The sequence below is a fragment of the Hemitrygon akajei genome, unplaced genomic scaffold (assembly GCF_048418815.1).
Source record: "Hemitrygon akajei unplaced genomic scaffold, sHemAka1.3 Scf000143, whole genome shotgun sequence".
NCBI classification, from domain to species: Eukaryota; Metazoa; Chordata; class Chondrichthyes; order Myliobatiformes; family Dasyatidae; genus Hemitrygon; species Hemitrygon akajei.
The window spans coordinates 246,680-301,679 of NW_027332029.1; the positions used below are offsets into that span (position 1 = coordinate 246,680).

The window sequence follows — 55,000 nt, forward strand, 5'->3', positions numbered from 1 at the left end:
AAGTATTACATTTATGCAACCCAAATACAGAGATAGGTATTAACAATTTCCTGTGGGGTGTTGGTTAAGGCGCGACATGAAACAGTTAAATGAACTATGTTGCATGTGTGAGCCAAGGAATTAACACAACTTCGGTACTCTAGCTTCCCGCAGTCTCCACAGGGTGGCGCTCCGGCCCACGTGATAAATTTAACAGTACCGTTAAGTTTTCTCACCCTGTCTCTCTCGTCCGTTCTCATCACCTCAGATTACAAGTTAATTGAAGCGAGTGAACCATGTGCCGATACATTTATAAACAACATGACGCGTTACAACCAGGGTTACTTGTGAGATGATGCCAGCTGTACAGTAACGAATCACGGCCAATCGTCCCACCGAGTCCGCACTGACACCAGAAACACCATCACCCTGATATTTCATTAATAATCATCGTCCAATCTGTTCCTTCGGATCGCAACAAGACCAAGACATTAACGGCCAATTAAACGACCCATTGTGAAGGAAAATTATATTGGTAACCACAGCCTTCAGGAACGGAGCGGCAAGTTGATCAGCTCTGAGGTCGCTGTGGAGTGATCTCTCTCCCGCCGGAAGGACGTCAGTAGAATAGAGGGAGGTGTCGTCTCTTTAACAGAGGCTTGGTGAACTCTGACATGTGATAATTATTTTATAATTCGGTCCAGAAATAATGCAGATTGCAGATTCATGTTGAGAGAGAGAGAGAGAGAGAGAGAGAGAGAGAGAGAGAGAGGAGAGAGAGAGAGAGAGAGAGAGAGAGAGAGAGAGAGAGAGGAGAGAGAGGGAGAGAGAGAGAGGGGAGAGAGAGAGAGAGAGAGAGAGAGAGAGAGAGAGAGAGAGAGAGAGAGAGAGAGAGAGAGAGAGAGAGAGAGAGGAGAGAGAGAGAGAGAGAGAGGAGAGAGAGGAGAGAGAGAGAGAGAGAGAGGAGAGAGAGAGAGAGAGAGAGAGAGAGAGAGAGAGAGAGAGAGAGAGAGAGAGAGAGAGAGAGAGAGAGAGATCAGCATCCCGATACAATTTGCGGCCATTTAGGCTACGATCAATATCTATTTTTTCGCGTGTGCCTAAACAATTCGACGAAGCAAGTGAATATTGAGTTTATTCGACAGCACAACGAACCAAGGTGAGGTGTAATTAGCGGTTTCTGAAGCATGGTTTCAGGAAGGGTAGGGTTCGTTGCTTCGCCATTTGGTTAATTGAACTAAGAAGACAGGAATGTGGGGTACGCGTGATGCCTTCATTCAGCAAATGAACCATCTGCTCAGACACTTTCAACAACGGGAAGTGAGGCTACACGTGTTGAACTAAAGAACCAAACAGGGAGGACTGTCTGTAGCCCTGCGGGCTCATGCCTTTTAGTGAATAAGGGAGGATCTCCAGCAACGCTTGTAAACTCACACTCGCCTTCTCAGATCAAAATCAAAGGTGCATCGATTAGAAGTTAAACACAAATAATAAGCGGGGTGTCTCAGAAGCACAAAATCAAATGTAACATTTCAGTGGAATGCTCAGCTTGAGAGTCGTCAAGTCACCAGGGCATTGCAAGCATTAAAAATCACAAGTGCTCTAGGTGAGGCTGGAACTCACAGCCTCGGCATTTCTCCGCCGTGTACTGTCATATAAGTACCCGCGCGCTAACCGATTGCGCCACTAGAGCCCACTGCTGCAAATGCGAGTTTTTACATATGGAAATAAAATTTAGAAGAAATTTACAGATATCATAGAGCAGGCATGGGCAAACTACGGCCCGGGGGCCATATGCAGCCCGTTAAGCTTTTTAATTCGGCCCGCAGAACTTGATGAAATTATATTAATAAACCTTGTTAACGTTTTTTCCCCGCAATTCTGGCGTTTTCCCAATAGATGACGCACTCTATATGCATTGACCTTTGTTGAGGTGCAGCGTATTATTCCACATTTGCGCTTTACTCTTTGACCTCTCACCCCTTCTGTAAAGATGAGTGGAGCTAAGAAAAGAAAAGTGGATAGAGAATGTCGGCTGTTTAATAAGGAGTGGACAACTAAATATCTTTTTACCGAACACCGATCAACTGCTGTATGCCTGATATGCCAAGAGACTGTGGCGGTTTTAAAGAATATAATATCAGCCGTCACTTTGCCACAAAACATGCCAACTCTGCTAGCAACCAGTCAACGAAAGAACGGGAAGCTAATGCTCAGAGGTTGGCAGCTAATTTACAGGCTCAACAAATTTTTTTTCACCGTCAAACTGCCATTCATGAGTCAAGTACCAAGGCGAGTTTTATGCTGTCATTCAAATTAGCAAAGGCCAGCAAGCCTCTGTCTGAAGGCGAGTTTTTAAAAGAATGTATGGTGGAGACAGCAGGTGTATTGTGTCCGGAGAGCAAAGACAAATTTGAAAATATCAGTTTATCACGCAGGACAGTGACTCGCCGTGTGGAACTGATAGATGAAGATATAACCAGCGACTTAAATAAAAAGGCAGAGTCGTTCACGTTATATTCATTAGCACTGGATGAAAGCAACGATGTAAAAGACACTGCTCAGCTCCTCATTTTTATCTGAGGAATTAACAATACTTTTGAAATAACGGAGGAGTTTTTGACAGTCTCTGAAAGTAAAAACACGGGGAGAGGACTTGTATGACCGGGTGTCTGCTGTCATAGAAAATATGAAGCTCCCTTGGAGTAAACTTATCAACGTCACCACAGATGGATCTCCTAATTTGACAGGGAAAAATGTCGGCCTGCTGAGAAGAATACAGAATAAAGTGAAAGATGAAAATCCTGACCAGGATGTTATTTTCCTTCACTGCATCATCCACCAGGAATTTCTATGTAAATCGGTATTACAGGTGAATCATGTTGTGAATCCTGTCGTAAAACTTGTCAACTTTATACGTGCAAGGGGACTTCAGCACCGTCAGTTCATCACGTTCCTGGAGGAAACTGATGCGGATCAGCAAGACCTACTTTATCACTCCCGTGTCCGCTGGTTAAGTTTGGGCAAAGTGTTTCAACGAGTATGGGAGCTCAAAGAGGAGATCGGTGCATTTTTGGAGTTACTGAGGAAGGCCGGCGAATTTCCTGAGCTGAGCAACAAGAGCTGGCTTTGTGACTTTGCGTTTGCTGTGGATATATTTTCACACACGAATGAACTGAACGTGAAGCTACAGGGGAAGGATCAGTTTGTGCATGACATGTACACAAACTTGAAAGCCTTTAAATCCAAGCTGGCTTTTTTCACCAGGCAAATTTGAATAAGTTATTCACTCATTTTCCCACACTAGCCACGCTGGAAGAGGCCGGCGGAAATGTGAAAAAATACAGCGAGTCACTGGATGCGCTGCACAGAGAATTCTGCCGTCGCTTTTCTGATTTTGAAAAAAATGACAAGTCACCTCAGTTGGTGACCTGTCCCCTGTCACAAGATCCTGAAACAGCACCAGAGGAGCTACAGCTTGAACTGATCGACCTTCAGTCTGACCCCGTCTTAAAAGAGAAGTTCAACTCTCTTAAACTGAATGACTTTTATGCTTCACTTGGTAAAGAGGTGTTTCCAAACCTCCGGAGGACGGCACAGAAGATGCTGGCGTTGTTCCGCTCGACCTATTTGTGTGAACAGGCGTTCAGCGTCATGAACATCAACAAAGCCAGCAACAGATCCAAGTTAACTGACCAACACCTCAGATCCATCCTGAGAATCGCCACAACAAAACTAAATCCAGACTTTGATGCGCTGGCTAAAAAGGGAGACCAACAACACTGTTCCCACTGAAATTAAAAATAAGTTTCTTCGTTGTGTTATGTAAAAAATGCATTTGAAAATATTTTTTTCAATAAGCCTTACATGTTACATGTCATTTCTGTTAAGTGATGGACATGAGTAGTGCGCAGGTGCACGTACGTTCTCAAAATAAAAAATGTGCTCCAGATCAAATAACGCGCTCCGCATACTGGCGCGCTGTCACTGTTCTGTCCTTGTGCTGGTCGTTGTTGAGTTTTGGCACAGGGGACAATTGAATAAGAAGGAGCAGGACAAGTAGACCTGCATCACCTACCGTTTTTGAAATAAAGACAGTCAGGAGGAGAGTGGTGATGATAATATCTTGAAGGATAACAGAATTTTCAGTGCTTTAAAATAATAACTGTTACTATTAAAAAAGCTGTATTTTATTCATTTAATTTTCACTGTTTTAAAAGTCATTTCAATAAATAGCTAAATACCATGGGACTTCAAAGACAGATATTTTGTTGCACTGCATTTTTTCATTTTCAATTGAAATTAAAGCACATGTTTTCTACATATCCCATGATATTTTATTTTCTCTTATGAGGTGAGGGGGTCAGTTGTGCTGTGAGGATTACATTACTTGACTTCTCTAGTGCTTTTAACACCATCCAGCCCAAGATCTTAAGGCACAAACTAACGGAGATGGGAGTAGACTCTCACATGGTGGATTGGATAGTGGACTACTTGACAGATAGACCTCAGTATGTGCGGTTGGGAGACTGTAGGTCTGACACGGTGGTCAGCAGCACAGGGGCGCCGCAGGGAACCGTACTCTCTCCGGTTCTGTTCACCCTGTACACATCAGACTTCCAATATAACTCGGAGTCCTGCCATGTGCAGAAGTTCGCTGATGACACGGCCATAGTGGGGTGTGTCAGGAATGGACAGGAGGAGGAGTATAGGAAACTGATACAGGACTTTGTGATATGGTGCAACTCAAACTACCTGCGTCTCAATATCACCAAGACCAAGGAGATGGTGGTGGACTTTAGGAGATCTAGGTCTCATATGGAGCCAGTGATCATTAATGGAGAATGTGTGGAGCAGGTTAAGACCTACAAGTATCTGGGAGTACAGTTAGACGAGAAGCTAGACTGGACTGCCAACACAGATGCCTTGTGCAGGAAGGCACAGAGTCGACTGTACTTCCTAAGAAGGTTGGCGTCATTCAATGTCTGTAGTGAGATGCTGAAGATGTTCTATAGGTCAGTTGTGGAGAGCGCCCTCTTCTTTGTGGTGGCGTGTTGGGGAGGAAGCATTAAGAAGAGGGACGCCTCACGTCTTAATAAGCTGGTAAGGAAGTCGGGCTCTGTCGTGGGCAAAGTACTGGAGAGTTTAACATCGGTAGCTGAGCGAAGGGCGCTGAGTAGGCTACGGTCAATTATGGATAACTCTGAACATCCTCTACATAGCACCATCCAGAGACAGAGAAGCAGTTTCAGCGACAGGTTACTATCGATGCAATGCTCCTCAGAGAGGATGAAGAGGTCAATACTCCCCAATGCCATTAGGCTTTACAATTCTACCGCCAGGACTTAAGAACTTTTTAAAAGCTATTATTAATGCTTTTTGAGATAGTGATTTAGATGCATATCATATTTTTTACTGAGTTAAGTATTGTATGTAATTAGTTTTGCTACAACAAGTGTATCGGACATTGGAAAAAAGTTGAATTTCCCCATGGGGATGAATAAAGTATCTATCTATCTATCTATCTATCTATCTATCTATCTATCTATCTATCTATCTATCTATCTATCTATCTATCTATCTATCTATCTATCTATCTATCTATCTATCTATTACCAAAACACTCCGTCCATCTGCTCCTGGTCCGGCCCCCCTGTCAAATTTCAGAACTTTTTGTGGCCCACAAGTCAAAAAGTTTGCCCACCCCTGCCTTAGAGCTATCTTTTATTATCCTTGCTTCCGAAACATTAAATCAGTTCCTTTCCTCCTCTTGACGAGGCTTTCCACATCTCTTGTCAAACATGGTTGTTTCACCCTACCGTCCTTTCCCTGCGTCAATGGGACAAACCTATCCGGAACTCCATGGAAGAGCTGCCTCCGCATTTCCGTTGTGTATTTCCCAGAGCACAACCGTTCCTGCTTTATGGTCCGTTTCCAGCCCGAAAGAATATGGTTCTCCTCTCCACAGCGACTTACTTTAGGAACTGGAACAGAGCTGTGGGGAGATAGTGGGACCGTATGATTCGAGGACTAACATGAGCTGTGGGGAGTTAGTAGGACAGCGTGATTAGTTTGGAGTCTCAGAATACAGGTATGGAGAGAGGGTGCAATGGAATTAGTTTGGGGACTGTCGTGGGCCTGTGGGAAGAGAACAGGGCTATGGCGCTAGTTTGGAGATTGACATAAGTCTCTGAGGCAAACGTGGTGCAGTGGGATTACTTTGGGGTTGACACTTGCCTGTGCTATTAGTGCGAGGACAGACACGGGACAGCGGGATTAATACATGTTCCCTGTTTAAGATTAGAGGCCACTAGATCAGAGTGAATCACAATAAAATATTAATATTAGTATATTTTACATGTCTGCTATTTGTGTTATTCCATAAATAGTTATTTGAGACTACACAACGAACACCCTGCTTTCCACCGAGGAGCTCCCCCTCACGGCAAAAGGCCGCATTACCGCGCTCTCACTCCACACTTCCTTTGACATCAGGACCACAGAATTCCCGAGCCCAGGAGCACCGCCAACCACAGGTCTCGGGAATTCGGGACTCCCATTCCCACCCCCATTTACCTTATTGCTGCTGGCTTCAAGATTCGGCTCCAAGAATCAGCCCCAAGCAGGTCAGATGAATCTCCAACCTTCCATCACATCAATTCGGCCCCTTTGGCCTCAGGACCCTGTCAATCGGACTGCCTCGAACATGGATATCACCTCCACCCTCTCGCTGGGGAAGTGAGCTCACCATGAACCCTCTCGCCGTCTGAGGTTTGCAAACCGCCGGAAAAAGCTTCACAACCTCCCGGGAAATTGAGGACAAGATAAATGCCCAGAACTCGCGGCCTACGCCTCAAAGGCCCAAAAGGGGTGAGAAGCCTCTCTGTACATTGTCCTGTAACGTTCCCCCTCCTCCCGATTCCTCAGATCCCTTGGCTCTTGTGACAGACAATCGCGGTAGATCTGAAAAGCCACGCAGGCGGATGGTGGGTTTTGGCCCGGGAAAGGCTAAGAGCGGCACGACTCTCTATTGAAGGGAGGTAGATGGAAGCCAAACTGGGTGGGGTTGGGGTGCTCGATATGACCGCGGCCAGGACCAGATCCGCGCTAAGGTAGGTTATGCTTCCTCCCGGACTCTCCCCGATCTCCTTTCCTGCCTAGTTTCAGGGTTCACTGAGCACCGGCTGCGACTCCAGACTGGACAGGATACTGGCTTTGTCTTCGGTTGCGTTTTGCTGGGGAACCTTTCCCTCCCGCGGACAGGCTGCGAGACCGTTACCAGTTGTGGTTTTTCCTGTTTATCCAGAATGTGAATTTCATGCTCAGCTTCCTGTCGAGCAAGCTCTTTGTGGTGAGGGAGGAAATGCTGTGGCCGTTCATTTCGGATGATCACTGTATCCACCTGTCCGTGTGCAGAGCAAACACCCTCCAGCACTTTCCCACCTACTGCTTCGCGGGACATCGCAGAGCCAGCTCACTCCCGTCGGTTCGTCCTCGTCCAGAGACGAGGTGAGGTTGCCTGTGGAATATTGCATTTAATTTCGGTCGCCCAATTATAGGGAGAATGGCGAGGATTTTGAAAGCGGATGGAGGAGGCTTTCGGGAGGATCTTTAAGAGAAGATCTACATGTCTCAAGTTGCTGAAGTTACACAAACTTAAACAGTTCTCTCCGGAGTAGCGGAAGACAAGGCAATGACTGGGAGGATCATTCTGGTCATAAAGGGAAGTCATGTTGCCGCTTTATCAGTCTCTGGTTAGATTCCATCTGGAGTTTAAAACTGGTTTCGGTCGCCCCGTTATAAAAAACAAACCGAGGCTTTGGAAAGGGTTCAGAAGAGGTTTATAGGGAGGAGATCTAAAATTAGGATTTGCACGAACTTGGGTTATTCTTTCCGGAATGGCAGCCACCAAGGGGAGATGGAGAGGCATACATACATTAAGCAACTGTAACATTTCTCAATGAATTTAAGCATCGGGAAACAGAGGGTATGTGAAGGCGGTGGTAATTATAAGATTCTGAGATAGGCAATCAAATTCACGGAGAAGGATCGGATATGGAGAACATGCAGGCAGGGTGATTAGTTTAATTAGGCATCAGCGGCTTAACCATATTGGCCCAACATCACAGACTAAATTGTCTCTTCCTGTACCGAATTGACTAACAGGAGAAATATTCCCTGATGAGGGAAATTTATTTTCCACCCCATCGTGAATATCATTTCCTTTATTCTGAGTTTATGACCCATGGTAAAAGAATTTTCATTTAAGGGAAACATCCTCCCAGCAGTCAGTCGAATTACCTGACAGAATCCATCAATTCTCCTCACAATTCCAGAGAATACAGGCCCAGCTCATGCACTGCCCCCTCACACAGACAGCCTGCCATCGCTTGCAGCAGTCAGGTCATTGTGAAGAATAGCCCTTTCCCTCTCTCTGTTGCAGGGATAACTTTCCTGAGGAACTGTACCCAGACCTGGAAATAATATTTAACGCGCATTCAGGCAGATGGATTAGTTTAATGAGGCAACACTGGCTGACTTACGTCAGCCCAACATCACAGACAAAATGTCCTCCTCCTGTCCTGCACGCTTGTATGTGTTAACGGAAGAGGGAATCATACTTACTAAATATCCACTCCTTCATTCTCGGACTGTGACACACGGTGATACAATGATCGATCATTCAGGGGAAACATCCTCACTGCAACTGGACTGAATGATCTGAAAGAATCCAACAATTCTGCTCACAATTCCAGCAAATGCAGACTCACTCTGCCATCAAACATCAAGTGTGACGTCCCCAGAACTATATTGTCAGTGTGAGGAATAGTTTCGGCGCCCTCTCTTCAATAGTGACAACTTTCATAAGGAAGTGTGACAAGACCTGGATCTAACATTCAGGGTGCATTCTCACCACACCTGCAGTACACCTCCTAGTAAGTCATCTCTATAACTCTTATCAATCCTCCTGTATCACAACACAAAAATAAAAACTGTTTGGCTACATAACTATTTGCGGTACCTGAATGTTAACTCTTAGTGATTTGTTGACAAGGAACGACAGGTCCCTCCGAACAGTTCAATCTGGCCCCATGTAAATATTGATTTTCTCATTTCCCCCACCCCCCGGGAATGAATGGCCTCACATAACCCTATATACTGTCCGTCTGCCACATCTTCGCTCCTTCACTTCTGTCTGCATCCCCAAACCCTCACTGCGCCCTTCCCACTACTAACCCTACCATTCAGCTCTGTACAACAGCCGACATGGATACAACATAGTTCGTCCTCACATTCAGATCTCCACTGTAGACTGTGAACAGCTGCGGTTTCAGCCACAAACCCTGAGTTACCCAAATGTTTGAACGTGGTCCATTTCTTTCATCCGTCTGACATTAACCTGCTGACTAATTGTGACACACGCATATTATCCAGAACCCCGCGCGCTTATCCGAAACTTTCTTAAGTTCTTGCAATACCACATTCATAATTTCCCAATTTTCCAGCTGTTCGCCCAATCCTGAGCTCACACTGACACTGCTAACCCCGTAGGTGTGGAACTGGAGACAGGGTCTGTGTCTTTACTGTAGGACAGTGGTCCCGAGGTCAATGGAAATCTTGACCATCTGTGTTTCAGTGTAGCCGTTGTATTGGTAATCTGTGTCTGGGTCTTGTGTTCAGTGTGGGACTGAATCTGAATTTCTCTGCTGTCTGAAACTGTGGAGCTAATGAGCTGTCGTTGTGTCTGTGCTTTGTAACACACCTTGCGTGTCGGGAGAGGAGCCACTGCTCTGGTGCCTCCACAGGAGGGAAAATCGGAGTTGATTGAAGTTGTTCTCTGTTGGTAGGAGAAGGAAAGTCGGTCAGTGAGGGAGAGGTATATGCCAGACGGTTGTGTGAAGCGGCCGTTGCAGCGTGTGCCACTGTCAATCTGTCGGTCTGACCCTCTGTCTTTTTCACACAGTTATAATATAGCATATGATGCTTGTCTTTCTTTCATTCACTTTCATCAATCCTACGTCGATTCATCTCCCAATTTAGAGTCCTATGTTTAATATTTATTATTGAATATTCCCTTTGCAGATCGAAGCATTTCTTCCTTTGAGTTCTGGCAGGTCTGAGATGCTCTTAAGATCCAATTATATCAGCAACATCTCAAAATTATTTTCCCAGCACTTTGTGTGTGTCGCCTTCCCCTGAGGATTTCCAGCATCTGCAATTTTTGTCATCTTTAGTACATCAGCATCGTGGTCATCCGAACACCGCCATTCCGTGTGTGTGCGCCCGTCCAGGATGATGTTGAAAATGGAAAACCACAGGGAGAGAAGTTTGGGTTCGGACGTGTCGTTGAACTCTGTTCACAAGTGGTTAATTAGCGGAGAGAAAAAATGAAATCTGTAAATGCGGCTGCTTCGGGTGTTTATCAATGGAGCTCCGGCATTCTTTTCACTAGGTGAGGAACCGCAGAGGTAATGCCCAGGAATTTAGAAGCGCTTGTCTTCTGTCGGCCCAATATTTACATCAGAGACAATGAATGGTGCTGAATTACCATGATTGTTTAAGTGACTGTAGTCAGTCAGCGGCATAACAGTGTCTCTGGAGACTGATCCTTTCTATAAATTAAAGGCGTTTTGAATACATTAGCTCAGAGTTTCTGATGGGGCTGTGAATTCAGGAGCAACACAATTGGCAGTTTATCACGGAAATGGGTTATCCAGTCCTTTTGCGGATAGGAGAAGTTTACTATCCTTTTATTTCAGCCTTTGGAATTCTCGGTAAGCTGCGGTATCGGCTGCCGTTGCGGGGAATGGAAGTTAATGCCAATATAGTGATTGTTTCTGTCGCTGGTTTCCACAACCTCATGTCCAGTCCTAATATTCGGCATTCTAGGAATGGAATCAAAGCCAGCGACTGTGGATTCTGATATCTGGATCTAAAAATAAACCGCTGTAAGAATTCAGCGAATCCGACAACATCGGAAGACCTCAGTGGGACAGGCAGATATCTTCCAGCGGTTTGTGTTCAATAATGTGATGCTCGGGTCTCGGTGCTTCTGGTCTCGAAGCAGCTACACTGCATTTGCAAATACTGTGTTTAAACTGCCGCGGAGATGATGCTAATTGATTGTCTGCATTGGTGTGTGAGCGGTTGTGTGAGGTACGTGTCATGATCAAACAATCGATTAGTGGTAACGATTCAGCAAATTTGAGGAGCTCCCTGTTGCAGCAGGAAGATTGAGGATTTTCAGTAAAAGTGAGCGATGTGACAGAAAGTGAAGCAGTTGCTGGTCAACACAATGACGTCGTTGCTGATCAATTTAAAAAAAACCGACGTGTTGACTTATAACTACTAACACTGTGAAATGTATTATATTATCCATATAACTATAAATATTGTAAAATGTATTATAATATATCCACATCTGACACCGCTACAAACATCTGACTGTGTCACCGTGCCTGCTACTGGATGTTGAATTATTCTCCCGGCTTCCCTGTGATGGATTCAGTCGGAGGCGTCAAGTATATCTGAGAGGCTGTATCAGACTAGGCTGTGACTGCTGCCTCAGTCAAAGTTCTGCTGTAAAGCCGGCGAGGAGGCAAATGCTGGAATAGGAAACAAACACGGGAAATGCTGGAAACACAAAGCCTCAGGCAGCTTGTATAGAAAGAGTAAGAGAAAGTCGTGTCATGGGGGCTCTCTGAAAACAGCTCAGAAAATACACGTTAACTGCTCTCCCACATATTCCATTTTTTCTGGATGAGTGGTTCCGGAAATTCCTGTTTCTGTTGTGTCCTTCGGCTGTTCTCTTGACCCTCTCTTCACCCTTCTACCGCTGAATGCAACAATAAAATGGGAATATTACATGATCCCCGAAAACTGCTGCAATGGGTTTTACAGTATTTTCTCAATTTCCTATTTCCCCTCTCTCTTCAGCGAACTTGATGGCGATTGTGATCCTGTCCCGGGATAAGTGCGGTCTCTCCAAATGTGTAACTCTCTACCTGGTGGAAATGGCTGCGGCGGGTCTCCTGGTCGTTATCTCGCTACCGCTCCTGATGTGGACTGCTTGGCTTTATTTTCGCCGATCATTCCTGTTCATCACTCCTGTGTGCAGGATCGCTAGATGGCTGATTCATGCGAGCACTACGGCCTCTGTCTGGTTGACTGTCTCTTTCACCGTCGATCGATTTGTGGCTATTTGCTGTGAGAAGCTGAAAACAAAATATTGCACCGAGAGAACGGCGGCTGTGGTTATCGGGACAGTGAGTGTGCTGGCCTGTTTAGAGTGTTTTCCCTGGGGCTTTGTATATGAGCCTATGATAATAATTGATGGTATACCCTGGTATTGTGTTCTTACACCGAACTACAGAAACTCTCCCTCGTGGGTGGTATTTGAGATGTTTGACCGCGTTTTTACCCCTTGTGTCCCATTCTTTCTGATTTTGCTTTTCAATATTCTGACAGCCAGGCGGATTCTGGTGGTCAGTCGAGCCCGCAGGGGGCTCCGGGGACAAAAGAGTGGAGAGAATGACAAGGACCGGGAGATGGAGAACAGGCGGAAATCCATCGTTTTGCTCTTCAGCATAACCGGCAGTTTCATATTGTTGTGGGGAACACGTTTGGTATTTCTCATCTATCAACGGATTTCAAAGAGTTTTGTTTATTATTCTGTCATGAATCCCGTTTACATTATAGATGAGACAGCGGGAATGCTGCGGATCCTCAGTTCCTGCACCAACACGTGTATTTACGCCTTGACACAGAGCAAATTCCGAGAGGATCTCAAGAATGTGCTGAAATATCCACTGAATCGGATTTTGAAACTCATTAAAATATAGAAATAAATGCTATGCAGTTGTACAATTCAGCTGCCTTCACGCTCCTATTCTGCACTCCCACTTGTAATAAACGGAAACAATATGATGAACAGAGTTTCAAACAAAGCAGGAGAAAATCTGTCGATGCTGGAAATACAAAACAACACACACAAAATCATGAAGGTTGTCGGCCCGAATAGTTGAATGTTTACTCTTTCCCAACGTTGCAGTCCATCTGCTGAATTGCTCCAGCATTTTGTGTGTGTTGCCTTACAGTTACACAACAAATATGTACAGTCGATCGCAAGCACCACTAGACTCAGCATCCCAGAAAAATCCCCTTTGCATCTCACCCGCGTCCCGCTTAAGTTGTGCCTTGAGTGAACCTGACAACCCTTCTTCCCGATTCTGACAAAACAGCTTGATATGGAGTATACTTTCGTCGATATTAACCACTCCTGCTCCCATCATTACCCTTCCTTTACTTCACGCTGATTTTCTCCTCTGTCCCTACCTGTATTTTATCCTCCTGTTTTCCGATTTGGACTAATTTCCAGTAACAGAATATTAGCTTTCAAAGGGAAGGTGGAGGAATGGTGTTGGGTGGACGAGGCGATGCTGTGAACCCAAGAACAAAAGACACAGCGAAGCGAAATAGGAACTGATATGATCTAATCCGACACAAAGTCTTCAGCTCAGGCAGCAGAATTGGAGAGAGAGGAAAATAAATCCAATTCTGATGAAAGGTCTCTGCCCAAAACGTCCACAGTTTACACTTGTCCACAGATGCTGCCTGGTCTGCAGAGCTCCTCCAGCACTTTGGAATTCTAGAGTCTGCAGATTGTCTCTTACTTGTGATTGGTCTAATCCTAGTCACTGTCAATGAGATATTCGGCTGTGCCAACACAGAACTGACCCTGGACAAAGAAAAAACGAAATATGGTTGAAAAGGACAGTGTTATAGAAACAGAAACTTGATATTTAATAGTACAAAGGTTCAGTTAATTTTGAATTGACGCAACTGGGAAATTGAAGGGTCTCTCTAAACAAACACGATCGGGGACAAATTATATTACAATTAGAAAGATGTTGGGAGTAGCGGCAGTTTGTATTCAGATGTTACATTCATCAGAGAAAGCTGAATTGAGGTATCAATCTGAGTCCTTCAGAGGCTGGTCCATGATGTTTATTAATTTTAATCGTGAGCGGGTAATATCGAAGTATAAACTCTAAATATAAGCTTGGTTAAGACGGGTAATAAGTAGTAAGGATAATCCTGGGAATTGTAAAACAGTGACTTCTGCCATTTATGGAGGCTAACAGCTTGAAGGGGATTCTTCACGATAGGTTTGACAAATAATTATAGAAGCAGAACCACAGGCAATCAACTGGCTTTGTGAGGGGAAGGTCATACCGTACGCACCTGTATGACTTTCTGAGAGAGTGACAAAACAAATTAAGGAGATGGATGATCTGTGTATGGAATTGAGTGAGGCGTTTGACAAGTGCCCCCACAATAGCTCGATCCAGAACGTCGGGAGTCATGGTGAGTATCGGGCTGGCAGTAGATGGGGCGTTTCCAAAAGATGTGTTCTGTAACCCTGCTTTCAGATTCAGATTCAGTTTATTGTAATTTAGAAACCACAAATGCAATGCAGTTAAAAAATGAGACAATGTTCCTCCAGAATGATATCACAAAAGCATATGACAAAACAGATTACACCAGAAAATCCACGTAACGTTTGGCAATCCCCAATCCAGTGTCTGGAGAGGCTGCTGCGTATTAATATCGCGCTACCGTCTTAGCGCGTTCCCCGGAAAGGAGCTCCAAATCCCCCAGACAAAAACAAGACCAAAAACTAAAGCTACAAGACCTGCACAAAACCACATAGTTGCAACATATAGTTACAACAGTGCAAACAATAGCATAGTTGATAAAAATACAGACTATGGGCACTGTAAAAAATAGACAAAGATGTTAAAGGACTGTATGTTCAAAATAAATCACCAGAGTTTCCACAAGTCCCCAGGGTCCCGACAGACTCGCCATCCCACACCGGTGGCAGAAGGGAATACCCCAGCTATGGACTTCCAAGGCGCCGCCCGACTCAGCTTCGCAGACGCAGCACACAATGGAAGCTCCGTCGAAACCAGCAGCACAAACCGAAAGCGACCTGAGTCCGTCGAACCTCAGAGCCGACGACGATCCCCACCGGCACAGCTTCTCCGAGCACCATCCTCTGCCGAGCGTATTAAGACGACCCCGCGAACAGCCATCGGCAACGCGACCCCGATGACTGGGGGCCTGTTCTTCCCAGCAGAGTCCCGGACCTCAAAGCAGCAGCAGCAACGAAGAAGGTCTTCCTGGAATTTCCCGATGTTTCTCCGTGCTTCCACGTCCGTTATCAATCGATTATCATTGCGCACGGCACCCCACTTCACAAATAACAGATATTTATCTGATATTTGTAAATGACTTGAGAGAAGAACTGTATATGTGGGTAGGTAACTTGCAGTTTGGGGCTCCACGTAGCATAGCGGTTAGAACCAGACGATTCCAGCTCGGGGCAATGGAAATCGGAGTTCAATCCGATGTTCTTCTGGAATTAATTTGTACGTTCTCTCTGTGATATTTATGGGTCTTCTCACAAGGTAAACAAAAAAAGAAGAAGAACACAACTTAGCGATTAGGCTGGGGTATAATTGAGCTTACTGGGCGCCGTGGCTCATTATTCTTCGCTTCATCTCTAAATGAATCAATGTGGACAGCGTAGAATTTCATCGCAATAAGAAGTTCATACACAATAAAATTTTAAACTGGATTACAGAGTACATATGGTAGATTTGATCGCAGTGTGGAGGAACAGGAGAGTCGTACTATGCAAGCCTATAGATCCCCCAAAATTTCCAAATAAGTTAATTTAGTGGTTCCGAAGGCTCATGGCTTAAGAACGAGCAACTCTGGATTAGTGATCTGACGAGGGAAGAGATGCTAAGGAAGTCCAGATAAATGAGTGGCTGACGATTTGTGCAGGAGGTCATCGTATACACACATTGTTGGACTCTCTTCCAGTTTGGTGTGACTGGTGTAAGGAGCACGGGTTTTACACCTGGACCGAAAGTGATTTAATATTCTAACTGGGGACTTTGATGCAGCTGCCCGGGCATTAACATGTTGAATGCGCAAGCCTGCTATTGGGGGTTGGGGGATGGAGTAGGAACTAAAACTTTAGGTGAGCAAGTAGTATCGAATAAAAGGCAGAGACGAGGTCAATGAACGCCAAAATGAAGGCCAAACCGGACCCAGTTAATGATCCCGGTGGCTCCGAGGCCGAGGTCAGTTTATGTCACAAAAGGTGTGCAACACTTAAGACAGACGTACTTCGAACCTGGATTAATACGTAACGTAGTGAGCCAACTATTACAGAGATCTGGTTCAGAGCAGAAAATGGCTCTCCCGACAATAAAAGCTCTCACGCCCCCTAAAATCCGTTTGCAGATTGGCCTAAACACCCAGATCCGGTTGCCACCCAAATTCGGGTGCACCCTCATATTTAAAATGACCCCTTAGAAATGCGCACATCACTAAAATCCACGTGCACCCCCCAAATCTGCGCATATTCCCATATGCATATTAAATTATCCAGACGAAGATTCACTCCAAACACAAAATGGCGACCTGAACATTAAATTATCCGCACGCATCCGAAGGTCCGACGCAGCCAGATCCGTCTGAACCATCATATACACCCACCAAAACTTTGCTACTCCCATATTCGTCGACACACCCCAAATAGATCCGCAGCCCCATATTGGAACACACACCCCTAAATCAGCGCACGTGTGCAAATGCGTGTGCAAACCCATTTTTGAGAACTCACCTAAATCCGTGCGCATCCCTGGGTTCATGCCCTCCCCAAGACCGTGTGTACTCCCGTTTTCGCCGACATAAACTAAATATGCGCAATACGTATTCAGTGCGCACCCCATACCTGCTGAAACTCCCACATGCACATCAGACTTTCCCAGAGCAAGAATCACTTCAGATAGATGTGAAAATGGCATCCTCGTCATTAATAATCCGCACGCAGGCAAATATTCGTGCGCAAACCTTGATCCGCCAAACACAGCCAAATCTATATGTATTCCAAATGTGCACGCCCATCTTTGAAAACACATCCCAAAATCTGCGCATATCAGCAAATCAGTGAGCTCTCCAAACACGCTGACACACCACATATATTACATTTTTCCAGAGCAAGAATCATTTCAAACCATTCAGCAAATGGCTGTTTTGACATTAAAATCCCCACGCACACCAAAATGCTATTTCAACTGCAGATAGGGCGACAGACACAAATCTGTGTGAACCCTTCTAAACATACTTCTAAATCTGCGCACATCACCAAATCCGTGCCCAACACTTCGGTAAATACTCAGGTAATCACTTTTAAATCTACGCGACTCGCCAAATCCACGTACACTCCATAATACTGTTTGCAGACCCGTATTTGCCTCCACACCCCTGAATCTGCGCATTTTCCAAATAAGTGCGCACCCCCTTATTTGATAAAACACCCCCATATCCGTGCGCATCTCCAAATTCTGCAAGGCCAAACAGATATTTCACTGCTGCTCGGCGATAAAACATAAAAAATCTCGTGTACAATTAAGAATCATTAAAAAAAAATTAGAAATACTGGAGTCATGATGATCATGATGAAGTCTGCTGGAGAGAGACATTTCCTGCTGTCCTCCATAATTCAAAGAGATTGAAGGATAAGGTTGCAGAGTGACAAAATGTGACCGGAGCACTTGGCCCTAAAAACTAATGCCTACCGGGAGAAAACAGCTTCTGTCCTTTCCGCACTTTCTCCAGCAGTTTTAGGACTAGGTCGAGCCGGAATATAACTGGGTAAGGAAATGGGTCTCAACATTAAAAATCGGCGCTCAGCCCGGAATGCGTGAGCAACTCCAAATCCAGGCGTACCATATGCGGAGCAAAAGCTATTTCAAACGGTTCACAAAATAGCAGGTTGCAGCATAGAATAACAAGATTACTGTTGAAAGTTCAAAGTGCATTTATTTTAAAAGTATCTATAAATGAAACAACCTTGAGATGCGTCGCAACTCCAAATCGACAAAAACTTACTAATCTGTGAGAAGCCCGTGATCGGTAAACATCCCGGTATTGGCTTATACACCCGTAAATATATGCACATCCCCAAATAAGTGTGCACCCCTGTATTCGACAACACACCGCTGAATCTGTACACATTGTCAAATCAGTGTTCATCTCAGTATTAGACGATGCACCGCTGAATCCAGACACATCACCAAATCCGTGTGCACCTGCAAATCTGTTCACGTCACTAAATAAGAGCGCAATTTCAATGATATTTATGTTGCTTTATCGATAAATGGAACAACTTTCAGATTCGCCACACCATCAAATCCGCCGACACACCAAATCTGTAAGAACACTGAGATCCGTGCGCACCTCCAAATCCGTGTGTGCCCTCATGTCTATGTACAACTTGAAACCCGTGTACACACCGACTAGAAAAATAGATTATCCCAAAACCTTTTCAAGAAATGACAAAATATGTGTACACCCCCAAATCTGCAAACTGCCCGCAAATCAAATTAGTATGCACCTCAAATCCAGAGACACTCCCAAATCTGTGTGCGCCCCAAACTTATTGAGAAACAGTCTAAGGAACAGGATATACAAGTCAATTGTAACATGAGAAACCTGATTTGCAGATGACACCTGGGTTTCATAGCGTGAGTGGACAGCGAAGCAGTTTATGAAAACTTTCAGCGTCAGTGAAACAGCTGGAAAAACGGACCGAACATTTTGCAGTTGGAATCTAATGTGACATTCCATCCAGATGGGATCAAGAGCCACTGCACTTTGGCCGGACCTACCTGGGTAGATATATACAATAATTGTTAGGGAATTGAGGAATGAGGGAGAGCAGAGGGATCTGTGAATACAGTTCCATAATTCCTATGTAAGCTGTTCGCATCGTAAATCAGTTGTCACCCATATATGCCGAAGCAGCCCTAAATCTGCGCAAACACTTTAAACATTAGAGAACGGCATCTGTGGAGACTTAATCCCCGTTTGCTTTCCAGTGAGAAATGTTGTAGTTATATATCAGCTAACGACGCATTCTTCGAGACTAACAAAACTATATATATATAGACGGTACAAGAGCCTCAGGACTCGCACGGCCACGTTCAAGAACAGTTACTACCCATCAACAATCAGACTATTGATCAAAAGGGCATAATGTACGCTCACGTGCCCATTCATTGAATATTCCGACAACCAATCATTTCACTTTAAAATCTATTCTATATTGAATAGCTGAGCATGCCAGGAGAAGCGCAGCAGACAGGCAGCATCGGTGGAAAAGGGAAAGTGTCATTTCCCCCTCACCTCCGATGCTCCAGAGAAAAAGAACAAGGTTGTCCAAATTTTGGTTAGTGCACAAACCGTCTAATTCAGGTAGCATCTTGGTGATGCTCTTCTGCACACTCTCCGAATCCGCGTCATCCTTTCTCTGGAGGATGGCCTGAACGGAGTGCAGCACAATTCCAGTGCTGTGATGCTGTACGCTCTGATTCCGCACATGCTCGGCATTCTGAGAAAATGCACCACGTCCATATTCATTTAAAATCCCAGGATATAGAGTGTGTTTATACGTATACCCGCTCAACAAAACAGTCAGTCAGTTTATTCCGAAATACAGCTGTTTATCTGGCATATGGAGAGAGTACTGCAGGGCTGTCAGCGTGGCCGAGTGGTCTAAGGCGCCAGACTTAAAGCGAGAAACGCGAATGTTCTGGTCTCCACCTGGAGGCGTGGGTTCGAACCCCACTCCTGACAAATACTCTGTTTTTCACGTGCTGTTTTTATAATGCAATCACTGTAATTTTACTGAGCGATCAAAGCGTGAACTGTTTGGGAGTACGAGAAAGAAGCAATTAAGATAAAGATTTTGATTTAGTCACAACAGAGAACTGAACAACGGGTCACATGACATGGGTTTCGGGCTGCGGAGTTTGATGAGAACGAGGCCTCGGTGAGGAGCGTCTGTATCACCTTCTCAGCCGTGGCTGTTTTTTGGGCAGAATGACATCAGGGCAATTCAGACACGTTGTTGGTCTCTATATTGAAACGGCATTTTACATCGTCGTTCTTAAGCGTACATCTGCCGTGGAGTTCAGTTACGTGCATTTAACACCTTTCTGGATTTGGGAATACCGGATTAATCATTCCGCACAGGATTATATTCTCTTTTTGTGGTTTAACAGGCCACTCTTCCTTGTTTTGCAATGCAGGTGTTTTAAATCGCACAGCACGGAAAATAGCCTTCGGCCCAATTGGTTCAAAGTTCAAAGCGAATAAATTTTGCATCAGAGCCTTTCTATATACATGTATCACCATGTACAATCAGATTCACTTTCTCGCGGGCATCACAATAAACACAATAAAATCCATGGATGACCGCACTAACAGGACAGCCAAAACACTCAATATGTATAACATAACACACTGTGCAAAGTCAAGCAAAAGAATAATGATAATAGCAATATTAATTGTTATTTTATGTCATAATCGAGGGCGACTACGAAGCCCACTGGAGTTTGTTTAGGTGTTACCGCTCTCAGAGACAACCAGATAGATCTATAAAACAATAGATATTACAGCACGGAAACTGCCCTTTTGGCCCTTCTTGGCTGTGCCGAACCATTTTTCTGCCTAGTCTCACTGATCTGAAACTGCGCCATGTCCCTCCAAACCTCTCTCATCCATAGACCTGCCCAAGTTTTGCTTAAATGTCAAAAGTGAGCCCGCATTCACCAATTCATCTGGCAGCTCATCCCACACTCCCACCACTCTCTGCGTGAAGAAGCCCCCCCCCCCCATGTTCCTTTTAAGCCTTTCCCCTTCGCCTTTAACCAATGTGCTCTGTTTTTTTTTCTCCCCTGGCCTCAGTGGAAAAAACCTGCTTGCATTCATTCTATCTATACCCATCATAATTTTATACACCGCTATCAAATCACCCCTCATTCTCCTACACTCCAGGGAATAAAGTCCTAACCTGTTCAACCTTCCTCTGTAACTCAGTTTCGCAAGTCCTGGCAACATCCTCGTAAACCTTCTCTGCGCTCTTTCAAACTTATTAATATCCTTCCTGTAATTTGATGACCAAAACTGCACACAATGCTCAATATTCGGTCTCACCAATGTTGTATACAACCTCACCATTACATTCCAAATCTTGTACTCAATACTTTGATTTATAAAAGCCAATGTACCAAAAGCTTTCTTTACAATCATATCTACTTGTGAAGCCACTTTTTGGGAATTATGTACCTTTACTCCCAGATCCCTTTGTTCTAATGCACTCCTCAGTGTCCTACCATTTACCTTCTATGTTCTACCTTGGTTTGACCCTCAGAAGTGCAATTCCTCACACTTCTCCGCATTAATCTCCATCTGTCATTTTTCAGCCTATTCCTCCAACTGGTTCAGATCCCTGTGCAAGCTTTGAAAGCCTCCAATATTTATATCATCAGCAAATTTGCTTATCCAATTTGCCACATTATCATCCAGATCATTGATATAGATGACAAACAACAAGGGACCCGACACTGATCCCTGTGGCACACCACATGTCACAAGATTCCACTCAGGGTAGCAATCCTCCACTACCACTCTCTGGCGTCTTCCAATGAGCCAATGTCTAATCCAATTTACTAGCTGTCCATGTATACCTAGCAAATGAATCTTCCTAACTAACCTCCCATGCGGGACCTAGTCAAAGGCCTTACTGAAGTCCATGTATACAACATCCACTCCATTCTCTTCATCTGCTTTCCTGGTACCTTCCTCGAAAAACTCTAATAGATTGGTTAAACATGACCTACCACTCAGAAAGCCATGCTGACTTTTTCTAATAAGTCCCTGTCTACCCAAAAAATTGTAGATCCTATCTCTTAGTATTCCTTCTAATAATTTACCTACTACGGATGTCAAACTTACCGGCCTATAATTTCCCGGCTTAGTTTCAGAGCTTTTTTTAAACAACGGAACTACATGAGATATCCTCGAATCCTCCAGTACCTGACCCGTGGATATCGACATTTTAAATATTTCTGCCAGGGACCCTACAAATTCAACACTAGTCTCCTTCAAGGTCAGAGGGAATACCCTCAGGTCCTGGGGATTTATCTGCTCTGATTTGCCTCAAGACAGCAAGCACCTCCTCCACTTTCATCTTTATAGGTTCCATGACCTCCCTGCTTGTTTGCCTTGTTTCCATAGACTGCATCCTAGTTTCCTTAGTAAATACAGATGCAAAAAAAAAACATTTAATTTCTCTCCCATTTCTTTTGGTTTCATACATAGCCGACCACGCTGATCTTCAAGAGGATCAATTTTATCCCTTACTATCCTTTTGCTCTTAACATACTTGTGGAAACTCTTAAGATTATCCTTCAATCTAAATGCCTAAGCAACCTCATGTCTTCTTTTAGCCCTCCTGATTTCTTTCATAAGTATTTTCTAAGATGAATTACACATTGACAGAGGATCGAATATGCACGATTTAAAATTATTCACTTAAAGCTCAAACATTTAATGCAGATAGTAAATATGATTTCGAAAGTTATAAAAATAAAATTTGTACAATAGAAGCGTACTAGATTAAATGTAAAAAAAGGTTGCAATTCAGGTAGCAAAATATCAAATAGAAATGCAGGATACAGTAGACTTGATGGATGGATGAATAATTTTATTTCGTATGTTAATGACTGGGATGTTGGAACTGATGATCTTACGGACGGGTTTGCGGACAGGAGGAACATAGGTGGAGGTGCAGGACATCTGGAGGAAGCAGAAAGGCTACAAAAGGACGGAGACAGATTAAGAGAATGGGAAAGAAGTGTCAGATAGTACATACTGTCAGGAAATATATGGTCCTGCACTTGAGCAGAAGAAATAAAATGGAAGGCTATTTTTTCAACGCAGAGGAAATTGGAAAATCGGAGGTGCAAAGGGACTCTAGGTTCCTCGTCCAGCATTCTCTGAGGGTTGATATGCAGGTTGCGAAAGTGGTGAGGAAGGCCAATGCGATGTTCGCGATCATTTCGAGAGGAATGGAGTATGGATGCAGCAATGGGATTTTCAAGTTTTTAAATGCACTGACGTGGCCTTACCTCGAGTATTATGAGCAGTTTGGAGCCCCTTGTCTGAGATAGGGTATGCTGTCACTGAAGACGGTTCAAAGGTGGTTTAGAAAATTATTCCGGGTTGAAAGCTTTGTCATGCGAGAAGCATGTGAAGGTTCTGCGTCTGTACTCACGGGAATTCAGGAGTGTCAGTGGTTCCTCCTTCAACCACCCCTTGATCTCTTTCAGTGTCTATCACTCGTGTCACCCAGCTGACTAATGTACCTTGTCTCCCGTGTCCATCACTCATGTCTCCCGGCTGGCTACTGGTCGGTGTCTCCCCGTGTCTATCACTCGAGTCACCTGGCGGTTTAGGCACTCCTGCTCCATGACTAAACTTAGCTTCATTCAGTTTCAGCAGCAGCTGATAAATATATTGATCCCCTGCTGGAACTAGTCGGCGAGACCTCTCTCGGAAAGAGGTGCCCTCTGTTGCTCTAATAGAGCGGCAAGTACTTAAGGGGGGAAAAAAAACAAATTCAGACCTGCCAGTGGAAAAGGCGTCTTCGCGTTCCAACATTTTATCAGTTAATCCCTGTTTCCATTCCTCGAACATTTCACAGGAGTTTCCTGTCGCTCTAGCTGCTCCCAGAATGTAACATGACAGGTTTAGACGGGATGCACCTCACAGTTCCTCCTTTCCGCTAATCAATCTACTTAGCAGGAACTTGCACCTTCTCAAAAGCAGCACTGAACAAACGGTGAATGGACAAGATGTTCAAAAAGTGTCATGGGGAGACGTGGGCAGTGGACCCAAAAGCACGACACAGACACTGAACAACCAGGAACAGGACTAGGCGTGAGAAGGAAGCAAGGGAAGAGAGGAAGAAAAGACGCTGGACATGACACAGGACCCGGACGAGACAAGGATTCCGGCTCTGGACTAGGACTTGACAAGGAGAGGGGAACCAGGACATGGAACTGGGTACAAGGAGCCTGGGCTCAGACTCCCAGTCAGAGACTAGACAAGGACCCAGACCCTGGGTCTTCACTCGGGCTCAGACTCCTGAACCCGGCGAGGACAAGACAGGGCTACAGGACGCGGTGTTGGCACAGGACTAGACGTGAGACTATTGGACAGGACAAGGGGACCCCAGCACAGGACGAGGGAATCCCAGCACTGGGCTGGGCGAGGCACATCGACAAGACAAGGACGCAGAGCAGAGGCTTGGACAGGACAAGGACCTAGGACGTGACTGGGACTGGACGCGACCCCGAAGCCTTGACTTGGTCGAGGAAGGGAGGGGGACGCAGAACACAGACCCTAGTAAGAGACAGGAACATGCAAAACCGAGCCGGGACCCCTCCTTGGATACAGGACGGAGGGCTGGGACTCATTACACAGAACGCTGAACACGACGAGACAGTTCCCAACGTTAGGAAGCGGCAAAACGGCCGGACCTACCTAGCGAAGGCATGGACACGGATAGGCAGTTCCCAACGCTAGGTAGCCGCAAAATGACTGGACCAACCTAGCGAAGGCGTGGACAGGAACAGACAGTTCCAAACAGGGCGAGGCTCCAGACACAGGAAAAGCGAGGCAAGGCTCCAGACAGAGGAAAGGCGAGTCAACACCCCAGAGGAGGCAAAGTTCCAGGGGAGGCAAGGCAAGGCTAGTCTGCAGGTGAGGCAAGGCTCCAGGCAGAGACGAGGCGAGGCAAGGCTCCCAGCAGGAAGGTTAGGGGGAGGGATACAGACGGGGGCTTTGGACAGGAACGATCCAGCAGACAGAGGCTGAATCCTGAAGCTATTTATGATGCCAGCCCAAACGAGAATAAGCTGCCTCAACAGAAACTGGGGAAACCCGGAAAACCTGGAATAAGGAACTAGACTGGACCGTGAACCGGAATGTGGATTTCACGGACCGGATCATGACAAAAAGTTCTATCTGTTCCTCTCTTCGCATGCTCCTTGGAGTCCATCTATTTCAATGTAATCTGGGCAGACCAACAATGTTGTGTCAATAGTCTCAGTTACTCCAACATCTGCTTCCGTAAGTACCAGCTTCAAGGAAAATTATCCATCGTAGGGGTACTCGTCAGTACTCACCCCGGAACATCAAGGGCACTCACTGGCGCCAAAGGCAAATGCGTCGGACACCGGTTGTAAGTGGATCTGTAAAGCAAATTATCGTCAGAACCTGTGTCAATTATGTCTCCAGCATAAACACCATCAATCTGTTGAGATACATCAGAGCTTGGCCGCAATATCCCTTCAGGAATAGCATTTTTCGCACTCCCGCTTAAAATGTCTATCTTCCCGTCAGTTGCAACAGAAAACGCTGTTCACGGCACTGTTCTAAGGATCTTGCTCAGTAGCAGCCGTCGCCTTGGTACATCACTGCGTCATATATCGAAAAACGCGCAACGTGGAATCAACAGTGAAGTCAACCACCGAATGCCCCGCGTCACAGGGAGGGGTTCTCCATTTATACCCTGTTGAACAAAACTATCACATGACCTCTCACTGGCGGGGGAAATGACTCACTCCACCATCACAAGACCATTACCTCATCTCCAGTATAGCCTCAATCACGTAATGGTCACGTGACAGGTACCAGATACCCACGGGTTCGTAACAATCGGCATTTGGTTCTTGGTGGCAGCTCCAACCGATATCACCCCAATGACGTCGGTCGTCAGATGTTTCTCGACGACCTGCAAAACCCACACTTGTGTGACGTTAAGGGCGCTTCAGGAACAGAGGTTTCTACGGAGAACTTTGCTCTCATGATGGAGGCCTCCCACTTCTCCATCTCGTTTTCTTGCTCTATAACATCTCTGAGTAAAGACGGAAGAGGCCGCATCTTTCGAGTCATTCGAATATGTAGAACAATCACGTCATGTGACAACCCGCTCTTCACAATTTGCTTTTCCTCAGTTTCTCATAGACAGTTGAGTGTACCCTTTGCAGTTCAAACAGAGCAGCAGCTTCGCCAATCTGAAAATGTAGGCAAGCAATTTAGCTCCTTCTTACTAAAATGTGTGCCTAAACATCATCCTCAGATCGGCTGCGTTTTCAGCAGTGGCAATTACATCTTCGAGAGCTTGCAGGTAATTGGCTGATGTGGCAATATCTTTTCTGTCTTTAGGAAACTCGCTATATCAGCGGACGGACCGTTCAAGCTCTCTGCCAGTCTCAGTTTCCTCATATTATTCATCCAGTAACTGAGAAGTCTGCTCAGCCCAAGCCTCATATTCTTCATCCCCATCGGATGTGGGCTTGATGCCACCGAACTTTCCAAGCCTGCAAAACTGGCTTTCCGAAGAAATCCCTCTGCGGTTATCAGCCGGAGATGTAATAGCCAAACCGAGTTCAGAATTTAAATCAACTTCTGAATGAATCATTAGACCGTTCACATCGAACGGCCACTTCGCCTCACTCCGCAGAAACGAGAACAACTTGTCTTTAAAGTCTTTGGCGTCAGTTACGGAATACTCGACTTCCAATTCAGCACTCTCTCCTTTTCTCCACTCTTCTCGGAAAGTACGGACGGCCCATGGCCCCGCCTCTCCAGATACTCCAATGGGAACAGGCAGAAACACTCCCCTCAGGTCATCGCCTGTTTGGATAAAAACATATTTACCCGCCATTTAGTCAAAGTACCGTCCCATGATCGTAACGTTCACTAATATTTACGATAATTGAAACCCTTAAGCAATTAATTAATCTGGACTTTCCCTCACTGAATCCTTCGTCCTCGATCGCCCAGTTGTGGCTTGTCCTGTTTACCCAGAATGTGAATTTCATGCTCAGTTTCCTGTCGGGCAAGATGCTTGTGCTTGAGGGAGGAAATGTTGTGGCCATTCACTTCGGCTGATCACTTTATCCACCTGTCGTGGTGGAGAACAAACATCCTCCATCACTTCCCCACCTACTGCTTCTCGGGTCGTGGCTGAATCAGCCCACTTCCGTCGCTTCGGTCTTGTCCAGAGAACCCTGGTTTTCTATAGAACTCTGGTCAGGTTGCACAAACTTAAACAGTTCTTTCCGGATGGCAGAAGCCAAGGCAATGACTGGGAGGATCAGTCTTGTCATAAAGGGAATTGATGTTGCCGCTTTATCAGTCTCTGGTTAGATTCCATCTGGAGTTTAACATTGGTTTCGGTCGCCCCGTTATAAGAAAGAAGCCGAGGCTTTGGAAAGCTTTCAGCAAAGTTTCATAGGGAGGAGATCTAAAAGGAGGATTTGCACGAACTTGAGTTATTCTTTCCAGAATGGCAGCCAGCAAGGGGAGATGGAGAGGCATAAATACAGTAGGCAACTGTAACCTATTACAAAGAATTTAAGTATCGGATAACAGAGGACACGTAGTTGAGGTGAGAGAGGAAAATGTTCAAAGGAGATGTGTTCGGACATGATTTAAACAAACCAAAGCAGAGAGTTGCGGGTGTCTAGAATGCATTTCTAGCGTTGTGGTGAAGGCAGGGGTAATTATAAGATTCAGAGACAGGCTATCAAATGCACGGAGAAGGGTCGGATATGGAAAACATGCAGGCAGGGTGATTAGTTTAATTAGGCATCACCGAATTAACCATATCTGCCCAACATCACAGACTAAATTGTCTCTTCCTGTACCGAATTGTCTCACTGAAGAAATAATCCCTGATGAGGGAAATTTATTTTCCACCCCATCGTGAATATCATTTCCTTCATTCTGAGTCTATGACCCATGGTAAAAGAATTGTCATTCAAGGGAAACATCCTTCCAGCAGTCGGTCGAATTACCTGACAGAATCCATCAATTCTCCTCACAATTCAAAAGAATGCAGGCCCAACTCAGGCACTCTCCCCTCACAAAGACAGCCTGCCGTCGCTTGTAGCCGTCGGGTCAGTGTGAGGAATAGTCCCTTCACTCTCTCTGTTGCAGGGATAACTTCCTTGAGGAACTGTGCCCAGACCTGGAAATAATATTTAACGTGCATTCAGGCGGGGGGATTAGTTTAATGAGGCATCCCTGGCTTACTTACGTCAGCCCAACATCACAGACAAAAATGTCCTCCTCCTGTCCTGCACGTTTGTATGATTTAACAGAAGAGGGAATCACTCTTGCTGAATATCCGCTCCTTCAGTCTGGGACTGTGACACATGGTAATATAATGATCATTCACGGTAAACATCCTCCTTGCAATTGGTCTGAATGATCTGAAATTAATCCAGCAATTCTGCTCACAATTCCAGCGAATACAGACTCGCTCTCCCCTCACACAGCAAGTATGCCATCTACGGAACTATACTGTCAGTGTGAGGAATAGTTTCGGCACCCTCTCTTTACTAGTGACAACTTTCATAAGGAAGTGTGACAAGACCTGGATCTAACATTCAGGGTGCATTCCCACCACACCTGCAGGACACCTCCTAGTAATATATCTCTATAACTCTCATCAATCCTCCTGTATCACAACACAAAAATGTTTGACTCCATAATTATTTGCGGTACCTGAATGTTAACTCTTAGTGATTTGTTGACAAGGAACGTCAGGTCCCTTCGAACCGTTCAATCTGGCCCCATGTAAATATTGATTTTCTCATTTTTTCCCCCCGGGAATGAATGGCCTCACATAACCCTATATACTATCCGTTTGCCACAACTTCGTTCCTTCACTTCTGTCTGCATCCCGAAACCCTCACTGTGCCCTTCTCACTACGAACCCTGCCATTCAGCTCTGTACAACAGCCGACATGGATATAATATAATATAGTTCGTCCTCACATCCAGATCTCCACTGTAGACTGTGAACAGCTGCGGTTTCAGCCACAAACCCTGAGTTACCTAAATGTTTTAACGTGGTCCATTTAAATCATCTGTCTTACATTAACCTGCTGACTAATTCTGACACACGCATATTATCCAGAAACCCACGAGCTTGTCCGAAACTTTCTTAAGTTCTTCCAAAACCACATTCATAATTTCCCAATTTTCCAGCTGTTCGTCCAATCCTGAGCTCACACTGACACTGCTAACCCCGTGGGTGTGGAAATGGAGACTGGGTCTGTGTCTCTACTGTAGAACAGTGGTACCGAGGTCAATGGAAATGTTAACCATCAGTGTAGGCGTTGTATTGGTAATCTGTGTCTGGGTCTTGAGTTCAGTGTGGGACTGAATCTGAATTTCTCTGCTGTCTGAAACTGTGGAGCTAATGAGCTGTCGGTGTGTCTGTGCTTTGTAACACACCTTGTGTGTCAGAGAGGAGCGACTGCTCTGGTGACTCCACATGAGGGAAAATCGGAGTTGATTGAAGTTTTTCTCTGTTGGTAGGAAAAGGAAAGTCGGTCAGTAAGGGAGGGGTATTTGCCAGACGGTTGTGTGAAGCGGCCGTTGCAGCGTGAGCCACTGTCAATCTGTCGGTCTGACCCTCTGTCTTTTTCACACAGTTATAATATAGCATATGATGCTTGTCATTCTTTCATTCACTTTCATCCATCCTACGTCGATTCATCTCCCAATTTAGAGTCCTATGTTTAATATTTACTATTGAATATTCCCTTTGCAGATCGAAGCATTTCTTCCTTTGAGTTCTGGCAGGTCTGAGATGCTCTTAAGATCCAATTACATCAGCAACATCTCAAAATTCTTTTCCCAGCACTTTGTGTGTGTCGCCTTCCCCTGAGGATTTCCAGCATCTGCAAATTCTGTCATTTTTAGTACATCAGCATCGTGGTCATCCGAACACTGCCATTCCGCGTGTGTGTGTTCGTGTGTCCAGGATGATGTCGGAAATGGAAAACCACAGGGAGAGAAGTTTGGGTTCGGACGTGTCGTTGAACTCTGTTCACAAGTGGTTAATTAGCGGAGAGAAAAAATGAAATTTGTAAATGTTGCTGCTTCGGGTGTTTATCAATGGATCTCCGGCATTCTTTTCACTAGGTGAGGAACCGTGGAGGTAATGCCTAGGAATTTAGAAGCGCTTGTCTTCTGTCGGCCCAATATTTACATCAGAGACAATGAATGGTGCTGAATTACCATGATTGTTCAAGTGACTGTAGTCAGACAGCTGCATAACAGTGTCTCTGGAGACTGATCCTTTCTATAAATGAAGGGCGTTTTGAATACATTAGCTCAGAGTTTCTGAAAGAGCTGTGAATTCAGGAGCAACACAATTGGCAGTTTATCACGGAAATGGGTTATCCAGTCCTTTTGCGGATAGGAGAAGTTTACTATCCTTTTATTTCAGCCTTTGGAATTCTCGGTAAGCTGCGGTATCGGCTGCCATTGGGGAGGGGGGAATGGAAATTAATGCCAATATAGTGATTGTTTCTGTCGCTGGTTTCCACAACTTCATGTCCAGTCCTAGTATTCGGCATTCTAGGAGTGGAACCAAAGCCAGCGACTGTGGATTCTGATATCTGGATCTAAAAATAAACCGCTGTAAGAATTCAGCGAATCCGCCAACATCGGAAGACCTCAGTGGAACAGGCAGATATCTTCCAGCGGTTTGTGTTCAATAATGTGATGCTCGGGTCTCTGTGCTATTGGTCTCGAAGCAGCTACACTGCAATTGCAAATACTGTGTTTATACTGCCGCGGAGATGATGCTAATTGATTGTCTGCATTGGTATGTGAGCGGTTGTGTGAGGTACGTGTCATGATCAAACAATCGATTAGTGGTAACGATTCAGCAAATTTGAGGAGCTCCCTGTTGCAGCAGGAAGATTGAGGATTTTCAGTAAAAGTGAGCGGTGTGACAGAAAGTGAAGCAGTTGCTGGTCAACACAATGACGTCGTTGCTGATCAATTAAAAAAACCGACGTGCTGACTCATAACTACCAACACTGTGAAATGTATTATATTATCCTTATAACTATAAATACTGTAAAATGTATTATAATATATCTACATCTGACACCGCTACAGACATCTGTCTGTGTCACCGTGCCTGCGAATGGATGTTGAATTATTCTCCCGGCTTCCCTGTGATCGATTCAGTCGGGGGCGTTAAGTATATCTGAGAGGCTGTATCAGACTAGGCTGTGACTGCTGCCTCAGTCAAAGTTCTGCTGTAAAGTCGGCGAGGTGGCAAATGCTGGAATAGGAAACAAACACGGGAAATGCTGGAAACACAAAGCCTCAGGCAGCTTGTATAGAAAGAGTAAGAGAAAGTCGTGTCATGTGGGCTCTCTGAAAATAGTTCAGAAAATACACGTTAACTGCTCTCACACATACTCTATTTTTGTCTGGATGAGTGGTTCCGGGAATTCCAGTTTCTGTTGTGTCCTTCGGCTATTCTCTCGCGGACAGGGAGTCGCAGGGAAGTTGATGATTGTGTAATGCAAAAATCCCGCCATCGGCGTCCGAATGATTCATTTCATTCATATCAGAAGCGGATGAAGCCGATAAAAATGTTCCAAACAGTGCTGACTCTGAGGGTACATAGTTTCATCTGTCCGCTGCCTCTTCATATTTCTGGTCATCAGAAAGGAATCCGAATTTAAATCATTTGACTTTACTTTAATGTGTAAACTCAGCCAGATCTTGACCCTCTCTTCACCCTTCTACCGCTGAATGCAACAATAAAATGGGAATATTACATGATTCCCGAAAACTGAGGCAATGGATTTTACAGTATTTTCTCAATTTCCTATTTCCCCTCTCTCCTCAGCGAACTTGATGGCGATTGTGATCCTGTCCCGGGATAAGTGCGGTCTCTCCAAATTTGTAACTCTCTACCTGGTGGGAATGTCAGCGGCCGATCTCCTGGTCGTTATCTCGTTTCCGCTCCTGACGTGGACTGCTTGGCTTTATTTTCGCCGATCATTCCTGTTCATCACTCCTGTGTGCAGGATCGCTAGATGGCTGATTCATGCGAGCACTACTGCCGCTGTCTGGTTGACTGTCTCTTTCACCGTCGATCGATTTGTGGCTATTTGCTGTGAGAAGCTGAAAACAAAATATTGCACCGAGAGAACGGCGGCTGTGGTTATCGGGACAGTGAGTGTGCTGGCCTGTTTGGAGTGTGTTCCCTGGGGCTTTGTATACGAGCCTATGATAATAATTGATGGTATACCCTGGTATTGTGTTCTTACACCGAGCTACAGAAACTCTCCCTCATGGGTGGTATTTGAGATGTTTTACCGCATTTTTACCCCTTGTGTACCATTCTTTCTGATTTTGTTTTTCAATATTCTGACAGCCAGGCGGATTCTGGTGGTCAGTCGAGCCCGCAGGGGGCTCCGGGGACAAAAGAGTGGAAAGAATGACAAGGACCGGGAGATGGAGAACAGACGTAAATCCATCGTTTTGCTCTTTAGCATAACCGGCAGTTTCATATTGTTGTGGGGAACACGTTTGGTATTTCTCATCTATCAACGGATTTCAAAGAGTTTTGTTTATTATTCTGTCATGAATCCCGTTTACATTATAGAAGAGACAGCGGGAATGCTGCAGATCCTCAGTTCCTGCACTAACACGTGTATTTACGCCCTGACTCAGAGCAAATTCCGAGAGGATCTCAAGAATGTGGTGAAATACCCACTGAATCGGATTTTGAAACTCATTAAAATATAGAAATAAATGCTATGCTGTAGTACAATTCAGCTGTCTTCACGCTCCTATTCTGTACTCCCACTTGTAATAAACGGAAACAATATGATGAACAGAGTTTCAAACAAAGCAGGAGAAAATCTGTCGATGCTGGAAATACAAAACAAAACACACTAAATCATGAAGGTTGTCGGCCCGAATAGTTGAATGTTTACTCTTTCCCAACGTTGCCATCCAGCTGCTGAATTGCACCAGCATTTTGTGTGTGTTGCCTTACAGTTATACAACAAATATGTACAGTCGATCGCAACGGCACCACTAGACTCAGCATCCCAGAAAAATCCCCTTTGCATCTTACCCTCGTCCCGCTTCAGTTGTGCCTTGATACGAACCTGTCAACCCTTCTTCCCGATTCTGACAAAACAGCTTGATATGGAGTATACTTTCGTCGATATTAACCACTCCTGCTCCCATCATTACCCTTCCTTTACTTCACGCTGATTTTCTCCTCTGTCCCTACCTGTATTTTATCCTCCTGTTTTCCGATTTGAACTAATTTCCAGTAACAGAATGTTAGCTTTCAAATGGAAGGTGGAGGAGTGGTGTTGGGTGGACGAGGCGATGCTGTGAACCCAAGAACAAAAGACACAGCGAAGCGAAATGGGAACTGATATGATCTAATCCGACACAAAGTGCTGGCGAAAGTCTTCAGCTCAGACAGCAGATTTGGAGAGAAAGGAAAATAAATCCAATTCTGCTGAAAGCTCTCTGAGCAAAACGGCCACAGTTTACACTTGTCCACAGATGCTACCTGGCCTGCAGAGCTCCCCCAGCATTTTGGATTTCTAGAGTCTACAGATTGTCTCTTACTTGTGATTGGTCTAATCCTAGTCACTGTCAATGAGATATTCGGCTGTGCCAACACAGAACTGACCCTGGACAAAAAACAAAAACGAAATATGGTTGAAAAGGACAGTGTTATAGAAACAGAAACTTGATAATTAATAGTACAATGGTTCAGTTAATTTTGAATTGACGCAACTGGGAAATTGAAGGATCTCTCTAAACGAACACGATCGGGGATAAATTATTTATACAATTAGACAGATGTTGGGAGTAGCGGCAGTTTGTATTCAGATATTACATTCACCAGAGAAAGCTGAATTGAGGTATCAATCTGAGTCCTTCAGAGGCTGGTCCATGATGTTTATTAATTTTAATCGTGAGCGGGTAATATCGAAGTATAAGCTCTAAATATAAGCTTGGTTAAGACGGGTAATAAGTAGTAAGGATAATCCTGGGAATTGTAAAACAGTGACTTCTGCCATTTATGGAGGTTAACAGATTGAAGGGGATTCTTCACGTTAGGTTTGGCAAATAATTAGAGAAGCAGAATCACAGGCAATCAACTGGCTTTGTGAGGGGAAGGTCATACCTTACGCACCTGTATGACTTCCTGAGAGAGTGACAAAACAAATTAATGAGATGGATGATCTGTGTATGGAATTGAGTGAGGCGTTTGACAAGTGCCCCCACAATAGCTCGATCCAGAACGTCGGGAGTCATGGTGAGTATCGGGCTGGCAGTAGATGGGGCGTTTCCAAAAGATGTGTTCTGTAACCTTGCTTTCAGATTCAGATTCAGTTTATTGTAATTTAGAAACCACAAATGCAATGCAGTTAAAAAATGAGACAATGTTCCTCCAGAATGATATCACAAAAGCATATGACAAAACAGATTACACCAAAAAATCCACGTAACGTTTGGCAATCCCCAATCCAGTGTCTGGAGAGGCTGCTGCGTATTAATATCGCGCTACCGTTTAGCGCGTTCCCCGGAAAGGAGCTCCATATCCACTAGACAAAAAGAAGACCAAAAACTAAAGCTACAAGACCTGCACAAAACCACATAGTTGCAACATATAGTTACAACAGTGCAAACAATAGCATAGTTGATAAAAATACAGACTATGGGCACAGTAAAAAATAGACCAAGATGTTAAAGGACTGTATGTTCAAAATAAATCACCAGAGTTTCCACAAGTCCCCAGGGTCCCGACAGACTCGCCATCCCACGCCGCCGGCAGAAGGAAATACCCCCGCTATGGACATCCAAGGCGCCGCCCGACTCAGCTTCGCAGACGCAGCACACAATGGAAGCTCCGTCGAAACCAGCAGCACAAACCGAAAGCGACCTGAGTCCGTCGAACCTCAGAGCCGACGACGATCCCCACCGGCACAGCTTCTCCGAGCACCATACTCTGCCGAGCGTATTAAGACGGCCCAGCGAACAGCCATCGGCAACGCGACCCCGATGACTGGGGGCCTGTTTTCCCAGCAGAATCCCGGACCTTAAAGCAGCAGCAGCAACGAAGAAGGTCTTCCTGGAATTTCCCGATGTTTCTCCGTGCTTCCACGTCCGTTATCAACCGATTATGATTGCGCACGGCACCCCACTTCATAAATAACAGATATTTCTCAGATATTTGTAAATGACTTGAGAGAAGAACTGGATATGTGGGTTGGTAACTTGCAGTTTGGGGCTCCACGTAGCAAGCGGTTAGAGCCAGACGATTCCAGCTCGGGGCAATGGAAATCGGAGTTCAATCCGATGTTCTTCTGTAATTAATTTGTACGTCCTCTCTGTGATATTTATGGGTCTTCTCACAAGGTAAACAAAAAAAAAAAAAGAAGAACACAACTTAGCGATTAGGCTGGTGTAAAATTGAGCTTACTGGGCGCCGTGGCTCATTATTCTTCGCTTCATCGCTGAATGAATCAATGTGGACAGCGTAGAATTTCATCGCAATAAGAAGTTCATACACAATAAAATTTTAAACTGAATTACAGAGTATATATTGTAGATTTGATCGCAGTGTGGAGGAACAGGAGAGTCGTACTATGCAAGCCTATAGACCCCCCAAAATTTCCAAATAAGTTAATTTAGTGGTTCCGAAGGCTCATGGCTTAAGAACGAGCAACTCCGGATTAGTGATCTGACGAGGGAAGAGATGCTAAGGAAGTCCAGGTAAATGAGTGGCTGACGATTTGTGCAGGAGGTCATCGTATACACACATTGTTGGACTCTCTTCCAGTTTGGTGTGACTGGTGTAAGGAGCACGGGTTTTACACCTGGACCGAAAGTGATTTAATATTCTTACCGGGGAGTTTGATGCAGCTGCCCGGGCATTAACATGTTGAATGCGCAAGCCTGCTATTGGGGGTTGGGGAATGGAGTAGGAACTAAAACTACAGGTGAGCAAGTAGCATTGAATAAAAGGCAGAGACGGGGTCAATGAACGCCAAAATGAAGGCCAGACTGGACCCAGTTAATGATCCCGGTGGCTCCGAAGCCGACGTCAGTTTATGTCACAAAAGGTGTGCAACACTTAAGACAGACGTACTTCGAACCTGGATTAATACGTAACGTAGTGAGCCAACTATTACAGAGATCTGGTTCAGAGCAGAAAATGGCTCTCCCGACAATAAAAGCTCTCACGCCCCCTAAAATCCGTTTGCAGATTTGTCTATACACCCAGATCTGGTTGCCACCCAAATTCGTGTGCACACTCATATTTAAAATGACCCCTTAGAAATGCGCACATCACTAAAATCCACGTGCACCCCCCAAATCTGCGCATATTCCCATATGTACATTAAATTATCCAGACGAAGATTCACTCCAAACACAAAATGGCGACCTGAACATTAAATTATCCGCACGCATCCGAAGGTCCGACGCAGCCAGATCCGTCTGAACCATCATATACACCCACAAAAACTTTGCTACTCCCATATTCGTCGACACGCCCCAAATAGATCCGCAGCCCCATATTGGAACACACACCCCTAAATCGGCGCACGTGTGCAAATGCGTGTGCAAACCCATTTTTGAGAACTCACCTAAATCCGTGCGCATCCCCGGGTTCATGCCCCCCCCAAGACCGTGTGTACTCCCGTTTTTGCCGACATAAACTAAATATGCGCAATCCGTATTCAGTGCGCACCCCAAAGCTGCTGAAACTCCCACATACACATCAGACTTTCCCAGAGCAAGAATCACTTCAGACAGATGTGAAAATGGCATACTCGTCATTAATAATCTGCACGCAGGCAAATATTCGTGCGCAAACCTTGATCCGCCAAACACAGCCAAATCGATATGTATTCCAAATGTGCACGCCCATCTTTGAAAACACATCCCAAAATCTGCGCATATCAGCAAATCAGTGAGATCTCCAAACACGCTGACACATCACATATATTACATTTTTCCAGAGCAAGAATCATTTCAAACCATTCAGCAAATGGCTTTTTTGACATTAAAATTCCCACGCACACCAAAATGCGATTTCAACTGCAGATAGGGCGACAGACACAAATCTGTGTGCACCCTTCTAAACATACTTCTAAATCTGCGCACATCACCAAATCCGTGCCCAACACGTCGGTAAATACTCAGGTAATCACTTTTAAATCTGCGCGACTCGCCAAATCCACGTACACTCCATAATACTGTTTGCAGACCCGTATTTGCCTCCACACCCCTGAATCTGGGCATTTTCCAAATAAGTGCGCACCCCCTTATTTGATAAAACACCCCCATATCCATGCGCATCTCCAAATTCTGCAAAGCCAAACAGATACTTCACTGCTGCTCGACGATAAAACATAAAAAAATCGCGTGTACAATTAAGAAGCATTAAAAAAAAATAGAAATACTGGAGTCATGATGATCATGATGAAGTCAGCTGGAGAGAGACATTTGTACACCTGCTGTCCTCCATAATTCAAAGAGATTGAAGGATAAGTTTGCAGGGTGACAAAACGTGACAGGAGCACTTGGTCCTAAAAACTAATGCCTACCGGGAGAAAACAGCTTATGTCCTTTCCGCACTTCCTCGAGCAGTTTTAGGACTAGGTCGAGCCGGAACACAAGTGGGTAAGGATATGGGCCTCAACATTAAAAATCGGCACGCGGCCCAGAATTCGTGTGCATCTCCAAATCCAGGCGTACCATATCTGGAGCAAAAGTTATTTCAAACGGTTCACAAAATAGCAGGTTGCAGCACAGAATAACAAGATTACTGTTGAAAGTTCAAAGTGCATTTATTTTTAAAGTATCTATAAATGAAACAACCTTGAGATGCGTCGCAACTCCAAATCGACAAAAACTGACGAATCTGTGAGAAGCCCGTGATCGGTAAACATCCCGGTATTGGCTTATACACCCGTAAATATATGCACATCCCCAAATAAGTGTGCACCCCTGTATTCGACAACACACCGCTGAATCTGTACACATTGTCAAATCAGTGTACATCTCTGTATTAGACGATGCACCGCTGAATCCAGACACATCACCAAATCCGTGTGCGTCTCCAAATCTGTTCACGTCACTAAATAAGAGCGCAATTTCAATGATATTTTTGTTGCTTTATCGATAAATTGAACAACTTTCAGATTCGCCACACATCAAATCCGCCGACACACCAAATCTGTAAGAACACTGAGATCCGTGCGCACCTCCAAATCCGTGTGTGCCCTCATGTCTATATACAACTTGAAACCTGTGTACACACCGACTAGAAAAATAGATAATTCCAAAACCTTTTCATGAAATGACAAAATATGTGTACACCCCCAAATCTGCAAACTGCCCGCAAATCAAATTAGTGTGCACTTCAAATCCGGAGACACTCCCAAATCTGTGTGGGCCCCAAACATATTGAGAAACAGTCTAAGGAACAGGATATGCAAGTCAATTGTAATATGAGAAACCTGATTTGCAGATGGAACCTGGGTTTCATAGCGTGAGTGGACAGCGAAGTAGTTTATGAAAACTTTCAGCGTCAGTGCAGCAGCTGGAAAAACGGACCGAACATTTTGCAGTTGGAATCTAATGTGACATTCCATCCAGATGGGATCAAGAGCCGCTGCACTTACCCGGACCTACCTGGGTAGATATATACAATAATTGTTAGGGAATTGAGGAATGAGGGAGAGCAGAGGGATCTGTGAATACAGTTCCATAATTCCTATGTAAGCTGTTCGCAACGCAAATCAGTTGCCACCCATATATGCCGAAGCAGCCCTAAATCTGCGCAAACCCTTTAAACATTAGAGAACGGCCTCTGTGGAGACTTAATACCCGTTTGCTTTCCAGTGAGAAATGTTGTAGTTATATATCAGCTAACGACGCATTCTTCGAGGCTAACAAAACTATATATATAGACGGTACAAGAGCCTCAGGACGCGCACGGCCACGTTCAAGAACAGTTACTACCCATCAACAATCAGACTATTGATTAAAAGGGCATAATGTACGCTCACGTGCCCATTCATTGAATATTCCGACAACCAATCATTTCACTTTAAAATCTGTTCTAAATTGAATAGCTGAGCATGCCAGGAGAAGCGCAGCAGACAGGCAGCATCGGTGGAAAAGGGAAAGTGTCATTTCCCCCTCACCTCCGATGCTCCAGAGAAAAAGAGCAAGGTTGTCCAAATTTTGGTTAGTGCACAAACCTTCTAATTCAGGTAGCATCTTGGTGATGCTCTTCTGCACACTCTCCGAATCCGCGTCATCCTTTCTCTGGAGGATGGCCTGAACGGAGTGCAGCACAATTCCAGTGCTGTGATGCTGTACGCTCTGATTCCGCACATGCTCAGCAACCTGAGAAAATGCATCCCGTCCATATTCATTTAAAATCCCAGGATATAGAGTGTGTTTATATGTATACCCGCTCAACAAAACAGTCCGTCAGACTATTCCGAAATACAGCTGTTTATCTGGCATGTGGAGAGAGTACTGCTGGGGCTGTCAGCGTGGCCGAGTGGTCTACGGCGCCAGACTTAAGGCGAGAAAGCCGCATCCTACTAAACGCGAGTGTTCTGGTCTCCACCTGGAGGCGTGGGTTCGAACCCCACTCCTGACAAATACTCTGTATTACATGTGCTGTTTTTATAATGCAATCACTGTAATTTTACTGAGTGACCAAAGCGTGAACTGTTTGGGAGTACGAGAAAGAAGCAATTAAGATAAAGATTTTGATTTAGTCACAACAGAGAACTGAACAACAGTTCACATGACATGGGATTCGGGCTGCGGAGTTTGATGAGAATGAGGCCTCGGTGAAGAGTGTCTGTGTCACCTTCTCAGCCGCGGCTGTTGTTTGGACAGAATGACATCGGGGCCATTCAGACACGTTGTCGGTCTCTATATTGAAACGGCATTTTACATCGTCGTTCTTAAGCGTACATCTGCCGTTGAGCTCAGTAACGTGCATTTAGCACCTTTCTGGATTTGGGAATACCGGATTAATCATTCCGCACCGGATTATATTCTCTTTTTGTGGTTTAACAGGCCACTCTTCCTTGTTTTGCAATGCAGGAATTTTAAATCGCACAGCACGGAAAATAGCCTTCGGCCCAATTGGTTCAAAGTTTAAGGCAGAATAAATTTTGCATCAGAGCCTTTCTATATACATGTATCACCATGTACAATCAGATTCACTTTCTCGCGGTCATCACAATAAACACAATAAAATCCATGGAGTACCGCACTAACAGGACAGCCAAAACACTTAATATGTATAACATAACACACTGTGCAAAGTCAAGCAAAAGAATAATGATAATAGCAATATTAATTGTTATTTTACGTAATAATCCAGGACGACTACGAAGCCCACTGGAGTTTGTTTAGGTGTTACCGCTCACAGAGACAACCAGATAGAACTATAAAATAATAGATATTACAGCACGGAAAGTGCCCTTTTGGCACTTCTTGGCTGTGCCGAACCATTTCTCTGCCTAGTCTCACTGACCTGAAACTGCGCCATGTCCCTCCAAACCTCTCTCATCCATAGACCTGCCCAAGTTTTGGTTAAATGTCAAAAGTGAGCCCGCATTCACCAATTCATCTGGCAGCTCATCCCACACTTCCACCACTCTCTGCGTGAAGAAGCCCCCCCCCCCCATGTTCCTTTTAAGCCTTTCCCCTTCGCCTTTAACCAATGACCTCTGTTCTTTTTCTCTCCTGGCCTCAGTGGAAAAAACCTGCGTGCATTCATTCTATCTATACCCATCATAATTTTATACACCTCTATCAAATCACCCCTCATTCTCCTACACTCCAGGGAATAAAGTCCTAACCTGTTCAACCTTCCTCTGTAACTCAGTTTCGCAAGTCCTGGCAACATCCTCGTAAACCTTCTCTGCGCTCTTTCAAACTTATTAATATCCTTCCTGTAATTTGATGACCAAAACTGCACACAATGCTCAATATTCGGTCTCACCAATGTTGTATACAACCTCACCATTACATTCCAAATCTTGTACTCAATACTTTGATTTATAAAAGCCAATGTACCAAAAGCTTTCTTTACAATCATATCTACTTGTGAAGCCACTTTTTGGGAATTATGTACCTTTACTCCCAGATCCCTTTGTTCTAATGCACTCCTCAGTGTCCTACCATTTACCTTCTATGTTCTACCTTGGTTTGACCCTCAGAAGTGAAATTCCTCACACTTGTCCGCATTAATCTCCATCTGTCATTTTTCAGCCTATTCCTCCAACTGGTTCAGATCCCTGTGCAAGCTTTGAAAGCCTCCAATATTTATATCATCAGCAAATGTCTTATCCAATTTGCCACATTATCATCCAGATCATTGATATAGATGACAAATAACAAGGGATCCGACACTGATCCCTATGGCACACCACTTGTCACAAGATTCCACTCAGGGTAGCAATCCTCCACTACCACTCTCTGGCGTCTTCCAATGAGCCAATGTCTAATCCAATTTACTAGCTGTCCATGTATACCTAGCAAATGAATCTTCCTAACTAACCTCCCATGCGGGACCTAGTCAAAGGCCTTACTGAAGTCCATGTATACAACATCCACTGCCTTCTCTTCATCTGCTTTCCTGGTACCTTCCTCGAAAATCTCTAATAGATTGGTTAAACATGACCTACCACTCAGAAAGCCATGCTGACTTTTTCTAATAAGTCCCTGTCTACCCAAAAAATTGTAGATCCTATCTCTTAGTATTCCTTCTAATAATTTACCTACTACGGATGTCAAACTTACCGGCCTATAATTTCCCGGCTTAGTTTCAGAGCTTTTTTTAAACAACGGAACTACATGAGCTATCCTCGAATCCTCCAGCACCTGACTCGTGGATATCGACATTTTAAATATTTCAGCCAGGGACCCTACAAATTCAACACTAGTCTCCTTCAAGGTCAGAGGGAATACCCTCAGGTCCTGGGGATTTATCTGCTCTGATTTGCCTTAAGACAGCAAGCACCTCCTCCACTTTCATCTTTATAGGTTCCATGACCTCCCTGCTTGTTTGCCTTGTTTCCATAGACTCCATTCTAGTTTCCTCTCCGCAGAAACGAGAGCAAATTGTCTTTAAAGTCTTTGGCGTCAGTTACGGGAAACTCGACTTCCAATTCAGCACTCTCTGCTTTACTCCCCTCTTCACGGAAAGTATGGACAGCCCATGGCCCCGCCTCTCCAGATACTCCAATGGGAACAGGCAGTACCTCTCCCGTCAGATCATCTCCTGTTTGGATAAAACCATATTTACCCTCCATTTAGTCTGTTACGTACTCGTGACACGTGACAGTGATACCCTTGTCACGTGACTGGGGTTGAAGCTATACTGGACTTGAGGTAATGGTCTTTTGATGGTGGAGTGACGTCATTTTCCCGCCAGTAGAGGTCATGTGACAGGTTTTTTTTTAGAGGTTATAAAAGGAAGACCCACCCTGTCAGGTGGGGCAGTTCGTGGCGGGATTTGCCAAGCTGACTTCATGTCACTGCGTGATTTAATGTTATGACGCAGTTTAGTTGAAAAATGAAGTTTTATATAATGCCTAAAGTTTAAAAGGTCATTGCCAGCAGTTTTTTTTACTGTGGAGAGTGAAGATAAAAGTTCGGAAGTTAAAGATCGAGGAGAATCGATTTTCGACGGTGGAAAGTTCGACCTTATTTGATCCTCATTCGGAAGGATTCCGTTGACTATTCTTGCTGTTAATCCCTGGGTTGACCAGAAAGGATTTGAGAATAGTATGGAAAGAAGGTCAGTGCCTTTAAGCCGTTATATTTCATAAAATTCTTCGTGGGAAAGTTCGACGCCGGGGATCGAAGGACAACGACGTGGAAGAGAATTTAAATCGCCTTAAAAAGTCTCTTCTTTTAGATGGACTGTGAGCTTTTGAACTTTCGGCATACCGCTTTAAAGTACTGTGTTTTTTTCAATACCGCTTTAAGAACTGTTTGAACTGCAACGCTATTAAGAACTGTGAATCTGCCGCACAGCAGCTGAATTCCGGTTAAGTTAGTGTTTGTTTACTTTTGGGGGGTTTGTTTTCAGTGTTTAATAAACGTGTTATTTGTTATAAAAACCGTTGCCTAACTCATATATATTTATTGTTGCCTGAATACGTAACAAGTCAAACTACCGTCCCATGATCGTAACGTTCACTAATATTTACGATAATTGAAACCCTTAAGCAATTAATTAATCTGGTCTTTTCCTCATTGACCCCTTCGTTCTCGTTCGTTCATTTGTGGCTAGTCCTGCTTACACGGAATGTGAATCTCAGGCTCAGCTTTCTGTCTAGCAAGTTCATTGTGCCGTCGCCGTTCACTTCGGCTGATCATTGTATCCAGCTGTCCGCGGGAAGAGCAAACACCCCCCAGCACTCCCCCACCTACTGCTTGTCGAGACATTGCAGAACCAGCAATGTCGGTTCGTCCTCGTCCAGAGAACTGTGGTTTTCTACAGAGCTCTGGTCAGGTTGCCTGTGGAGTATTGCATTTAGTTTCAGTCGCCCCATTATAGGGAGGATGCCGAGGATTTGGAAAAGGAATAGAGGAGGTTATCAGGAGGACCTTTAAGAGAAAACCTAGAAGGTGTCAAGTTGCTGAAATTGCACAAACTTAAACAGTTCTTTCCGGATGGCAGAAGCCAAGGCAATGACTGGGAGGATCATTCTTGTCATAAAGTGAAGTGATGTTGCCGCTTTATCAGTCTCTGGTTAGATTCCATCTGGAGTTTAACATTGGTTTCGGTCGCCCCGTTATAAGAAAGAAGCCGAGGCTTTGGAAAGCTTTCAGAAAACTTTCATAGGGAGGAGATCTAAAAGGAGGAATTGCACGAACTTGAGTTATTCTTTCCGGAATGGCACCCACCAAGGGGAGATGGAGACGCATAAATACATTAAACAACTGTAACCTTTCTCAAATAATTTATGTACTGGATAACAGAGGACATGCAGTTCAGGTGAGAGTGGAAAATGTGTGGGGAAATGTTTAAAACAAAACAAAGCAGAGAGTTGCGGGTGTCTAGAATGCATTTCTAGCGTGGTGTTGAAGGCGGCGGTAATCATAAGATTCTGAGATAGGCAATCAAATACACAGAGAAGGATTGGATACGGAAAACATGCAGGCAAGGTGATCAGTTTAATTAGGCATCACCGGTTAATGATATCAGCCCAACATCACAGACTAAATTGTCTCTTCCTGTACCGAACTGTCTAACTGGAGAACTAATCACTGATTTTCCACCCCATCGTGAATATCATTTCCTTCATTCTGAGTCTATGACCCATGGTAAAATTTTAATTCAATGGAAACATCCTCTCAGCAGTCGGTCCGAGTTACCTGCAAGAATCCATCAATTCTCCTAGCAATTCCAGAGAGTACAGGCCCAGCTCATGCACTCCCCCCTCACAAGGACAGCTTGCCATCGCCTGCAGCCGTCAGGTCATTGTGAGGAATAGTCCATTCACTCTCTCTGTTACATGGATAATTTCCTGAGGAACTGTGCCCAGACCTGGAAATAATATTTAATGTGCATTCAGGCAGAGAAATTAGTTTGATGAGGCATCACTGGCTTAGTTACGTCAGCCCAACATCACAGACAAAATGTCCTCCTCCTGTCCTGTACTTTTGTATGTTTTAACTGAAGAGGGATTCACTCTTGCTGAATATCCGTTACTTCATTCTGGGACTGTGACACATGGTAATATAATGATCATTCAGGGGAAACATCCTCCCTGCAACTGGGTTGATTGATCTGAAAGAATCCCACAATTCTCCTCACAATTCCAGAGAATACAGACTCACTCTCCCCGCACACAGCAAGTGTGTCATCCCCGGAACTATACTGTCAGTGTGAGGAATAGTTTCGGCACCCCCTCTTCAATAGTGACAACTTTCATAAGGAAGTGTGACAAGACCTGGATCTAACATTCAGAGTGCATTCTCACCACACCTGCAGGATACCTCCCGATAAGACATAACTCTATAACTCTTAACAATCCTCCTGTATCACAACACAAAATACTGTTCGGCTCCCGAATTATTTGCTGTATCTGAATGTTAGCTCTTAGTTATTTGTTTACATGGAACGTCAGGGCCCTCCGAACCGTTCAGTCTGGCCCCGTGTAAATATTGATTTTCTAGTTTGTTCCTCTGGGAATGAATGGCCTCACATAATCCTATATACTGGCCGCCTGCCACATCTTCACTCCTTCACTTCTATCCCCAAACCCTCCCTGCGCCTTTCTCAGAGCCATTCAGCTCTATAGAACAGCCGACATGCATATAATATAGTTCTTCCTCACAAGATCATCAAGATGGCGGCGCGACGACGCAGGGCGCAGCGGCCACTCCAGTAAGGAATATCCGTTATCTGTAAGTAGGGGCCGTGCACAATCCTGATTTGATTGAGACGGATGTGTGAAGCACGGAGGAACATCTGGCGAAACTTCTGACATGCCTGTGCTGCTGACGCTGCTACTGAGCGATCGGAGAGATCTCCAGAGAGGAAGGCCCCGAATCCTCGGCTTTGCCTGTTGCTTGGTGGCCGGAGCCGGGGTTGAAGCACTCGGCAGAGATGGTGCTCGGTGCTCGGTGTCGGAGGGCTGGTCGGAGGCACGAAGTTGTCGGAAGTTTTCGGACGGACTCACAGTTGGCTGTGCTCGGGTGCTTCCAGAGGCTGCATCGGGAAGTTTTGCCACGTTGGAGGTTTCTTCCTTCTGCCATCTGCGTGAGATGATGGGCTATCTGGGACTTTGAGACTTTTTTTTACCGTGCCCATGGTCTGCTCTTATCAAATTATGGTATTGCTTTGCACTGTTGTAACTGTATGTTATAATTATGTGGTTTTTTTGGTCAGTTAGTCTTGGTCTGTCTTGTGTTTATGTGATATCATACTGGAGGAACATTGAATTTCCCCTTGGGGATGAATAAAGTATCTATCTATCTATCTATCTATCTATCCACATCTCCACAGTAGACTGTGAACAGCTGCGGTTTCAGCGACAAACCCCGAGTTGCCGAAATGTTAGAAAGTGGTCCATTTATTTCATCTGTCTGACATTAACCTGCTGACTAATTCTGACACACGCATATTATCCAGAACCCTACGTGCTTATCCGAAACTTTCTTAATTTCTTCCAATGCTACATTCATAATTTCCCAATTTTCCAGCTGTTCGTCCAATCCTGAGCTCACACTGAAAGTGCCAACGCTGTGGGTGTGGATTTGGAGATTTGGTCTATGCCTCTACCTGTAGGACAGTGGTGCCGAAGTCAATGGGAATATTAACCATCTGTGTTTCAGTGTAGCCGTTGTATTGGTAATCTGTGTCTGGGTCTTGAGTTCAGTGTGGGACTGAATCTGAATTTCTCTGTTGTCTGAAACTGTGGAGCGAATGAGCTGTCGGTATCTCTGTGCTTTGTACCACGCCTTGTATGTCAGCGAGGAGCAACTGCTCTGGGGCCCCCACAGGAGGTAAAACCGGAGATGATTGAAGTTTTTCCTTTTTGGTGGGAGAAGGAAAGTCGGTCAGTGAGGGAGAGGTAAATGTCAGAGGGTTGTGTGAAGCGGCTGTTGCAGCCTGTACCCTTGCTAATCTGTCGGTCCGACTCTCTGTCTCTTTCACACATAGTAAATATTGTATCTGACGCTTGTCTTTCTTTCATTCACTTTCATCCATCCTACGTCGATTCATCTCCCAAATTAGAGACCTATGTTAATCTGTACAATTGAATATTTCCTTTGCAGATCTAAGTATTTCTTCGTTTAATCTCTGACAGGTTTGAACTGCTGTTAAAACAGACAGACAGACAAACAGACAGAGAGACAGACAGACAGACAGACAGACAGACAGACATACTTTATTGATCCCGAGGGAAATTGGGTTTCTTTACAGACGCACCAACCAAGAATAGTGTAGACATATAGCAATATAAAACCATAAATAATTAAATAATAAAAAGTTAATCATGCCAAGTGGAAATAAGTCCAGGACCAGCCTATTGGCTTAGGGTATCTGACACTCCGAGGGAGGAGTTGTAACGTTTGATGGCCACAGGCAGGAATGACTTCCTATGACGCTCAGTGTTACATCTTGATGGAATGAGTCTCTGGCTGAATGTACTCCTGTGCCTAACTAGTAACATGGACAACGTCTTCTTTTAATTATGCCAGATACATAAGAAACATCTCAAAATTATTTTGCCAGCACTTCCTGTATGTTCCCTTGGATTTCCATCATCTGCAAATTTTCTAATGTTTTTTACATCAGCATCGTGGTCATCTGAACACCGCCGTCCCGTGTGTGTGTGTGTGTGTGTGTGTGTGTGTGTGTGTGTGTGTGTGTGTGTGTGTGTGTGTGTGTGTGTGTGTGTGTGTGTGTGTGTGTGTGTGTGTGTGTGTGTGTGTGTGTGTGTGTGTGTGTGTGTGTGTGTGTGTGTGTGGTCAGGATGATGTTAAACATCTAAAACCACAGGGAGAGAAGTTTGAAATCTGCTCACAAGTGGAGAATTAGCGGACAAAAATGTGAAATCTGTAAATGTGGCTGCTTCGGGTGTTCGTCAATGGAGCTCCGACATTCTTTTCTCTAGGTGAGTAACCGCTGAGGTAATGCCTAGGAATTCAAAAATACTTGTCTCTGTCAGACCAGTATTTACATCAGAGACAATGAATGGTGTTGAATTACCATGATTTTTAAGTGATTGTAGTCAGTCAGCGGCATTACCGTATCTCTAGAGACTGATCCTTTCTATAAATCAAGGCCGTTTTAAATATATTAGCTCAGAGTTTCTGAAGGACCTGTGAATTCAGGAGCAACGCAATTGGCAGTTTATCACGGAAATGGGTTATCCAGTCCTTTTGCGGATAGGAGAAGTTTACTATCCTTTTATTTCAGCCTTTGGAATTCTCGGTAAGCTGCGGTATCGGCTGCCGTTGCGGGGAATTGAAGTTTATGCCAATATAGTGATTGTTTCTGTCCCTGGTTTCCACAGCCTCATATCCAGTCCTAGTATTCGGCATTCTAGGAATGGAATCAAAGCCAGCGACTGTGAACTCTGGTATCTGGATCTAAAAATAAACCGCTGTAAGAATTCAGCGAATCCGCCAACATCGGAAGACCTCAGTGGGACAAGCAGATATCTTCCAGCGATTTGTGTTCAATAATATGATGTTCGAGTCTCTATGCTATTGGTCTCGCAGCAGCTACACTGCATTTGCAAATATAGTGGTAATACTACCGCGGAGATTATACTAATTGATTGTCTGCATTGGTATGTAAGCGGCTGTGTGTGGTACAATTAAACTCGAGCGGTGGTAACAATTCAGCAAATGTGAGGGGCTCCATGTTTCAGCAGAAACTTAAGGATTTTAAGTAAATGTGTGCGGTGTGACAGAAAGTGAAGCAGTTGATGGAAGCAAAATGACGTCGTTGCTGATCACTTACCAAAACCGACAAGTTGATTCATAAGTATCAATACTGTGAAATGTATTCTATTATCCACATCTGAGACCGCTACAGATATCTGACTGCGTCACCGTGCCTGCTACTGGATGTTGAAATCCTGACCCCGCTTCCCTGTGATGGATTCAGTCGGAGGCTTCAAGTATATCTGAGAGGCTGTATCAGACGAGGCTGTGACTGCTGCCTCAGTCAAAGTTCTGCTGTAAAGTCGGCGAGGTGGCAAATGTTGGAATAGGAAACAAACACGGGAAATGCTGGAAACACAAAGCCTCAGGCAGCTTGTATAGAAAGAGTAAGAGAAAGTCGTGTCATGGGGGCTCTCTGAAAACAGCTCAGAAAATACACGTTAACTGCTCTCCCACATATTCTATTTTTGTCTGGATGAGTGGTTCCGGGAATTCCTGTTTCTGTTGTGTCCTTAGGCTATTCTGTCGCTGACAGGGAGTCGCATGGAAGTCCATATATGTTTAATGTAAGAATCCCGCCATCAGTGTCCCGATTGATTCATTTCATTCATATCGGACGCGAATGACGCCGATAGAAAATGTTCCAACCAGTATTGATTCTGATATTACCTCGTTTTATCTGTCCATTGCCTCTTCGCAGTTTTGGTCATGCGAAAGGAATCCGAATTCAAATCATGTGACTTTATTTTAACGTGTAAACTCAGCCAGCTCTTGACCCTCTCTTCACCATTCTGCCGCTAAATGCAACAATAAAGTAGAAATATTACATGGTCCCCGAAAACTGTTGCTTTGGGTTCTGCTTAGTATTTTCTCAGTTTCCTATTTCCCCTCTCTCTTCCAGCGAACTTGGTGGCGATTGTGATCCTGTCCCGGGATAACTGCGGTCTCTCCAAATGTGTAACTTACTACCTGGTGGGAATGGCAGCGGCCGATCTCCTGGTAGTCATATCGCAACCGCTGCTGATGTGGACTGCTTGGATTTACTTTCCACAATCATTCCTGTTCATTACTCCTGTGTGCAGTATGGCTAGACGGTTGATTTTTGCGAGCACTGCGGCCGCTGTCTGGCTGACTGTCGCTTTCACCGTCGATCGATTTGTGGCTATTTGCTGTGAGAAGCTGAAAACAAAATATTGCACCGAGAGAACGGCGGCTGTGGTTATCGGGACAGTCAGTGCACTGGCCTGTTTGGAGTGTGTCCCCTGGGGCTTTACTTCTGAACCTCTTGTAATAATTGATGGTGTTCCCTGGTATTGTGTTCTGACACCGAGCTTCAAAAACACTCCCTCATGGGCGGCGTTTGAGATATTTCACCGTATTTTAACCCCTTGTGTCCCATTCTTTCTGATTTTGCTTTTCAATATTCTGATAGCCAGGCGGATTCTTGTGGCCAGTCGAGCCCGCAGGAGGATCCGGGGACAAAAGAGTGGAGAGAATGATAAGGACCGGGAGATGGAGAACAGACACAAGTCGATCGTTTTGCTCTTCAGCATAACGGGTAGTTTCTTATTGTTGTGGGGAACACGTTTGGTATTTTACATCTATCAACGGATTTCAATGGATTTCGTTTATTATTCTGTCATGAATCCCATTTACATTATAGAAGAGACATCTGGAATGCTGGAGATTCTTAGTTCCTGCGCTAACACGTGTATTTACGCCCTGACATAGAGCAAATTCCGAGAGGACCTCAAGAATGTGGTGAACTACCCACTGAATCTGATTTTGATACACATTAAAACATAGAAATAAATGCTATGTAGTAGTACAATTCAGCTACCTTCACGGTACTATTCTGTACTCCCACTTGTAATAAACAGAAACAATGTGATGAACAGAGTTTCAAACAAAGCAGGAGAAAATCTGTCGCTGCTCGCACACACAAAATCATGAAGGTTGACGGCCCGAATAGTGGAAAGTTTACTCTTTTCCAAAGTTGCCACAGCAACTTGCTACATTACTACATTGCTAAATTGCTATAGCATTTTGTGTGTGTTGTCTTACAGTTAAAAAAAAAACAAATATTTACTGTAGATCGCTACGGAACCACTAGATTCAGCATCCCAGAAAAATCCCCTTTGCATCTCACCCTCGCCCCGCTTACGTTGTGCATTGGGGCGAACCTGCCACTCCTTCTTCCCGATTCAGACAAAACAGCCTGATATGGAGTATACTTTCGTCGGTATTAACCACTCCTGCTCCCATCATTACCCTTCCTTTACTTCACGCTGATTTTCTCCTCTGTCCCTATCTGTAGCTTTTCCTTCTGTTTTCCCGTTTGAACTAATTTCCAGGAACAGAATGTTAGCTCTCAAAGGGAAGGTGGAGGAGCGGTGTTGGGTGGATGAGGCGATGCTGTGAACCCAAGAACAAAAGACACAGCGAAGCGAAATGGGAACTGATATGATCTAATCCGACACTAAGTGCTGGCGAAAGTCTTCAGCTCAGGCTGCAGAATTGGAGAGAGGAAAAAAAAATCCAATTCTGCTGAAAGGTCTCTGACCAAAACGTCCACAGTTTACACTTGTCCACAGATGCTGCCTGGCCTGCAGAGCTCCTCCAACATTTCGGATTTCTGGAAACTGCAGATTGTGTCTTGCTTGTGATTGATCGAATCTTAATCAGTGTCAACGAGACATTCGGCTGTGCCAACACAGAGCTGACCCTGGACAAAGAACAAGCGAATAATGGTGAAAAGGACAGTGTGATAGAAACAGAGACTTGATAATCAATGGAACAAAGTCTAGTGAATTTTGACTGTACGCAACTGGGAAATTGGAGGGTCTCTCTAAACAAACACCATCGGGGATATTAGTTCTTATACAATTAGAAAGATGATGGGAGTAGCGGTAGTTTGTGTTCAGATATTGCATACTCCAGAGAAAGCTGAATTGAGGAATCAATCTGAGTCTTTCAGTGGTTGTGTCACGGTCCGGTCCAAAGTTCGCACTGCGGTTCACGGTCCGATCCGTGGAATCAGGACTCCGGGTCCTCCCACAGTCCCTTGTTTGTTTGAACTTAAAAACATAAGCACCTGATGCTCATCTTGGGGGCTGGGAATATAAATGGCCCTGGGATTGAGTGTGGTTGGAGGGTCGTCTCGTCAGTGTCCCTTTGGAGCAACCCACCGGTGGAAGGCTAGTACATTCAGTGAGCTATGGTTTCGGCTGTTCCTTAGCCCGCCGAGTTTAGTGGCCGCTTCGAGTCTTGGAGCCACCCCAGACCGAGTTCCCTTCCTGTTCCTCGCCTTCCGTCGAGTAAGGCAGGTCGATTTCCTTTACACTGCGGTTTGTTCTGTCCCTTCCTGTCGCTCGCCTCCGTCGGGTAAGCCCGGCTGGTTTCCGTTACCCTGCGGTTGGTTCTGTCCCTTCCTCTGCCTTGCCCGCGTCCTGCCCAGGAGTCCCGCGTCCTGCCCAAGAGCAAACTCCAAGAACCCAAGCCTCCAGCCTGGAGCTCCAAGAACCCAAGCCTCCAGCTTTGAACTCCAAGAACCCAAGCATCCAGCTTTGAGCTCCAAGAACCCAAGCATCCAGCCTCGAGCTCCAAGAAAACAAATCTCCAGTCTCGAGCTCCAAGAAAACAAATCTCCAGTCTCGAGCTCCAAGAACCCAATTCTCAAGCCTCCAGCTCCAAGAACCGAAGCCTCCAGCCTCGAGCTCCAAGAACACAAGTCTCAATCCTCGAGCTCAAAGAACCCAAGCCTCCAGCCTCGAGCTCCAAGAACCCAAGACTCCAGTCTCGAGCTCCAAGAACCCAAGACTCCAGTCTCGAGCTCCAAGAACGCAAGTCTCAAGTCTCGAGCTCCAAGAACCCAAGTCTCAAGTCTCAAGTCTCAGGCTCCTAGATCATTGGCTTCGTCACGTTTTCGCAGAGTTTGTGGTCCAAGCCCGAGTTAAGACCCAGGTTTTGGGTCCTTGTCCAGTCTTGGGCTCGGAATTCACCCCAGGCTCCTTGTTCCCAGTCCCTCATCCTGGTCATGCTTCCCTTGCCTAGTCTGCGACCTGTCTCGCCCTTTAGTTTTGTCCAGTTCTGTTCCTAGTACATCAGTGTCTGTGTCCTGCTTTTGGGTCCAGTCTTAACGCCCCCCTTATGATAGGTTGGTCCATGATTCCTATTAATTTTAATCGTAAGCGGGTAATATCGAAGTATAAACTCTAAATATAACCTCGGTTAAGATAGGATAATCCAGGTAGTAAAGATAATCCTGGGAATTGTAAAACAGTGACTCGTGGCATTACTGGAGGCTAAACGTTTGAAGGAGATTCTTCACGATAGGGTTGACATATAATTGGAGAAGCATAATCACAGGCAATCAAACGGCTTTGTGAGGGGAAGGTCATGCCTTATGCATCAGAATGACTTTCTGAGGGGGTGACAAAAGCCCCACAATAGCTCGATCCAGATCGTCGGGAGGCATGGTAAGTATGGTGCTGGCAGTAGATGGGACGTTCCCAGAGATCTTTTCTGTAGCCCTGCTTTCTCTGACATTTGTAAATTGCTTAAAAGAGGAGGTGGATATGCGGGTTGGTAACTTACAGTTTGGGGCTTCACGTAGCAGAGCGGTTAGAATCAGACGATTCCAGCTCGGAGCAATGGAAATCGGCGTTCATTCCGGTGTTTTTTCTGGAAGTTTGTACGTCCTCCCCGTGATATTTATGGGTATTCTCACAAGTTAAACGAGAAAAAAACTTAGCGACTAGGCTAGGGTAAAATTGAGGTTACTGAATCAATGACACCTGTGTGGTGTTGCGGTCAGCGTAGAATTTAATCACAATAAAAAATGATACAAAATAATAATTCAAACTGGATTACAGAGTACATATGTTAGATTTGTTCGCAGTGTGGAGGAACAGGAGAGTCGTGCTATGCAAGCCTATAGATCCCCCAACATTTCCAAATAAGTTAATTTAGTGGTTCCGAAGGCTCATGGCTTAAGAACTAGCAACTCCGGATTAGTGATTGGACGAGGGAAGAGATGCTAAGGAAGTCCAAGTAAATGTGTGGCTGACGATTTATGCAGGGGGTCACTGTATACATGCAGTATTGGACTCTCTACCAGGTTTGGTGCGACTGGTGTAAGGAGCACGGGTTTTATACCTGTACCGAAAGGGAGTTAATATTCTAAATGGGGAGTTTGATGCAGCTGCCCGGGCATTAACATGTAGTAAGCGCAGGCCTGCTGTTGGGGATTGCGCGAAGGTGTAGGAACTAAAACCACAGGTGAGCAAATAGAGTTGAGTTAAGCAAGAGACCAGCTCAAGGAACGCCGAAATGAAGGCCAAATGGGGCCCAGTTAATGATCCCAGTGACTCGGGGGTTGAAGTGAGTTTATGTCTGAAAAGGTGTGTAACACTTAAGACAGACGTACTTCGAACCTGGAATAAGACGTAACGTAGTAAGCCAGCTATTACAGAGAGCTGTTTGAGAGCAGCAAATGGCTGTTCCGACATTAAAAGCCCTCAGGCGCCAGAAAATCCGTTTGCAGATCCGCCGACCCACCCAGATCTGGGTGCCACCCAAATCCGTGTGCAACCACATATTCAATAGTAAACCCCTAAATATGTGCACGTCACTAACATCCGCGTGCACCCCCAAATCTGTGCAGATCCCCATATGCATATTAAAATATTCCAACGAAGAATCACTCCAAATACAAAATGGAGACTTGGGCATTAAAATATCAGCACGCATCCCAAGGTCCGACGCAGCCAGATCCGTCTGAACCATCATATACAGCCACAAAAACTTTGCAACTCCCATATTCGTCGACACACCCCTAAATCTGCTCAAACCCCAAATAGATCCACAGCCCCATATTGGAGCACACACCCCTAAATCAGCGTACGTGTGCAAACCCATTTTCAAGAAATCACCCAAGTCCGTGCGCATCCCCGGGCTCATGCCCTCCCCAAGACCGTGTGCACTCCCTTTTTCGCCGACAGAAACTAAATATGCGCAATCCGCATTCAGTGCGCATCCTGAACCTGCTGAAACCCCCACATGTACTTCAGATTCTCCCAGAGCAAGAATCATTTCAAACAGTTGAGAAAATGGCATCTTCATCATTAATAATTTGCACGGAGACAAAAATCCCTGTGTAATCCTTGATCCGCCAAACTCCGCCAAAACTACAAGTATCCGAAATACATGTGCACGCTCATCTTTTAAAACACTCTCCGAAATCTGAGCATATTAGCAAATCAGTGCGCTTTCCCAGCACGTTGACACACGACATGTATTAGATTTTTTCCAGAGCTAGAATCATTTCAAACCGTTCGGCAAATGGCTGTTTCGACATTAAAATTCCCATGCGATTTCAACTGTAGTTCGGCCGAGAGTCGCAACTCTCAGTTTAACCATAAATGCGTGTGCACCCCCATATTCGACAAAGCACGCCTAAATATGGGCACATCGTAACATACGTTTGCACCCTGAATTCGAGAACAGATCTTTAAATCTGCCATATCCGCGGATTCATGTGCATACCCAAATCCGTGTGAACCCCATGTTCGCAAAGACACTCCTAAGTCTGCAGAGTCTGCAGAACAGTGTGAACCACAAACTCACTGGCATCTCTACATGGAAATTAGATTAATCCAGAGCAAAGATCATTTCAACCAGTTCACAAAATGTACGCTAGTCATTAAAAATCCACAGGAACCAAAATTTATTTGTGTGCAAATCTTGATACGCCAGC

The 55,000-nt window shown here is 44.9% G+C and overlaps 3 non-coding genes across 3 annotated transcripts; 2 read left to right on the forward strand and 1 right to left on the reverse strand.

The window, feature by feature from the left end:
• Window positions 1–1,577: 1,577 nt before the first annotated feature.
• Window positions 1,578–1,672, reverse strand: trnai-uau (transfer RNA isoleucine (anticodon UAU)). Its single transcript has 2 exons — window positions 1,634–1,672; window positions 1,578–1,613 (listed from the first exon to the last, which is right to left on the reverse strand). It is a non-coding gene; the product is annotated as a tRNA-Ile (tRNA).
• Window positions 1,673–19,598: 17,926 nt separating this feature from the next.
• Window positions 19,599–19,698, forward strand: trnal-uaa (transfer RNA leucine (anticodon UAA)). Its single transcript is given in 2 exon segments — window positions 19,599–19,636; window positions 19,653–19,698. It is a non-coding gene; the product is annotated as a tRNA-Leu (tRNA).
• Window positions 19,699–39,350: 19,652 nt separating this feature from the next.
• On the forward strand, window positions 39,351–39,466 carry trnal-uaa (transfer RNA leucine (anticodon UAA)). Its single transcript has 2 exons — window positions 39,351–39,388; window positions 39,421–39,466. It is a non-coding gene; the product is annotated as a tRNA-Leu (tRNA).
• Window positions 39,467–55,000: the final 15,534 nt, after the last annotated feature.